At 46.7% G+C, this 69,358-nt stretch overlaps 5 protein-coding genes across 11 annotated transcripts in view; 2 read left to right on the top strand and 3 right to left on the bottom strand.

Moving 5' to 3' along the window:
• Nucleotides 1–3,723: 3,723 nt before the first annotated feature.
• LOC114592033 (E3 ubiquitin-protein ligase TRIM11-like) lies at nt 3,724–11,606 on the top strand. Its single transcript, XM_077922794.1, has 3 exons — nt 3,724–3,880; nt 8,374–8,577; nt 10,417–11,606. Exons 2-3 carry the CDS (start codon nt 8,502–8,504, stop codon nt 11,052–11,054), a joined length of 714 nt encoding a protein of 237 aa, XP_077778920.1. The 5' UTR covers nt 3,724–3,880; nt 8,374–8,501; the 3' UTR covers nt 11,055–11,606.
• Nucleotides 11,607–13,752: 2,146 nt separating this feature from the next.
• LOC114592034 (galectin-1-like) lies at nt 13,753–23,526 on the bottom strand. 4 transcript variants are annotated; one of them, XM_028719856.2, is made up of 4 exons: nt 23,411–23,526; nt 19,316–19,395; nt 17,871–18,042; nt 13,753–13,965 (listed from the first exon to the last, which is right to left on the bottom strand). In XM_028719856.2, the coding sequence occupies exons 1-4, from the start codon at nt 23,417–23,419 to the stop codon at nt 13,819–13,821; spliced, it is 408 nt and encodes a 135-aa protein (XP_028575689.2). In that variant the 5' UTR covers nt 23,420–23,526; the 3' UTR covers nt 13,753–13,818. The 4 variants fall into 4 exon arrangements, with proteins under 4 accessions (XP_028575689.2, XP_028575687.2, XP_028575688.2 ...); XM_028719854.2 differs by lacking the exon at nt 23,411–23,526 and adding an exon at nt 21,599–21,709; XM_028719855.2 differs by lacking the exon at nt 23,411–23,526 and adding an exon at nt 20,959–21,064.
• Nucleotides 23,527–29,026: 5,500 nt separating this feature from the next.
• On the bottom strand, nt 29,027–32,496 carry LOC114592038 (16 kDa beta-galactoside-binding lectin-like). Its single transcript, XM_077923549.1, has 4 exons — nt 32,491–32,496; nt 31,532–31,611; nt 31,250–31,409; nt 29,027–29,342 (listed from the first exon to the last, which is right to left on the bottom strand). Exons 1-4 carry the CDS (start codon nt 32,494–32,496, stop codon nt 29,166–29,168), a joined length of 423 nt encoding a protein of 140 aa, XP_077779675.1. The 3' UTR covers nt 29,027–29,165.
• A 12,208-nt stretch (nt 32,497–44,704) lies between these two features.
• On the top strand, nt 44,705–57,136 carry LOC114592009 (uncharacterized). 4 transcript variants are annotated; one of them, XM_077921872.1, is made up of 10 exons: nt 44,705–44,831; nt 46,557–46,630; nt 46,745–46,871; nt 48,030–48,143; nt 48,586–48,668; nt 49,662–49,788; nt 50,295–50,405; nt 51,435–51,695; nt 52,934–53,347; nt 55,097–55,708. In XM_077921872.1, exons 1-10 carry the CDS (start codon nt 44,741–44,743, stop codon nt 55,138–55,140), a joined length of 1,446 nt encoding a protein of 481 aa, XP_077777998.1. In that variant the 5' UTR covers nt 44,705–44,740; the 3' UTR covers nt 55,141–55,708. The 4 variants fall into 4 exon arrangements, with proteins under 4 accessions (XP_077777998.1, XP_028575644.2, XP_028575645.2 ...); XM_028719811.2 differs by lacking the exon at nt 55,097–55,708 and adding an exon at nt 56,467–57,136 and having other exon boundaries at nt 44,706–44,831; XM_028719812.2 differs by lacking the exon at nt 55,097–55,708 and adding an exon at nt 56,467–57,136 and having other exon boundaries at nt 44,706–44,831; nt 51,438–51,695.
• Nucleotides 57,137–60,839: 3,703 nt separating this feature from the next.
• Nucleotides 60,840–69,358, bottom strand: part of LOC114592032 (E3 ubiquitin-protein ligase TRIM58-like) — a 17,946-nt gene continuing 9,427 nt past the window's right edge. The window contains exons 5-7 of the mRNA XM_077923092.1: nt 64,185–64,274; nt 63,114–63,197; nt 60,840–61,817 (exon numbers count right to left, since the gene is read on the bottom strand). Of these exons, the coding sequence (XP_077779218.1) occupies nt 61,294–61,817; nt 63,114–63,197; nt 64,185–64,274 (698 nt within the window). The 3' untranslated portion in view covers nt 60,840–61,293. The remainder of the gene's footprint in view (nt 61,818–63,113; nt 63,198–64,184; nt 64,275–69,358) is intronic.

Raw genomic sequence — 69,358 nt, forward strand, 5'->3', positions numbered from 1 at the left:
ATCAACTGAACCAAAGGCCTGGTTAAAAAGGAGTGTTTTTGCCTGGCGCCTGTTGGTGTATAGTGAAGGCACCAGGTGAACTTCCCTGGGGAGAGCATTCCACAGATGAGGAACCACCGCAGAGAAGGCCCCGTTCTCGTGTTGCTACCCTCTGGACCTCTCGAGGAGGCGGCACAGGAAGTGGGGCCTCAGAAGATGATCTCAGGGTCTGGGTAGGTTCATATGAGAAGAGACAGTCCCTCAGGTATTGCGGTCCTTAACTGGAGTGTTACGTCTTCCCTCTTGTTTTCTCAAACAGTTTCTGGAGTGGTTTAACAATCCCTCTCTCTAGGGAACTGGGAATGGTCGTTCGTTGAACAGGGATCTTCTGGCAACACTTTTTAATAGATTACATTTCCCAGGATTCTTGGGGGAAGCCATGCCTGTTTTAAAATGGCGGGACACTTCTCTAAATGTAGAGAGTCTTCTGCATCTGTGGTTGCTGTTTTGTATAATTTGTTCCTTTGGAAATAAACAGTTAAAGAGCAACTGCCACAGAAGAGATATGGAGTTTCCACCCTGCGGTTTCTGTTTCTCGTAATCACCAGCTTTCTTTTTCTCCTAAGTTTCTTGGGCTGACCCTTTGAACCACTTGGTAAAAACAGTTGCCGGCGGTTAATGATGGTAATTTTATTACTCTGGGTTACCCCTGCCAAACTGTGTGGCTTCCAGCATATAAACAAACATAATTAAGCATTAAAAACCTCCCTATACAGGGCTGCCTTCAGAAAACAAGCACCATGTTATCGTGGAAACCAAATAGAGCTGGTGAGACCATTTCACTCCTGCACAAAAACATATAGTGGTACCTCAGGTTACATACGCTTCAGGTTACAGACTCCGCTAACCCAGAAATATTACCTCAGGTTAAGAACTTTGCTTCAGGATGAGAACAGAAATTGTGCTCCGGCGGCGCAGCAGCAGCAGGAGGCCCCATTAGCTAAAGTGGTGCTTCAGGTTAAGAACAGTTTCAGGTTAAGTATGGACCTCCGGAACGAATTAAGTAAATAACCTGAGGTACTACTGTACTCCCAATTTTCCAGGTGTCTGCTATGAGCTCTATCTGGATAATTTACCGACACAGCTTTTTCTACCCTCAACTTTTATACTTGCAAGCAGCCTGGACGCTTCAGAGATCTTTGACAGACCGCTTCATAAAAATATATATTTATTTACAAAATTTCTACGTCACCTTTCTGTGATTCTATGAGAGTGGATAGGGAAGGGGTTGTACCATTGCAGCCTAGGGCTGGTCCTGGGATCACTAAGGTGATTTGAGGGTATGGATGAGGAGCAGGAGAGCTTTGATTCATTTTGCATCTCAGGCTGAGCCTACCCGATTCACACTTTCTGAAACAGCACAAGAACTGAAAGGCAGCCATCTTTTGAAACCCACGCTTCTCCAGATTTTGCAATGCAGCTGTCCATTTGTGCATGCACTGAGGTAAAGTGTGCATACAAATGCGTATAATGGGTGGGGGGGAAATACACATAATGCGTTACATTAGGCAAAATTGCTTTGCAAAAATGTATCTATTTGGAGTGCTGGAGGAGACTCTTGATGCTGGAGGAGACTCTTGAGAGTCCCATGGACTGCAAGAAGATCAAGCCTCTCCATTCTGAAGGAAATCAGCCCTGGGTGCTCACTGGAAGGACAGATCCTGAAGCTGAGGCCCCAATACTTTGGCCACCTCATGAGGAGAGAAGACTCCCTGGAAAAGACCCTGATGCTGGGAAAGATGGAGGGCACAAGGAGAAGGGGACGACAGAGGACGAGATGGATGGACAGTGTTCTCGAAGCTACCAGCATGAGTTTGACCAAACTGCGGGAGGCAGTGGAAGACAGGAGTGCCTGGCGTGCTCTGGTCCATGGGGTCACGAAGAGTCGGACACGACTAAACGACTAAACAACAACATCTATTTGGAGAAGGGGACATTAAAATGCAAATTAACTTTCACGAGTCCTTTAACAATAAAAACACCAGAAACGAATGTGGAGAATGGAGCTTGAGACTGGAAAAATGAGAAAAAATGAAAAAGAAATTGAGACATTTGCCCTTCTGTACTTGATGGACCTTTGTCCCCGGGGTTTAAACATGCAGCTGGAAAGTCCCAAGTTTACAACTGAGATTGGAAATGCCAGGCTGAAGGCCATAAAACCTTTAGTTGGCCTTACGATAAATCATATAAACCTGAAAGTGGCAAGAAGAGAAGTGCCCTTGAAAAATGGGCTGTATCCCTCTAGATTGGAGCCCAATCCACATTATACATTTCAAATAGCACCATACCCCTCTAAACACCCTCTAGAATAGCACCATTTCCCCTCATAAAATCCTGGGAACTGGAGTTTGTTTAGGTTTCTGAGAATTGTTAGATGAGACGAACCCTGTTCCCCTCACGGAGCTTCGCACAGCTTCCTGTGGGAATGAGAGCTCGGTGCGGAGACCTAGAGATGTCCTAGCAATTCTCAGCCACCTTTATAATAAACTACAGATATTTTACGGGGTTCTTTTGAGGGGCTAGCCATGACTGTTCTAAAGTCTAGACTGCTTTGAGTCAATAGTGCAGATGTGGCCTTCGTTCCCGTGCAAACCAATGGGCCTGAAGTCATGGCACGTGGTGTCCCATTGATTTCAGTGGGAACAGACTACAACTGGGCAGACTGGGGATTTTTTTCTGCCTCCAAGCCCCTCGCTGGCTGGCTGCAGAGAGCGCAGCTGAACTGCTTCTTGGAGGAAGTGTCAATGTCACCTGTCGGCTTTCCTCATTGACTTTGTGGGCTCCTGTGGTTGGAATAGAGGACCCGCACAGCCCCTTCCAATGCTACAGTTCCTTTTTAAAAAAGATTCTTTATTACAAAACAATTTACATAGAACGTTAACAAAATGGAAAACAACATAAACAGAGCATAAAAGGTAAAGGGACCCCTGACCATTAGGTCGAGTCATGGAGGACTCTGGGGTTGTGGCGTTCATCTCACTCTATAGGCCGAGGGAGCTGGCGTACAGCTTCCAGGTCATGTGGCCAGCATGACTAAGCCGCTTCTGGCGACCCAAAGCAGCGCACGGAAACGCCGTTTACCTTCCCGCCAGAGTGGTACCTGTTTATCTACTTGCACTTCGACATGCTTTCGAACTGGTGGGTTGGCAGAAGCAGGGACCGAGCAACGGGAGCTCACCCCGTCATGGGGATTCGAACCGCCGACCTTCTGATCGGCAAGCCCTAGGCTCTGTGGTTTAACCCACAGCGCCACCCATGTCCCTCCTGTGCATAAAGGTACCAACCCCTTTTTTGCATCTCGAGCAAATGTCAGAGCTTTTCTTGTGCATCTTAGCCAGTTTGGCCGGGGTCAGATACTATTGGTACAGTGTTTTCATTAGGTTTTCTCTCAAATTATAACATGTGGTGAAGCTTATGTCTTCTCTCCATACTACATACAGTTCCATGAGGAGGCTTCTCTGCCCCCCAGGCAGCCGCCCCTCTCACATCTTTCCAGGGGGCTGCCCTGAGGCAACCACCTCGCCTCGCTTTCCCCCGATAACTTAGCTCATAAATACAGGCTTGTTTGAGCACTTATGTCCGCTTACGTAAAATACGACCATTTATGAGAAATGCAAAACCGATAAGCAAAGGTTTCGTTTTGCAGAGCTTGGCCTTGCCAAAAAGTCCGCTGAGTAAACAGTTAGGATTGCATCGGATGGAGTAGTATCAAGGGCAGGCTATAAAACCACCTGAGGAGGGAGGCGGCGAGAAACATTGATGTGAAGTCTCTGCCTGGAGGCTGCTGTCAACTTCAGAGACACGGAAACTTGAAGACTGGCGAGGTCCGATTAGCCAGCAGGTCTGTTTATTCCGCTGTTTCATGTCCTATTGTGGATGGAAGTGTGGTCTGAGTTCCCCCCGGCAGCCTCATTTTGCGGCTTTGCTTGATATCCTGAGTCTGCCTTGGCTTTTGTAAGTTCCCTTGCATGTGTGCACGATAACTGCAAATGTGCATTTTGCGGCGCTGCCTCCGGTTGTCTTGAGTTATCCTCTGCCTCAAAGCAAAAAGGTTTCACAGACGGAGGACTTCTGGGTCTGGGATCAAGGTAAGGAGGAAGGAGCAAGATGCAAAGCTATTTATTTATTTGTTCGTTTGTTTGTTTTGTGCTTACTTGCTTACACTCTGCACCTTCAAAAAGTTCCTGTTTTGTTTTTTTAACCCCCCCCCCAAAATCATTTAATTTTAAAAATAATTTATATACCTCCTTAAGTACCACAGTTTCTAAGCAGCATACAAAACACAGATACGGCAATAAGAAATAGCACCATATAAACGGAAAACCTCAAGAATATTAAAACTTTGCAGAATAGAAAAGCAGGATAAAAGCACAGTGGAATTTAGAACATTTATAAATTCCCATTAATGGGTTATATTTGCTGAGACTGGCATTTTTTTTAAAAAAAATAAAAAAGCAGTTTTGGGATTTATGCTGGGAAGCAGTAGTTTTTATAGTTTTTTGTCCCCGTCCCCCCCCGTCCCCCGTCAGGGAACTGACATCAGAGCGAGAAGCGGAGGCAGGGCTCCCGAGCGATGCCGGAGAGGGGACCAGCATGGGGGAAGGAATTCAGGGTAACACCAATAGAGAAGAGAGGGAGATGGAGGAATTGGTGACAGGGCTCCAAGACCCTTCACCCGTAACTAGTGGAGAGAGCGCTGGCACGCCCCTGCCTTCCCCTCACTTGCGCAGACGTGTTCCGCGCAGGGAACATAGGAGGAGACTCGGGGTCAAACAGCTTTTATGCTGGAAGAGGTTCAAGAAACGCCCACTGACGGATTCTGCAAGTGACTAACAGGTCACGGAGGGCGAGCTCTGACCCTAAGCATGGTTGGGCAAGCAAACTAACTAAACCGAAGGCAATTTACGCACAAGTAACCCCTCACAACCATTACACCCCCAAAACCAGTGATTCTCAGACTTCTTCCTCACTCCCATAGAATACTTGAAAATTGCTGGTGGTCTTAGCACCCACTGGGTTATTTTAATTATTTTGCCTGTTGTAGCTACTGTAATCATAGCTGTCAACCTTCCCTTTTTTTGGTGGGAAATTCCCTTATTCCAGTGCCGTTTCCCACTGCTATCCCGGATTATTAGATATCCCGTAGACTGCCCCCGGGACAGGTGAGGCTGCAGATCCCTTATTTTCGAGGCTGCTGATCCCTTATTTTCAAATCTGAAAGTTGACAGCTATGATTGTAATTTGCACTGTGCTAGGTTTTTCACTGTATTTTTACAGCTTCTTTCATTTCTTACATTGCATTTTGCTTCATCACCGTTTGCATTCCGTAGAATTAAAAAAAAAACCTGTAAAACAACAAAAATGCGAGGCAAGAAATAAAATAAGCAATCGAACGTGCAGTTAATAATCAAGATGAACACGTAATGTAGAGATGCCATGGACTACCAGAATGAAGTTCACATATCACAGTTTAGGAAACCCTGTGCTAACCTATTAGGAATAGAGGAGCAGCTGTATATTATGGAATGTCAGTTCTTGGCGGGGGGGGGGGGGGAGAGGGGGGCAAAACGAAGTTCTGATTAGAGTAATTTATATGGCACAGAACAGTCCCCACCCCACCCCTTTTAAGACCACCTAGTTCAGGGTTTCTTGAAATTACTTTGCAGCACCACAATCTGGAGGGACAATGGTTACCTACGTAAAGGTAAAGGGACCCTTGACCATTAGGTCCAGTTGCGGACGACTGGGGTTGTAGTGCTCATCTCGCTTTATTGGCCGAGGGAGCCGGCGTACAGCTTCCGGGTCCTGTGCCCAGCATGACTAAGCTGCTTCTGGCGAACCAGAGCAGTGCATGGAAACGCCGTTTACCTTCCCACCGGAGTGGTACCTATTTATCTACTTGCACTTTGAGGTGCTTTCAAACTGCTAGGTTGGCAGGAGCAGGGACTGAGCAACGGGAGCTCACCCCGTTGTGGGGATTCGAACCACGACCTTCTGATCGGCAAGTCCTAGGCTCTGTGGCTTAACCCACAGCGCCACCTACGTCCCTTAATGGTTACCTACTCTAGTTTAAAGCTCATCCTATTATGGAGTTTCCTTATGGTGCCTCCAGGCAGGAGTCTGCTGTGAGATTGGAGCCTCTCATGGTTGCAGGACTTTCACAGTACCCACAGGATATCATTGGCCAGTCCATATTCCCCCACCCCCTTTAATCCGTATTTGCCCTTTCCAAGGAAAATCCCATAGAATCTGTTGCCAGCACTCTGCTTGCAATACTCTACCAGCATGTTTGTAGTACAGTGGTACCTCGCATTACAGATGCTTCAGGTTACAGATTCCACTAACCCAGAAATAGTACCTCGGTTTAAGAACTTTGCTTTGGAATGAGAACAGAAGTCGTGCGGTCACGGCGCGGCGGCAGCGGGAGGCCCCATTAGCTAAAGTGGTACCTCAGGTTAAGAACAGTTTCAGGTTAAGAACGAACCTCCAGTACGAATTAAGCTCTTAACCTGAGGTACCACTGTATTAAGCTCTCTTCTGGAAGTGCCTGTACTATTTCACTTTGACTTTCAGTTCAGTAAAAGGAATGCTGTTGTAAGTGTAGCTGCTGCAAACTTGTTACGGTTATCGCTTCTGAGCACATCTGAAGTTAGCCACAGACTGAAGGAAACTATCGACACATCTGGTTGGTGAAACTACCCCATGTTATCTCCTCAACCCAGGGGTAGGCCACCTAATCGCCCTCTCACTCCGGCCCACAGACGGTCTGGAAATCAGCATATTTTTACATGAGTAGAATGTGTCATTTTATTTCAAATGCATCTCTGGGTTATTTGTGGGGCATAGGAATTTGTTCATTTTTATTTTCAAAATATTGTCTGGCCCCCCACAAGGTCTGAGAGACAGTGGACCGGCCCCCTGCTGAAAAAGTTTGCTTTCCCCCCACCCTATACCGTGGAATCCAGCATCCATAGACACCCCGCCACACTGCCTTTCAGGTCGCGGTGTGCAGAGCACCTCAGCAACTGACGCTGACAAATGGGCATCTGCAACAAAATGTTGCAGTGCAGCCACGACAACACCTCATGGAAGTGCTTCTTTTCAGGAGCAACAACAGCTAGCCTTTGACAGGAGTCTGATACTGCTTTGAGGGCTCACGAAGGAATGGGGGAGCTCATGCGACATGGCTGTGGTATACGACATTGCATTAAGTTACAGAACAACCACTGCAGCATAAAACTAGTAAACATAACCCACCTGCTGAAACAGTAATAGAATAATGCAAAGGAACTCTCACTGTCCCCTACAAATGCACACAAATGGGAGATACTGGTGAGAAGAGTTTTAACCATAATACAGTGGTACCTCAGGTTAAGAACTTAATTCGTTCCGGAGGTCCGATCTTAACCTGAAACTGTTCTTAAACCTGAGGTACCACTTTAGCTAATGGGGCCTCCTGCTGCCGCCGCGCGGTTTCTGTTCTCATCCTGAAGCAAAGTTCTTAACCCGAGTTACTATTTCTGGGTTAGTGGCATCTGTAACCTGAAGCGTCGGTAACCTGAAGTGTCTGTAACCCAAAGTAGAGGGTTGGAAAAAGTTCCCATCAGGCCCAGGCAGCATAGTCAATGTTCAGGGATGATGGGAAATGGAGCCCCAGAACATCTGAAGGGCTGAAGGTCTCCCAGCATTTCTGTAAAGGGACCGTTCCTTTCCCTCAGGGTTGGAGAGGCAGAGAAAGAGGAGGTGGGGCTACCTTTGAAGGTGACCGGGAAACTACAACTAATTCAGAATGCAGCAGCTAGACTGGTGACTGGGAGTGGCCGCCAAGACCACATAACACCGGTCCTGAAAGACCTGCATTGGCTCCCAGTACATTTCCGAGCACAATTCAAAGTGTTGGTGCTGACCTTTAAAGCCCTAAATGGCCTCAGTCCATTATACCTGAAGGAGCGTCTCCACCCCCATCGTTCTGCCCAGACACTGAGGTCCAGCTCCAAGGGCCTTCTGGCGGTTCCCTCACTGCGAGAAGCGAAGTTACAGGGAACCAGGCAGAGGGCCTTCTTGGTAGTGGCACCCGCCCTGTGGAATGCCCTCCCACCAGATGTCAAAGAGAAAAACAACTACCAGAAGACATCTGAAGGCAGCCCTGTTTGGGGAAGCTTTTAACGTTTAATAGACTATTGTATTTTAATATTCTGTTTTAAGCCGCCCAGAGTGGCTGGGGAAACCAGGCAGATGGGTGGGGTATAAATTATTATTATTATTATTATTATTATTATTATTATTATTATTATTATTATCCGATGCCTTCAGATTAAACGTTTTGCCTTGCAGGATTCATGCCACACCACAGTCATGGGAAGGACTGACCTCTGAGCGAACATTTTATTCTGGCCAAAGTCACCCCTCTGCACCGCCGAATCCACCAACTTTTGCACCATTGTGCCGGCAACACCAAACCCATGGCAAGGTTGCGCCTGCATGAAAGGTTCACGGAGAACATGCCTCTACGAATCCTTTCACAAACACGGAAGAAAGGTAGATCTCCGTGACTGAAACATAAGGGAATTTGGGCTCTTTAAATGCATGAGATGGAGGTCAAGTAAGGGGCCTTTGCGTTAAATCGCACCTGCTCCCCATGAAAAACATCATTTCAGTGTAATCCTGCGTCAAAACAAGCATTTCTTAACATAAGATTGCACCTTGCACCTTGTTAGAACACCTAGGTAAATCTAATAATCGGTTGCCAGTCCAGTTCTTGGTGAATTTAAGGCGCTCTTGCTGGTGGTGTTTAAAGCTCTAAATGGCGCCACGCAGCCATTTAAATTTCATTGCACTGAAATCCCATACTTTTGTAAGCTCGAGGTGGCTTGCGTTGTTCACATTTAATACTGTATACTGTGTACAGTGGTGCCTCGCAAGACGAAAAGAATCCGTTCCGCGATTCTCTTCGTCTAGCGGTTTTTTCGTCTTGCGAAGCAACCCCATTAGCGGCTAAGAGGATTAGCACTATTAGCGATTTAGCAGCTTAGCGGCTATTAAAGGATTAGCGGCTAAGCTGCTAAAAGGCTATTAGTGGCTTAGCGGCTTTGAAAAGGGGGGGGGGAAGCGGGGGGGAAATGGTGAGACTCGCAAGACTTTTTCGTCTTGCGAAGCAAGCCCATAGGGAAATTCGTCTTGCGAAGCACCTCCGAAATGGAAAACCCTTTCGTCTAGCGGGTTTTCCGTCTTGCGAGGCATTCATCTTGCGGGGCACCACTGTATAGTTTTACTGGGTATACTGTGTTAGTTTTATGATGTTAGCCGCCCTGAGCACGGCTCCAGCCAGGGAGGGCATGGTACAAATAAAATTATTTAATTTATTATTATTATTATTATTATTATTATTATTAATAATAATAATAATTCTTCCCACAACACCTCTGTGAGGTAGGTTAGGCTGGCCTCCTGACCAGAAGCCAGTGGAAAGGGAGTTTTGTGAGTCCCTCTCTGGTTAAGTTTATGTTTCCACTGGCACCATCCAACATACCTCCACATGTGGTGGGAGTGCTCCAAAATCCAACTATTCTGGACAACAGCCACACGAGAAATATGTAAAATAAATAAGCAAGTTTTAGAAATCACCCCAGAATTGGCCCTTCTAAACATCTTCCAAGACAACTATGCCCATTTACAACACAAAGAACTCATAACCCACCTACTTTCAGCAGCCAGAAACACCATAACCAGATACTGGAGAGACCTGTCAGGAGTAAGCATGGACCAATGGTACCAAATAGTATGGGAAACAGCCTTACTAGAAAAATTAACAAATAAACTGAAACTGACACGGGGACAAATAGACGAAGACGCCTTCACCCCGGTATGGCTCCCCTTTATCACATACACAGCCCAACAAGTCAATGACAATAATCCACCAACAGCATACAAATCAATATGGCTAACCTGATCCAAAACACCCACCCACCCCACTCACACGTGAAAACAAAGATCACCATAGCCAATCACAAACAAACAACCATATCCTAGGCCAACCCCAACCTCTCTCACCACCAAAGGAACACAAGTGAACAGCACAAGCAACACTGACACCAAATCCTACATACATTGAGCATAATAGAAACATCGCCACCCCACCCCACCCCCACCCATCTTCCCCCACCCCACCCCTTTTTTTCTCCCCCTAATGTCTCAACAAATGAAACGGATTTGTAAAAATGTTACATGGAAAAAATACGAAAGAAATTACACATACTTCTGTAAAACAAGAAAATCATTAATAAATAATAATAATAATAATAATAATAATAATAATAATAATAATAATAATAGTAAATCCAGCCATCCTTCTTTCCTTCTTTTTTCTCTTCTCCGCAGTGAACGTGACTCTGGATCCCAGCACAGCGCATGCCAACCTCATCCTCTCCCAAGACCTGAAGAGAGTAAGATGGGGATGCAGGACGCAGGACCTGCCCGACAACCCTTCGCGATTCGACTGGGAGCCCTTTGTGCTGGGCCAAGAGAGGCTCGCTTCGGGAAGACACTGGTGGGAGGTGGAAGTAGAAGAGGCGACGCCGCAGGCCCTGCAGACTTCGCAAGAACCGTCCATCAGGAGGAAAGGAGAGTCTCATCCAAATGAAAGGCAATGGGAGTTGAAAGAAAACATGGAGATCTGGGCAGTGGGAGCTGCCAGAGAGTCCGTTGTGAGGAAAGGAAAGGTCAGTTTCAATCCCAACGGGGGAATCTGGGCTCTCGGCAAGGCCCTGCCAGACTCACTGAGGACGCCATTGTCTCCTTATCGGCTCACGGCGTTTACATCCTCCGAGAGGACCATCTTGAGCTTGAGATACGAGCCCAGGAAGATCCGGGTGTACCTGGATTACGAAGGAGGCCGCGTGGATTTCTTTGACGCTGATACGGATGACTTGATATTCAGTTTCCCTGCAGCCTCGTTCTCCGGGGAGAGGATCTGTCCCTTTTTCGGGGTGTATTGGGGAGTCAGACTGAGCTGCTGAAATCTCAAATTCCCCAATGGCCAATGGCCGAGTGGCAAATTCTGAACTGCGAGTGCTCTGTGACCACGAGTGCACGTCAGGCATAAAAGGGAAATGGATTTTTGACCGATGCAGATGCCAAGAGTAAGACAGCTTTCCTCCATCACTCCTCTTCCTTGCTTTGCTTAACACCTACGTTCTGGTGGACTCAAAACCTTTTATGATTTTATTGTCTGGTTTTATAGGTTGCTGTAAACCACTGACATTTTTTTTATGATACAGCAGTATAGAAGAAGAGTTTGGATTTGATATCCCGCCTTTCTCTCCCTTTAAGGAGTCTCAAAGCGGCTAACATTCTCCTTTCCCTTCCTCCCCCACAACAAACACTCTGTGAGGTGAGTGGGGCTGAGAGACTTCAAAGAAGTGTGACTGGCCCAAGGTCACCCAGCAGCTGCATGTGGAGGAGCGAGGACGCGAACCCAGTTCACCAGATTACGACTCTACCGGTCTTAACCACTACACCACAATTTCTCTCTTATATAAATATTTATATAAATAGCTAAATAACTAAAAGCTTGCTCACCAATTTGTGACATTTTGGTTGGCCATAATGTTCAACTAATTACAGGTAGAAACAAAATAAAAAAAAATTAAACAAAGACAGCTGTAAGGAGACAGTTACCATATTATGGTGAAGGAAAAATCTGAACACATTTCCCTCAAGTACAGCCATACCTTGGTTTTCAAACAGCTTAGTTCTCAAACATTTTAGCTCCAAAACACCGCAAACCCAGAAGTGAGTGTTCCAGTTTTTGAACATTCTTTTGGAAGCCAAATGTCCAACAGGGCTTCTGATTGGCTGCAGGAGTTTCCTGAAGCCAATCAGAAGCCACGCTTTGCTTTCTGAACGTTTTGGAAGTTGAATGGACTTCCGGAACGGATTCCAAGGTACGACTGTACTGCATTCATTGTATTACACTGGGTGCTCGTGTAATCTCACTGTATACAAGTTGTACAAGTGACAATAAAGTATTTCAATTTCAATTCTTTTAAGGCACCAAGGGACCAGACTGCTGTCACCAAGAAGCTCAAATAAATAAGGCCAAGGCGGCATTCGTACTTTTCACACACACTGCAAGATCATGGGAGCTGTAGTTTACACTCAGATATACAGCGGTGCCTCGCAAGACGAAATTAATTCGTTCAGCGAGTTTTTTCGTCTTGCGGTTTTTTTCGTCTTGCGAAGCACGGTGTCGGGAAAGTTTTGGAAAAGCTTCAAAAATCACCAAAGTCTTCAAAAACCTCAAAAAAGGCTACCACACCGCGTGCTATGAGTTGCTCCTCGAAGTCAAGTCACAACTGCATTAACGGTGTTAAGAAAAAGGAAACAAACTTGCAAGACGTTTCCGTCTTGCGAAGCAAGTCCATAGGGAAAATCGTCTTGCGAAGCAGCTCAAAAAACAAAAAACCCTTTCATCTTGCGGGTTTTTTGTCTTGCGAGGCATTCGTCTTGCGAGGTACCACTGTACAAAGCTCAGCATCCTTAAAACTAGAGTTCCCAGCATTTTGGGGGAGGGTCCTTTAAGCATATGTGGTGTGTACACAGCCAGAGGGTTGTGCCACACTTTGAAAGAGCTCAGTGCTTTTGCTTCACAACTTCACTGGCAGAATTATTGCATTTCTATACATTCTATTAAACGCTTATTTACTGAAGTCACCTGAAATGATAACCGGTCAGGAGGTAAGAGAAGAGAAAGCAACAACATATTTTGGCTCCTGCTCTTCTTGAACAGCTTCCATCCCAGCTGGGTCATTCAAAGAAATTTTAACTAAAAACTGTTCTGAGTTTGCTTACTTCCTCCTCCCAATCCATTTTCCTTTTGTGTTGTCTTTTTAACATTCTAAACTCAAGAACTGGGACTGTTTCATTTTTGTTGATCTGAGAACAGCAGGGTAAAAACACTAAATTAAGTTCAATGAAATATGGGTTCTAGATAAATCTCATTGAACATAATGAAATTGTGCATGCATTCACACCTTAACCAAGGAGAAAACCTGGAATTCAAATCAGGAACAATCTAACTTTAATCCAAGTTCGCATTTGTCTTTGACTGGCATCTGTTTGCCTCCCAGAGTAGAGTGGTATTTGTATGTCAATAGGAATCCTATGACAAGCAATGACAAACCTAGACAACATCTTAAAAAGCAGAGACATCACCTTGCCAACAAAGGTCCGTATAGTTAAACCTATGGTTTTCCCAGTAGTGATGGATGGAAGTGAGAGCTGGACCATAAAGAAGGCTGATCGCCGAAGAATGGATGCTTTTGAATTCTGGTGCTGGAGGAGACTCTTGAGAGGCCCATGGACTGCAAGAAGATCAAACCTATCCATTCTGAAGGAAATCAGCCCTGAGTGCTCACTGGAAGGACAGATCCTGAAGCTGAGGCTCCCATACTTTGGCCACCTCATGAGAAGAGAAGACTCCCTGGAAAAGACCCTGATGTTGGGAAAGATGGAGGGCGCAAGGAGAAGGGGACGACAGGACGAGATGGTTGAACAGTGTTCTCGAAGCTACCAGCACGAGTTTGACTAAACTGCAGGAGGCAGTGGAAGACAGGAGTGCCTGGCGAGCTCTGGTCCAGGGGGTCACGAAGAGTCGAACATGACTAAACGACTAAACAACAAGGAATCCCCAGGAAAATAGCAAGGCAGACAAGGTCAAGCAACTCATTTTATTTTCTGTTTTTCCTTCTATAGACATACAAAATAAGACATGGCTGAACTTCAGTCAAACTTGACACTTTTGATCGCAATGTCTCCCTCCACTGAGAATATTTTTGCAGAATTCGCCCCAAGCCGATTAGGGAACTTGACTTCCTGGTCTCCATTGATCTTCACAGTCACTGCCTCATAATCAAAGGACAAACAGATCTGGGAAGAAGAGGAGTCAAGGAGTTAGGTTCATGGGTTGTTCCTTGGAAAGAGGCAATTAGATGCTTCCAAGAGATTTATGGCCCAAACAGGAGTGGATTAATGGAAGGAGGGAGGGAAATACAAACTACTATCACCCTTGCAATTACACCTCCTGACCAATTTTGTTGCGGGGGGGGGGGGTGTTCTGTTAGGGCAGTTCAACCTGAAACCATGACACTCATCGTTTGGCTGTAGAAATTAAGGTTGGGGAGAGAAATTCAGAGTTGTAGCCAATGCCAATTCTACTTAGGATAGGCCCCCTGAATTAATAGGCATGGAAAAATTGAGCTCACTCATTTCAATGGGTCTACTGCAAACAGGACATGGATGCAACCCTCTTTTTAAACATTTTAATGAAAAAACCCCAGCTAATTGATGCTTTTCACACCAAAACACATCTATCCTTTCTCTCCCTCTAGTGGTGCAGCAATAAAATTGCTAGAACATTGGAAAAGCTAAGCAGGGTCTGCTATGGTTTCAAATTGAATGGGGCACCATGTGTTGAGATGCCTACATTGCAGGGGGTGTCTGGAGGCGGCTGGAGGATGGATGGCGGCTAACAGATTGAGGCTGAATCCTAACAAGACAGAAGTACTGTTTTGAGGGGAACAGGAGGTGGGCAGGTGTGGAGGACTCCCTCGTCCTGAATGGGGTAACTGTGCCCCTGAAGGACCAGGGGCGCAGCCTGGGAGTCGTTTTGGACTCACAGCTGTCCATGGAGGTGCAGGTCAATTCTGTGTCCAGGGCAGCTGTCTACCAGCTCCATCTGGTACGCAGGCTGAGACCCTACCTTCTCGTGGACTGTCTCGCCAGAGTGGTGCATGTTCTGGTTATCTCTCGCTTGGGCTACTGCAATGGGCTCTATGTGAGGCTACTGCAATGGGCTCTATGTGGGGCTACCTTTTAAGGTGACCCAGAAACAACAACTACAACTAATCCAGAATGCAGCAGCTAGACTGGTGACTGGGAGCGGCCGCAGAGACCACATAACACCGGTCTTGAAAGACCTACACTGGCTCCCAGTATGTTTCCAAGCACAATTCAAAGTGTTGGTGCTGACCTTTAAAGCCCTAAATGGCCTCGGCCCAGTATACCTGAAGGAGCATCTCCACCCCCATCATTCTGCCCGGACACTGAGGTCCAGCTCCGAAGGTCTTATGGCGGTTCCCAGATTTACAGGGAACCAGGCAGAGGGCCTTCTTGGTAGTGGCACCCACCCTGTGGAACGCCCATAGGCGCCGACTCCATGGGGCCTGAGGGGGCCCGAGCCCCCTCAAAAATTCGTTTGGGGGGGCTCTGCCCCCCCAATAATTTAAGAAAATTATTTAAGATGACTCCTCCTCGCGCCCACCGCCGGCGCTGCGTTTGCAGTTGCTGCTGCTGCTGCTGGTGACCAGGGCGCGCAGCACCCACAGTTATTGCAGCAGCGACGACGGCGGTGTCTACAAGCGCTCCGGTGCAGCAGCAGCAGCAGGACCCCCGCCCCCGAGAAGACTGCAGGCCGGGAGAGTCCCGGGTTTTTACTGCTGGGGGGCCCGGCCGGTAGCTTGCCTGCGAGGCAGAGCGCTTCTCCAGGGCACTGCCGAGAGCTCGCCTCTTGCTGCCTTTGGCCTCGACCCTCTACGGGTCCCGGTACAAAGGAGGGGAGCGGGGTAGAAAAGGCAGGCATGTGCTCAGAGGAACGGGGGCGGGGAGGCAACCTCCAAGGGAGAACAACCCAAGGGGGGGGGAGGAGGACTTCCTCCTCTGCAGGAAGGCTCCAGGGAAAGACGGGCATCTCGAGGATTCAGGGCCAGTTAAACATGGGACATGCTTCTGGCCAGCTGTAGCAAAGCCTCTCTGCGTTTTTGCCATAAGGCCACAAACCTTCAAAAGCGGGTGAGTGAAAATAAACCAGACAGGCCTGCTGTGATGGGGAGAAGCGACGGCTCGAACCCGAGCCCCCAACGCCCGTCTGTAAATTTCATCCAATTCCGTCAAAAGGGGAGGAGTAATGGCCGTTGTTTTTTGTTTTAATTCCCATGAGAGGAATAGAATTTTTGTTTTCCCGAACTGGTACATCAGAGCTGAACTGGAAAGCCTCCAAGTTGTTCCAAGCCTAGTCAGACGGTTTCCTAAACCATCCAATTGGGGGCTGAATTATCTTCCGGCTGGTGCACTCTCCCAATTTAAATTCATTCCTGATATCTGATCTGTTGTTTTGTAAATTTGTTTTGGACCTGTGGGATCACTTATACATCGAATAGAAGAATTTGGAGCTGTCAGCCTAATCTTCCTCCTCACCTAGAGTTTCAGCTCTTAAGTGCTCCAAGTGATCTCTCATATATATATATATTTGAGTCATGCTAGAACATGGCATCAGGCCCTGAATTTTAATGTTGAAAGGGGGATCCCCAATTATAACGGATGCCCAAATGTTTGACAGCTTGCTTGTGAAAGAGCATAGAGTCCTCTTGAGAAATATTGATACTGGTGTGTTTTTAGTGGTTACAGCTTCATAATATATTGTTGGTTTAAGGGTATATCACACAAATCTGATTGTAATACAATAAAGTACACTATATGAAATAAAAGCAGCAATTAAAATGCAATTAAAATCAATGTGAATATTTAATGCAGGCATGCTATAGTTCACCTAAATAAAGTTTGTCAATCACCGTTTTGGGACCCCTTGGCTTACATACATATAACCAGAAAGTTCTGCCTATAATGATAATATCGCTGCAGAAGGGTGAGTGGCGAGGGCGGGACGGGGCCGCACGCTCCTTTCCTTGGCTGCCCTTGTTGCGCGCCTTGGCTCCCGCAGCCGGCGAGGGGAGCCCGGGCCGCGCACGGCTGCTGCTGCCGCCGCCACCTCTCCTGGGGGCGCCGCCTCCCCGGGCGGGAACGCTGCGAGGGAGGAGGGCGGCCCCCTGGGGCTGGGAGAGCCGGGCTGCCGTGGCCGAGAGGGCTGCTCTGCCGGGCGCCGCTGAGGAACTTAGAAAACTTCCCGGGGCAGGACCCCCGTATGGGCCCCCCCAATATTTTTTATAAGTCGGCGCCCCTGGGAACGCCCTCCCATCAGATGTCAAAGAACAACTATCTGAGTTTTAGAAGACATCTGAAGGCAGCCCTGTTTAGGGAAGTTTTTAATGACTGATGTTTTAATGTATTTTTAATCTTTTGTTGGAAGCCTCCCAGAGTGGCTGGGTAAGCCCAGCCAGATGGGCAGGGTATAAATAATAAATTATTATAAGAAATCATGTGCCGAAATTGAGAGAGAGATTCACCACAAATGATCATACTTCACTTCAGAACACCCTCAGAAAGGCAGAAGTAGCACAAGAGAATTAATTCATTACATTCCTATCTGGTTAGCAGCCCCTCTGAGGATGCTATAGCCCAGGGGAAAGAGCAACCGTATCACATGCAGAAGATCCTGGGCTCAATTTTTCCGCATCTTCAGGTAGCCTCTCCCTGAAACCCAGGTGTTATGTATTGAAGTTCTCTCCCCGGCCACCAGGGGGTATTGTGTATATAGTTTTCTCTCAGGTCCATGTCAGTTAATTTAGGCGGGAAACCCTGTGTTGTTATGATGTTGACAGTCGGCTGCCTATAAAAGCAGGCCGGCTGAGCTGTTTGCAGTTCAGTTCAGTTCCAGTTTACTTATAAAGAACTACTTGGAGAAATCTCTGTCGTCTGCTATGTCCACTCACTACTTAATACCAGGAGAGTCAATGCCAGGTAGCGAAGGCAGTGCTGAGAGAGATGGACCAAAAATCCAACTTATTTAGAAGTTCCCAGTGCCCAAGGAGCCCCCCGATCCAGGAATGACCACTGCCTCTCCTTGAAGTTCTGGCGGTGCTGAGGCTATTCCTGCTCACCTTGGTGTCTTCTCCCTGCTGGAAGGGGAACACCGACTCCCGCAGCTCCGAGTCCCACTGACCATTCGTCTTTGAGTTGCACACAATGGTTTTGACGTCTCCGTGACTATCAAAGCGAGGATTGAAGTGGAGGATCGTGTCCGAATCATCGTGGCACAAGTTGAGGGCAAAGCTGGAAAGAGGGGAGGACCACATGAGACAAACACTCACAAGGTGGATTAGCAGGAGCTGGCGGAGAAAAAGTCTAACGGTTCTATTGTTATGGTGATATTGGAAGTAGGATACTGTTGCTGATTGACAAGAACCTAGCCTGGGTTTGTGACTTGGCTAAAGTCCTGTTTGGCAGCGGTGTAGCGTGGGGGCAGTTACCCAGGGCGCAAATTTCAACACCCGGTGCTGCCTCAATACAGTTGTGTGCTTCTGTCGCTGGGCTCCGTTGAAAACAACTTCTCCTTGTGAACCAGGAAGTGACCTCTCCAGACAAAGGAAGAACTCTTATCTCTGCAGCGGCGATCTCCCAGGTGATGCGGATGCCGTTAAGCAGTTGAATGTGCATGCGTACTACACCCATTTACCTCCCTCTCACCCCCCCCCCCCGGGCACTGCCAACCCACGCTAAGCCACTGCTGAAGGTATTTGACTGCATCTTTCAAGTCCTTTAACAGACTGGTGCTTGTACTAAGAGGAGTCAGATAATGATTAATGGGAAGATATGTAACCTCCTCAAAAAAGCTATGCTCTGCTTCCACAGTCAGAACAAATGCTCAATAAAGAGCAGGCATTGTATAAGCTCCACGTAAGCTTTGAAAAGCAGGATGAACACGCAATGGACAGTTCATCTGGAGGAGCCCATAAAGGACACAAAAATAGCATCTAATTATTCTTAAGGAAAGTTAAGCTAAGCATCCTTTAGTAGTGATCAGCATCAGTGGCTGGTTAGATTGCTAATTAAAAATGTATGGTTGTACTGCATCTTTGACCTTATCATTCCAATAATGTATTGGTTGCTCCAACAGCATGGCTCTCATAAACCATGACTGAGTTCATATACCAATAATTTAGGCACTTTCACCAGTTTGTAACCAAGCTAGGTTTTACTGCCTGTGCAACTTTTCTGAAGCACATGAATCTGACCTTTGGAGAGTTTGTAAGTAAACCATTTATAACATACCAAACATGTGGTCTTTTCTTATGCAGGGGGAAGAGAGAAACTTTGGAAAGATTTTTTTAGGGGGACATTTTGGAGGGGCATATTTTAAATACAGCTTGTATTTCCACACTCTGCTTTGCTGCATATTTTGTGACTTTAAATCTCTGCTAGAGTTCCTTCACCAAAGAGTACTTGCCCCAAACTTAGAGCTTGGCATTCTGGAATTCTCCTTTCTATATGTGGGGGTTTTTTTGCACCAACAAAAATAGACCAGCCCACCTTCAACAACACAAACCTCTTGGCCTCTGGTGGCACTTTCCCCTTCACTTTGATGCATTCACCAGGCTTGATTGACAAGTGGGAAAAAACCATTTGCTGGAGGAAAGGCAGAAACAAAGAGCATTAGAATGCACACAGGTAACATCTTCTCCACTGTCATTCCTATCTGGAAAGGGGAACCATTTTCACTCCAGTTTCTCTTGGAAGAAACTCCCTGCAAATATTTGCAGTTCCCAGAAATGGCCCAGCTGCACCCTAATCAATGAAGTATTGTTTCCTTTTCCCCACCCCCACTGGCTTGGCTTCTCTATTATTGAACACACAAACCCTTAAACATGCCCACAGTTCATTGGGTTCCAGAATTAGATAGCCACCTATTCCGAATGAAGGAGACATGTAACAGGCTTCTTGCTGTGAGCAAGTGGGGGCAGTGGCCATTATTTCCATTGATGGAGGGGACATGTCCATATCATGTTCTGGTCCATAGCTGTCAACTTTTCCCTTTTCATGCGAGGAATCCTATTCGGAATAAGGGAATTTCCCTTTTAAAAAGGAAAACGTTGACAGCTATGTTCTGGTCCCGTCTGTTTCTGGTCTTTCAGATGTGGCGGCCATTTTGCATTATGCTATGCTGCACTGCCACCGCCATCTTGTATTGCGTCACAATTCCACAGGCACCATTTTGCATTATCCCAACCCCACAACAGCCATGTTATGACTGGTGCCCACACCCCCAAAAAGGTTAGGAACCCGCCCCCCCCTCCCAGGAAACCTGCGAACTGTAATTCTGCAAGCATGGACGGGGGAAGGGAGAAGGAACCAGAGATCCAACCAGAGAAGTAGGTCATATCTGTATTATACATTTAAAACACTCATACCACTTTAAAACAGCTATGTTCCCAAAGATTCCTGGGAACTGTAGAGGGTGCCAAGAGTTGTTAAAATCTTAAACCACAGTTCCCAATATTCTTTAGGGGAAACAAAGTATATCAGTGATTTAAATCTACGGTCTGGACATGATCACAGACAAAGTGTTTCACAGCTGTTATTGCTGGTTTCCTTGTGAATGCTCCCACATGCAGAGCAGGGACACAGGGCAAGAAATTACAAGCCTTCCCCATTTCCCAGCAATTCTAGGAATCTAGCTGGAAGAGAGGCATTTTCGGGACAGCTCACCTGTGGCCTCCAGCTCTTGCTGGACTCCAGCTCCCATCAGACCCCAGCAAAATGGTCAATGGCCAGAGAGGATGGGAGTGGGAGTCCCCAACAGCTGGAGGGTACTATGTTGGTTGCAGATGTAGTTCACGTCAGACAAGGGAGTTCATTACTTCAGAATAAAATTATGATGTGGGGCGAGGCACTGTGATAGGAATTTTGAGGTCTTAGATATATGGTAATGTTCATAAGCGTACCAACCAAGCACATACATAGATCAGCACAGGAAGACCGACCTGGAACCATTTTGATTCCCAAACTGAGCAAATGATTTCTCTGCAAGGTCAAAGTGGGAAACCTCCCCATTGTCTCTTCCCTCACGGATCCTGTCTTGGGGGCACATTTAAGATATGAATAAGGTGTGAGCCTGTGACCTGGCCCAGGAACTAAGTATTTATCATTACAAAAGACTGGCCAGGCTCCCCAGGCAATCCAATCAAGTACCTGCCAGACAGGAGATAAACAACGACAGGAGAAAAACAACATTCAAATTTCTGTTTTAGACCGCCTTTTTTGTGATGTAGGTGTGATGTATCTGAGGCGTGGTCTTAGGTTACACCCCTTCTGTGATGTATGTATGATGTTTCTGGGGGTGGTCTTGATCTACAGGGTGGGATTTTCAAAAGTCTTTATAAGGCCTTGCACGCCATTTTTCTGGGTTCCTCCTCTCTCCTGCGGTTGAGGGGAGCACCCTGTTGCAACAGATCAATAAAGATCAGGCTTACTAGCTGCTTTGCTTCTCAATATTCTCTGGTTGGCCTCTTTCTCCGACCAATAGGGAACCTATATGGGCTCTTGGATACCCCATAAGGGGAAAAGGGGCAGATTTTTGTTTACAACATTACAGAAAACCATTAGTGCTTTAACAAATGTGTTTGTACAGGTGAGAGAATTTGGCTATTTCGATTCCGTTTCAGAAGAAGCCAGCTGCAGGCTCTCTCCATGTAGTTAATGAGTAAATGAGCAAGACGAGTTGTTTGAGTTTCTCTGACCCAATCCAACAGGAATCTTCTTTTTTTTGGTTAAGAAAATCAAAGACGTCTTTTTTCAGGAATGTCCGTTATCATGAGGAGCTATAGCTAACCGTTTGCCTTTCCATTTTGCTCACAAGGCCTCTGCCCTCCTCAAGGCCAGACCAGACAATGGCTGGCATCCTCCTACCCACAAGTCTCCCACGTAGTATCATGGCTTGCAGAGCAACAACGAACATGTACAACCCCTAATAAGCCCAGTGGCATCATCAGGGAAAACTTTCGGGCAGAGATTCAGGGCCACACTCTGTGGAATATGCCGGAAGGCCCCAAACCCAGCAGAGTTGCTTTGCTACCTTTTGAAGTGAATTTAAGTAATAGGCATTATCTAAACAGAAGAACAATAAGAAAATGAAGTCCAGAGAGCTTTAAGCAATTTAAGATTGACCAAAATGGTCAAAGGCCTGGAAACGATGCCTTATGAGGAACGGCTAAGGGAGCTGGGCATGTTTAGCCTGGAGAAGAGGAGGTTAAGGGGTGATATGATAGCCATGTTCAAATATATAAAAGGATGTCATATAGAGGAGGGAGAAAGGTTGTTTTCTGCTGCTCCAGAGAAGCGGACACGGAGCAATGGATCCAAACTACAAGAAAGAAGATTCCACCTAAACATTAGGAAGAACTTCCTGACAGTAAGAGCTGTTCGACAGTGGAATTTGCTGCCAAAGAGTGTGGTGGAGTCTCCTTCTTTGGAGGTCTTTAAGCAGAGGCTTGACAACCATATGTCAGGAGTGCTCTGATGGTGTTTCCTGCTTGGCAGGGGGTTGGACTCGATGGCCCTTGTGGTCTCTTCCAACTCTATGATTCTAAGATCTATCTGCACTGCCGAATAATTTCTAAAGGCATGCCTGGTCACACGCACAGCACAATTAAATTCGTTTATTACCAGTCGTTATATCAGCAAAAAACTACTCTGAACGAATGAGTAACTGCCGTAGCCTTGACTCCTTCTGTTCATAATCGACTCATGGATAAACATAACTGTAGAGTTGGAAGGGGCCATGAATGTCATCTAGTCCAACCCCTGCAATGCAAGAATTTTTCACCCACCGATGACCCCGAGATTAAGAGTCTCATGCTCTACCGAGCAAAAACAGGAATGACTGTGAAAGATATATTTTGTTGCCCAAAGCAAATTACGCACAGCCGGCCACCTCTAACAATTTACAGGAACCTTTCCTTTTTCTAGCAGTAAGGAGATACGGGAAGTTAGATGCCGCGAATTTGCTACCCTTTCACAACGCCCAGCATCAACTGCCTGAGGCTGGAATGTCACTTGGCCTAAACGGTAGGGCCAGGGCAGTTCTTTGAGCTCAAAGTACTAGGCAATACTAGCCTTCATTCAGAAGGGACTGCTGCACCTATGAACAGTTCATCCACCTTGACCCATATGAGAAGGAACTAGGAAACTATCACCACTGGCTGCAATTCTAACCCCACGTTTACACCCAGAAGTACACAGAAGCACAATAGGATTTGCAACCTCGCAGACCCAGACAGAATGGATTGGATTGCTAGTTCCTTTTGCATTCTGTCCAGCAGCAGAGCTTTTGGGGAGAACGGTTTTAAGAAGGTTTTGCTAGAGCAACATTCAAGAATCCTTAGATATGGGCATGCCACAATGAGCCGCAGAAACCTATTATTGACTCAGAACCGGCAACCTCTGTTCCCCGACTCATTAAGGCTGCAATCTCTCAGTTCCACTTAGAAATAAGCCTCCATCAATTCTACTGGGCTGACTTCCAAATATACTTAAGAAGATTAAACAGTAAGCTAAAATGCTTACCAGCTGACCCTATCTAACATTAAAGAACAAAATAAACTCCTCTCATACTCTCATAGCCCACTCCCTCCGGACAACTTACAGTCTCCATTGTGAAGGTTTGATGACTCAGCTGCTGACAAACACAAAAGCAAGCAAGTCTTCCTTCTTCTGCCTGAGCTTTAAATAGTGGCCAAGAGGAGGTGTGGCCTTCTTCCTGCCAATCAGAAACAAGCCTGTAAGGACCAATCAATCAGAGAGGAAGAGACTGGCCAATAGAAATTGGAATCTCTCCAATCATTAACCAAATTGCTAATTGACGTGACTTGTGTCTCTCTCGATCCATTCAATGTCCTTTGCATTCCTGACTCCATGTGAGGAACCCATAATTTTAGTCAGGTCCCAGCATTATCAACATAGAGCAGTGATGGCCAAACTTGGCCCTCCAGTTGTTTTGGGACTACAACTCCCATCATCCCTAGCTAACAGGACCAGTGGTCAGGGATGATGGGAATTGTAGTCCCAAAACAGCTGGAGGGCCAAGTTTGGCTATCACTGACATAGAGCATGGGTAGGCAAACTAAGGCCCGGGGGCCGGATATGGCCCAATCGCCTTCTAAATCTGGCCTGCGGATGGTCTGGGAATCAGCGTATTTTTACATGAGTAGAATGTGTGCTTTTATTTGAAATGCATCTCTGGGTTATTTGTGGGGCACAGGAATTTGTTCTTTTTTTCTCTCCCAAAAATATAGTCCGGCCCCCCACAAGGTCTGAGGGACAGTGGACCGGCCCCCTGCTGAAAAAGTTTGACATAGATAAAGTGTTGAACTACAATTCCCATCATCTCTGACTGTTGGCCATGCTGATGGAAGATCAGGGCATCACCACCCACAAAATGTCAGAGCAATGTTTTTGAGTCTGTCACTGTTTTTGAGTCTGTCACAGAACAACCCCAGACATCTACTCAGATGTTAAGTCCCATTGAATCCAGGTAAATTACACCCAGGTAAATAAGTATATAGGATTGCTCCGGGCAGCTGCTACTGGAATGATCTCTCAGAGCCTCAATTCTCAGTGTGATTTAACAGTCAATCCCTCTTTTTAGGGATATCTGCGAATCGTTGCTCCGAGGGGAATGGGGTCTCCATGCATCTCTGATTATCCTTAACGAACTAAAGTTCTCAGAATCCTTTGGGGGAAGCCATGGAAGTTTAAAGAGGTATGATACTGCTTTAAATGTATAGCACATTGTTGTAGTGCTTGTTGGAATTTGGCAAATACCTTGCAGATGTAACTTACACCTGTAGTGACCAAATGTAAAGCCTGAAGGAAAGTGAGCTACTTTAGCAGCAGAGCAATTATTATGTTCTTACAACTTTATTTGGAGGCTGAAATCAAACCTTCAGACAAATAAACCTTGTTTTAATCTGTAAGACTTTAAGCCATATATCTTCCCCTCTCTCTGAATTCCCCATGCATACCTAGAAAATGATGCTGGGAAAGATGGAGGGCACAAGGAGAAGGGGGCGACAGAGGACAAGATGGTTGGATAGTGTTTTCGAGGTTACCAGCATGAGTTTGACCAAACTGCGGGAAGTAGTGGAGGACAGAGGTGCCTGGCGTGCTCTGGTCCATGGGGTCACGAAGAGTCGGACACGACTAAACAACAACAAAACCTAGAAAATAAAAGTGTGATTGACCTTACAGATGCCAGTGAAAACATGGGCAAAATTACTGTGTAATATATCCAAACAAAATCTTTTGTTGGAGATTTTTCTTCTTCTTTGGGTGTAGAAATGATCCCTTTGTCCTGACAAGGAAATTGAAGAACATATTTATGTACGTGACAACGGTGGCAAGAGTCTTACTAGCACAAGGATGGAAGAAGGAAGAAATCCCGACCAACCAAATAACTGTGGCAAGAGAAACTGATGGATTATGTGGAATTGGCAAAATTGACACATAAACTGCGTGATAAGGACAACGGTGACTTTAAAAAAGAATGGGAACCTTTTACAAAGTACTTAAAGAAACAACAAAGTGAACTGGACTCCTTGGCAGGTTTTGAATAAACATACACAAATTTATTACAGTGGTACCCTGGGTTAAGTACTTAACTCGTTCCAGAGGTCCGTACTTAACCTGAAACTGTTCTTAACCTGAAGCACCACTTTAGCTAATGGGGCCTCCTGCTGCCGCCGCGCCACCGGAGCACGATTTCTGTTCTTATCCTGAAGCAAAGTTCTTAACCTGAAGCACTATTTCTGGGTTAGCAGAGTCTGTAACCTGAAGCGTGTGTAACCTGAAGCATATGTAACCTGAGGTACCACTGTATTGGTAACATATATGCAGATAAATTAAGGATCTTTACAATATGCAGAAAATAACATATGTTGAAAAACCAGAGAGAGGACCTGAGGGAAGTCTGGGGGTGTTTCTTGGGGAGGGAAAAACTAAGGGGAAAAATGAGGATGGTATGTTTTTGATAAACTGTTATGTTGAAAATTCTAATAAAAATTTTAGAAAAGAAAGAAAGAAATGATCCCTTTGTTACAGGGACTCTCTCAACAACACCATCATCAAAGTAAAGTCCCTAATTCTTTTGGGGAAAGCCACAACAGCTAAACATCAATTACCGCCCAGCATTTTTTAAAGGCGCTAAAAAATGATGATGATGATTAAGAATCTCTTGTGTGGATTCCTCCTTGGTGAATTCACACTGTGCAAGCCTGTGGGTGACTCCCAGGGATCATTAGCTCAGACACAGTTGGGAGACGTTAACAGCCAAATTACTCCCAAGTGCATCTGCGCCGATGCTAATAAGATGTTTTAAATGGAGACCTGCCAACTTAAAGGGCCCCCTCTGTGCTCCCACAGCTTCTATTTGCATTGAAGCTGATTCGACAGAGACGGTGGGCAGGTGTTTCTCCTGTTGCTTTCCAAAACACCTTCTTCCGTCCCCGGGGGGGATAATCTTAGCTGCTGTCATTATAAGAATTGGCCGGCCTGTTATCATCTTGCACCTTGAACTCCAGAATTGTACATGTACCAAAAGTTATTAATGAGGCCTCTAGAGGCACGTTGGTGGTGCTGTGGGTTAAACCACAGAGCCTAGGACTTGCTGATCAGAAGGTTGGTGGTTTGAATCCCTGTGACGGGGTGAGCTCCTGTTGCTCGGTCCCTGCTCCTGCCAAACTAGCAGTTTGAAAGCACGTCAAAGTGCAAGTAGATAAATAGGTACCACTCTGGCAGGAAGGTAAACGGCATTTCCGTGCGCTGGTCTGGTTCGCCAGAAGCGGCTTAGTCATGCTGGCCACATGACCCCGGAAGCTGTATGCCGGCTCCCTCGGCCAATAAAGCGAGATGAGCGCCACAACCCCAGAGTCGTCCACGACTGGACCTAATGTTAGGGGTCCCTTTACCTTTAGAGGCACGTTGCAGGAGCCACGATGGAACGAAGTTGCCAATATGACACACTACACAGCAACAGACTACACTGGTGTCTGCCTGTTGGGTGAAAAAGAAGGGGGACATGGGCTGCCCAGAGAAGCTGCTGCCTACCAAGTCAGACCTTTGATATTGTCAGTATTGTCTACAGCAGCTCTCCAGGGGTGTCAGGCAGGGGATATTCCCACCTTTAAGGGGCGCAGGTGGCGCTGTGGTCTAAACCACTGAGTCTCTTGGGCTTGCCGATCGGAAGGTTGGCAGTTCGAATCCTCGAGACAGGGTGAGCTCCCGTTACTCTGTCCCAGCTCCTGCCAACTAGCAGTTCAAAAGCACACCAGTGCGGGTAGATAAATAGGTACCACTGTGGCGGGAAGGTAAACGGCGTTTCCATGCACTCTGGTTTCCGTCACGGTGTCCTGTTGTGTTAGAGGCGGTTTAGTCCTGCTGGCCACATGACCCAGAAAGCTGTCTGTGGACAAACGCCTGCTCCTTCGGCCTGAAAGCGAGATGAGCGCCGCAACCCCATAGTCGCCTTTGACTGGACTTAACTGTCCAAGGGTCCTTTACCTTCACCTTACCTATTCCCACCTTGACCTGGAGATGCTGAATAGAGCATTATGGGGGGAATATGCTGGATCCTAACCCCATTCTGCCCAAACATGTGACCTGGAACCCAGTGCAACTTACACCAGCAAAGAGGGCAACGTGAGCCAAATTCTATTTTAAAGGCTTGTTTTCCTTCTGCTGGGCTTACAATGGCTCAGCTGACAGAAGCATTGCTCCTGTTCAGGCGTGCTTTACACCAGCTTCACCTAAACCGGCATAAATTGCGCTGGCTTCCCATAGTTAGGATTGCTCCCTCGTATGGCTACATCTGTTTAGGGAAGTTTTTAATGTTTGAAGTTTTATTCTGTTTTTAACGTTCTGTTGAAAGCCGCTCAGAGTGGGTGGGTAGAAATAATAATCATCATCATCTCTGCAAGTTGTTGACTCTTTCAGTGTGGTGTAATAAGAGTGCTGAACTAGGACCTAGGAGACCGGGTTTGAATCTCCACTCAGCCGTGAAAGTCAGAGCCTTGGACCAGTCACCATCTCTCAGGGCTGCTGTTAGGATAGAACGGGGAGGGACAGCTTGAGCTCTTGGGAGGAATATCTGGCATTATACAGAGGTACCTCGGGTTACATACGCTTCAGGTTACACACTCCACTAACCCAGAAATAGTACCTCGGGTTAAGAACTTTGCTTCAGGATGAGAACAGAAATTGTGCTCTGGCGGCGCAGCAGCAGGAGGCCCCATTAGCTAAAGTGGTGCTTCAGGTTAAGAACAGTTTCAGGTTAAGAACGGACCTCCGGAACGAATTAAGTACTTAACCCGAGGTACCACTGTATAATAGACAATACACTAAAATGGACTAAAAGGCAGAGGCTGCTAAGGGTCCCTCCAGATAAACCATTTATTGAGTATATATCCTGATTTGCTTGCACGCTGATTACAGAGAGGTTAGATTATAGCTGGCCATTTGTTTTGATTCATTTACGGTTCAGCAATGAGCATTCGTCCTGATGTTCTTGCAGGGTGTTTACACGACCTTTCTCATTCATCCACCCAAATCCCTAGAGGTATTTTGTCACCAGATTCCAAAATGCAAGTCTGTGGCTTTATTTATTTCTGTTTAAGTGGATTTGTTGCACTAGGGCAGCACAGCACTTTAAACCTCTTTAAGTGTGCAAACCAAAAGAAGAAGAAGAGGAGGAGTTTGGATTTGATATCCTGCTTTATCACTACCCAAGAGTGTCTCAAAGCGGCGAACATTCTCCTTTCCCTTCCTCCCCCACAACAAACACTCTGTGAGGTGAGTGGGGCTGAGAGACTTCAAATAAGTGTGACTAGCCCAAGGTCTCCCAGCAGCTGCATGTGGAGGAGCGGGGAAGCGAACCCGGTTCACCAGATTACGAGACTACTGCTCTTAACCACTACACCACACTGGTATGCAGCTCAGTCCCCTCCAGCAACCACTGACAGCTCAGAGGCACCCTGAGTTAACACCTTGGTTAACTACCGTATTTTTTGCTCTATAAGACTCACTCCCCCCCCCTAAAAAGTAAGGGGAAATGTGTGTGCGTCTTATGGAGCGAATGCAGCAGCTATCCCAGAAGCCAGAACAGCAAGAGGGATTGCTGCTTTCGCTGCGCAGCGATCCCTCTTGCTGTTCTGGCTTCTGAGATTCAGAATATTTGTTTTCTTGTTTTCTTCCTCCAAAAACTAGGTGCGTCTTGTGGTCTGATGCGTCTTATAGAGCGAAAAATACAGTAATTGGTGAAGTAATTTGGAGGACATGGTTCCCGATTTCGCATTCAAACAACAGAAACTCTGGGAGACGGGACTTTATTTGCACATTCTTTCCCCCAGCTAGTTCAGAGCTGCAAAGGGAGCATAATAGTTCAGAAACTTGACGGATTTGATCTTGAAGTCTCCAGCCACCGAGAAGAACTGTGCAGAATCCATTCCAAGCCGGTTGGGGAACTTGATCTCCTTGTTTCCTGGCATCGTCACCGTCACCGCCCTGGCGTCAAAGGAGATGGAGATCTAGCAAGGAGAAACCAATGACTTAGCCAACCTGGTGCTCACCAGAAGTTGCTGGAGTGCAACAGGTGTCAGCCAGGCTGTTTGCTGGGGTTGATGGGAGTTGTAGTTCTAGATAGACCTTTGGTGCAATGCTGTTCATTCTTTCTTCTCCAGCCAGAAGGTGGGAGCTGACTGAGGGCAGAGGGAAACTGGTGGAGCAAATGGCCCCAAATTGCAGCAGAGGCACTTTGGACAGTGCTGCATGATGCCCACTCTGGGATTACCAGAAGGGCTGTGTTTAGCAGATGTGGCGCCGGGGTGCAAATATCCACCCAGTGCCCTCAAATTACCATGGATGGGGGGGGGGGTGAAGCTGTGCACTGCCAGCCGGGGGACGACGACTATATGGTGCAGCTGGTGGACGTGCAGGGAAAGGGGAGGCCGCTGGCAAAGCCGCGCAGCTCCTCCACTCGCTGGGCACCCCTGAGGCCGGCGCCCTGGCGCAACGAACCACTAAGCCCTATGGGAAAGATGGCTCTGGTTACCAGGAATAGGGCATTCAGTGTGGCAGCACCACATTATCCAACTCACCTTACAAGGAACACAGGAAACGGCCTTAAAGCGAGTTAAGACCATTGATCGATCATCAAGCTCAGTACTGTGGTACCTCTGGATACGAATGAGAGCCGCTCTGCAGCCCCGTTTGCATCCTGAAGCAAACGCAACCCGCGTCTGCTTGTGCGCTGGTCGCGATTCGCCACTTCTGCGCATGCGAGTGACGTCATTTTGAGCGTCTGTGCATGCGCAAGCAACGAAACCCGGAAGTAACACGTTCCATTACTTCCGGGTCACCACGGAGCGCAACCCGAAAACGCTCAACCTGAAGCAACTTCATTCCGAGGTATGACTGTATTGTCTAAAGCACTGGTTCCCAATTGGGGATCCACGTAACCCACCCAGAAGGTCCATGGCAAATACCTATTAACACCCCGTTTTTGAGCACTGTGCTCTCAAGTGGATCATGTGACTTGTGCAGGAGTGTGGCCCGGAAGATGCGCATCCTGGTTTTGTGCTAAGACATGTTGGTGCCTAGGGCTGGGGGATTTCTGGTTTTGCAACGTCACAATATATCACCAGCTAAACATTGCGATATATCAAGATGTCTGAAATAAGGATAGAGCTATGTAGAGGCATTGGCTGGTTTCACGGTTTTCCCCACATTGTGATTTTTGCATAGTGCGCGCACACACATTTCACGATTCACCATGTATTGCCAGCTCAAAAACTACAAAACCATTATCACAATATGGACTTGAAACTGGTTTTGGACAGTATATCTATCGCCCAGTCCTAACACACATCACGATTCGCGATATGTTGCCAGGTCAAAAACTATAAACCGATTATCACGAGATGGACTTCAAACCGGTTTCAGATGATATTATTGATATATCGCCCAGCCCTAATGGTGGCACAGAAATATCAACATTTTCAAAAGTGAGAGAGTCTGTGGCTTGGGTTTTGGAAAAATAGAGGGTTCGCAGTACAGTGGTACCTCAGGTTACGTATGCTTCAGGTTACATACGCTTCAGGTTACAGACTCCGCTGACCCAGAAATAGTGCTTCAGGTTAAGAACTTTGCTTCAGGATGAGAACAGAAATCGTATGGTGGCAGCGCAGTGGCAGCGCTAAAGTGGTGCTTCAGGTTAAGAACAGACCTCCGGAACGAATTGAGTACTTAACCCGAGGTACCACTGTACTTAGCTATTTGGGAACCACTGGTCTGGAATGATTGGCAGTGGCTTTCCTGAGTTTCAAGCAAGAGACTTTTCCCGCCCTACCTGGAAATTCAAGGGATCGAACCTGTGACCTCTTACTTGCGAGGTCGATGCTCCACCCCTGAGCTAATGGCGTACCCCCATATTCACCTTGGCTTCTTCTCCCTGCTGGAAAGGGAACAGCGATTCTCGCAGCTCCTGGCCCCACACTCCACACGCCTTGGAGTTACACACAATGTCGCGTGTCTCAAACCGAGGGTTGAAGTGGAGGAGGAGGTTGTGGCGATCCCGGCCCAGGTTGATGTCAAACCTGTCATGGAGACGGAGGAGATACTGGAGACGAAACTCACATTTGATAGGAAGCAGCAGAACCCCACGCGGCTCAATCCCCCTTCAACCCATGTATTTTTCTTCTGCTTTATCAGTACAAACCTCTTGGCATCTGGGGTCACTCTCCCCATCACCAGGATCCCATCGCCAATCTTGATAGTCTTGTCGGTGACAGCCAGCTGCTAAAATAAGACCAAATGGCAGGGTTAGACCAGTCATGGGGAAACATTGGCCCCCTTATTACTTTTTTGACATACGATGTCCCATTTTTAGTTGCTACTTTAATTATAAAGGGACACGGGTGGCGCTGTGGGTTAAACCACAGAGCCTAGGACTTGCCGATCAGAATGTCAGCAGTTCGAATCCCCGCGACGGGGTGAGCTCCCATTGCTTGGTCCCTGCTCCTGCCCACCTAGCAGTTCGAAAGCACGTCAAAGTGCAAGTAGATAAATAGGTACCGTTCCAGCGGGAAGGTAAACGGCGTTTCCGTGCGCTGCTCTGGTTTGCCAGAAGCAGCTTAGTCATGCTGGCCACATGACCCGGAAGCTGTATGCCGGGTCCCTCAGCCAGTAAAATTGTTTTCCCTCTTGTTTTTAAGTTTCCATGCCTGGTTTGTTTGCAAATTCAAAAGCTCATTGCTTTAAATCATGGGTAGCTAAACTAAGGCCCGGGGGCCAGATCCAGCCCAATCGCCTTCTCAATCCGGCCCGCGGATAGTCCGGAAATCAGTGTGTTTTTACATGAGTAGAATGTGTGCTTTTATTTAAAATGCATCTCTGGGTTATTTGGGGGGCAGTGGAATTTGTTCATTTCCTCCCCAAAAATATAGTCCAGCCCCCCACAAGTTCTGAGGGACAGTGGACCGGCCCCTTGTTGAAAATGTTTGCTGACCCCTGCTTTAAATATTTCAGCTTCTGCTCCGACATAGATAATTTTCACAACATTTCACCTTTTGAAAAATTTGTAAGTTCCCTCTCTTTCTGAGCTATTTCCAACATTGTCTCTTGATTTTTCAACTCCTTTTGCTTCTTAAAAAGTGAATTCCACTGGAAGGGAAATACTCTCATCACTGCTTTTCCAGCATCCCACACTATCTTAATATCTGTTTCTTGGTTTAAGTTCAATTCAAAGTCATCTTTTAATTTTAGCTAGCCCTTTTCCGCTACTTATTTTTAAAGTAGGTATTCATTAAGTCTCCATCGAAATGATGTCTATCTGTCCTTTCTCCATGTAAATACTATCGCGTTGTGGTCTGAAAATATTCTGGGTTGAAAAGCTTTTCTACGGAGATCCACATTTGGAACGCTAACTTGGAACATTAAGTTGGACACTATGGGAGACTTATACAGTGGTACCTCGTGTTAAGAACTTAATTTGTTCTGGAGGTCCCTTCTTAACTTGAAACTGTTCTTAACCTGAGGTACAACTTTAGCTAATGGGGCCTCCCACTGCTGCGGAACGATTTCTGTTCTCATCCTGAGGTAAAGTTCTTAACCTGAGGTACTATTTCTGGGTTAGAGGAGTCTGTAACCTGAAGCGTCTGTAACCCGAGGTACCACTGTAATTGGAATAAAAAGGTAAATTAACTCATTGAAAGATTGAAAGACTGCTGCGCCATAAATCCTATCAAGACAAGGAGAGTTGGCGTGTGTTGAGAGAGTTGGAACAGAGCCCAGAGCCTGGAACATAAAATGGTGAAATGAAAGACTGAGATGACTACGCTAAAAATCAAGTAAAGGATATAAACACAGAATAAACTGCCTCCTGCATGCTAAAAGAAAGATGGATTTGTTGGACACGATAGAGTCATACACCAGGACTGTGAAGACTAAAAAATGGGTTAAGATCGGACTTATGAAATTGGGGAAAAACAAGAGAGATGGACGCAGGAACAACTGAAAGAGACTTTCTCCAGACATCCAGAACATGGGAAGTCCCGAAATTCTTTTAATTTGGAATGTATAATTGGGTTTGTTTATATTATGATGTGGCAAGATTTGATTTGATACAAATTGGAATATTATTAAATGAAAATTGGGGGGGGATTACGAAAAAAGAAAAAATGTTCTAGGACGGTTGAATGCCCATTTTTTGAATACAAGTACCGTAACGTGGGGGGAGCTGTGTGTTAAACCACAGAGCATAGGACTTGCCGATCAGAAGGTGGGCGGTTCGAATCCCCGCGACGGGGTGAGCTCCCGTTGCTCGGTCCCTGCTCCTGCCCACCTAGCAGTTCGAAAGCACGTCAAAGTGCAAGTAGATAAATAGGTACCGTTCCGGCGGGAAGGTAAACGGCGTTTCCGTGCGCTGCTCTGGTTTGCCAGAAGCGGCTTAGTCATGCTGGCCACATGACCCGGAAGCTGTACGCTGGCTCCCTCGGCCAGTAAAGCAAGATAAGCGCCGCAACCCCAGAGTCGGCCACAACTGGACCTAATGTTCAGGGGTCCCTTTACCTTTACCTTACCTTACCATAATAATGGGTTTTGATGGACAACTCCCATGATCCCTGCCCACTGGCTATGCTGCCTGGGGCTGATGGGAGTTGTAGTTCGGCAACATCTAGGTGGTCAAACATCATGGCATTGATAATGAGCAGGACCAGTTCAACATATCTCCCAAACAGAGGAGAGTTCCTGCCATGGTTATCTGCCACTACTTTCCCCAGACCTATCTACTGTTTTATATACAGTGGTACCTCGGGTTAAGAACTTAATTCGTTCCAGAGATCCGTTCTTAACCTAAAACTGTTCTTAACCTGAAGCACCACTTTAGCTAATGGGGCCTCCTGCTGCTGCGGTCCGATTTCTGTTCTCATCCTGAAGCAAAGTTCTTAACCTGAGGTATTATTTCTGGGTTAGCAGCGTGAAGCGTCTGTAACCTGAAGCGTATGTAACCCAAGGTATATTACTCACTCTCTCTCTCTCTCTCTCTCTCTCTCTCTCTCTCTCTCTCTGTTGTAGGGCAGGTAAAAGCAGAACTCAGCCAAAAGCAAATTTGCACTGTCAATCAGCTAATTGATGCCGCCAGTCAGCTGGCTGGTGCACTTGCAAACCCTGACAGCTTATCATTTGGCATGACACAGATGGCTTAATTTCTTCTTTTAAAAAATTGCATTTTCAAAAACAGGGACAGGTGCTACTAGCTCAGAGATGAAAAGAAGAAAGAGTCCCTACCAAAGAGGAATGGCAGACTAAGCTGATGGACTATGCCAAAATGGCAAAGCTGACTGGGAAACTCAGGAACCAAGAGGACAAAAACTTTTTTTAAAAAAAATTGGGGGAAATTTATAATTTACTGAGGAGACCACTGTAAACAGATGAAAACATTAGCAGGACTTTAATTTATTATTATTATTAGAATTTAATACCACTTGTAATGTAACAGGTATTATGGATAATATAAAGGTAAAGGTACCCCTGCCCGTACGGGCCAGTCTTGCCAGACTCTAGGGTTGTGTGCCCTAGGACAGCAAGAGGCCGGGGGCCAGCGCTGTCCGCAGACACTTCCGGGTCACGTGGCCAGCGTGACATCGCTGCTCTGGCGAGCCAAAGCCGCACACGGAAATGCCGTTTACCTTCCCGCTAGAAAGCGGTCCCTATTTATCTACTTGCACCCGAGGGTGCTTTCGAACTGCTAGGTTTGCAGGTGCTGGGACCGAGCAACGGGAGTGCACCCCGCTGCGGGGATTCGAACCGCCGACCTTTCGATCGGCAAGCCCTAGGCGCTGAGGCTTTTACCCACAGCGCCACCCACGTCCCATGGATAATATGGATAAATACAAAAAAAAAAAAAAAGATCACGAAATAATATGTTTTTGAAAATGTTCACACTAGGACCCAAGGAAGGGTTGGAGGGGAAGTCGTGAGATTCAGAGAAATCTCTTTAAATGGATATGGATTTGATATTGTTATAAACTTTTTTTTGTTTGTAAAATCTAATATAAATGAATTTTTTTAAAAAAAACAGGAACAGAACATATTTAAACCCCTCCTGTCCCACTTCTCTTTAAAAAAACAGGGCCATGGTAATTAAAAAAACAGGGCCATGGTAATTAAAAAAACAGGGCCATGGTAATTAAAAAAACAGGGCCATGGTAATTAAAAAAACAGGGCCATGGTTACTCACTTGTTACGAAAGAAGATCTCCAAGCAACTTACAACATAAGTACAGTGGTACCCCGGGTTACATACGCTTCAGGTTACATACGCTTCAGGTTACAGACTCCGCTAACCCAGAAATAGTGCTTCAGGTTAAGAACTTTGCTTCAGGATGAGAACAGAAATTGTGCAGCAGTGGCACAGTGGCAGCAGGAGGCCCCATTAGCTAAAGTGCTGCTTCAGGTTAAGAGCAGTTTCAGGTTAAGAATGGACCTCCGGAACAAATTAAGTACTTAACCCAAGGTACCACTGTAAACAAAACCCCCCACAATATAGGCATATTTACACAAACATGTCTATTATTAGAAAAATATACAAGCAGCTCTGCCACCCCAGTGAAGTTGCACAAGGGAGACTGAGTCACCAGACTGTTCTTTCTCCTACACTTTCTATAACGACTTGACAAAATTGCAATTTAATCTGCTCCCCCTAATTGGCATTATATAACCACATGCCCCCCAACAAACACAACACAGTACGGTAGTCAGCTAGAACTATTCCTATTGCTACACAGATTGGCCACACTGGGGAGTAACTTACATACTCCATAATTTTCTCAGAGCTGCTTCAAAAAAGACGCAGGAGGAATCCACGAAAGGGCTTCAAAGCCTGACCCTTAAAGCCGTAAACAGGAGTTTGTCCTTCCTCCTTCCATCCAATCAGAGGTGCAGGCCTGTAAACACCATGCAGTCAAGAGTAGGCGAGGCTGGTCAATGGAGCAGACTGGAGCCATCTCACCAGGTGAGTTCCTTCCAGACCAATTGTTAAGTGTTGTTGCAGGAATTTATGTATAGGTTGGGGGGGTTGCCCCTCCAGCAGATATCCAGCACATGCAGCCAACTACCAAAATCAGCACAATCACTTTTGTGACTTTTATGATTTGTCCCCACAAAACACAACATCACAGTTTCTTCCTATCTATTTTTGCTGCACGATACCAAACGTAACAATTCACTGATAAATGTATCTGTGTACAGTGGTGCCTCGCAAGAGGAAATTAATCCGTTCTGCGAGTCTCTTCATCTTGCGGTTTTTTCGTCTTGCGAAGCACGGCTATTAGCGGCTTAGCGGCTATTAACGGCTTAGCGGTTTAGCGGCTATTAACGGCTTAGCGGCTATTAACGGCTTAGCGGTTTAGCGGCTTTAAGAAAAAGGAAACAAACTCGCAAGAACTCGCAAGATGTTTCGTCTTGCGAAGCAAGCCCATAGGGAAATTCGTCTTGCGGAACGACTCAAAAAACGGAAAACCCTTTTGTCTAGCGAGTTTTTCGTCTTGCGAGGCATTCGTCTTGCGGGGCACCACTGTACTGGCTCACTGGGAAAACTTCAGAAATTCATATAGACATGTGAGCTCAGCTACTCAGCAGCCCCTCTGCCTGAGTGATAATCCCTGGCATCCTGATACCTGCGTGCCAGACAGGTAGCCATTCCAGAAATAACAAACCCAGATGATGACAAAAGGGTGTGATTAACTTGGCTGGGAAACAGGGAAATGTAAATACCTCTTTTGTTACACTTGATGGGTGTTTGGTGGAGGGCAAGGGGAACCATGGGGCAGGGGCCAGGATGCCCAGATTACTGCCACCAGACCTTCCCTTTCATGATGTAACCGTGATGTATTAGTGATGTAGTTTGGGGGGAACATGGAGATTAGCAGCTAATAAAAGCTTGGGTTCTCTTTTGTTCGGGGGCTTCCATCTTGTTCCACCTTGTGGCAGGTGGGAGTCCTGTCGCGACAGTCTTCAATAAAGACCAAGCCTACTGGCTGCTGTTTTGCTCTGGTATTCCTGGCTGGTGTACTTGTTTTTTGTCCAAGGGAGCCCTCGGATTTCTCCGTTAACAGTGTGCCATATATATATGTCTCTCATTTGCACAGCTCACTCAAGGGGAAGAATACCTTAAAACCTGCCATAACACCCTGAAGACGAGCAAAAGTATATTTGGGTGGGCTTTTCCCGCCCACCTCTTTCTCCAGAGGTTGAAATTCCTACCTCAATCTACTGATCTGATTAAGCATGGATACGATGAAGCTGCATATCTCTTCGAAGGATTGGTCTGCAGGCAGGCATGGCCAAACTCGGCCCTCCAGATGTTTTGGGACTACAATTCCCATCATCCCTGACTACTGGTCCTGTTAGCTAGGGATGATGGGAGTTGTAGTCCCAAAACAGCTGGAGGGCCAAGTTTGGTCGGGCCAAGGGCACATGCAGTACAGAAGTTTATTGGCACTCCCAGCACGAAACCGATTCTATACAAACTAAACCATTCAGTATTCCGTTATTACACCCATCAAAACTTATTTACACTTCACATAGACATCTGATTGGCCTCCATGCAAACAGGGTGATGAATTTGATAGACCTTTGACCCATGGCAGCTAAACAGTTTTTATTGTTCCTTGCCACTTCTGCCCAGTGTATTAACTGGGCTTGAGACAGGACTGATCTGAGCTGCTGGTTAAAGCCTTAATCCTGCAACCACTTATAGACCTTCTGTAACAGGGAGTGAATAGCTGTAGCCATTCCAATGTTGCTGGACTCTTAAGTCCCACCAGCCCCAGCTGACATAGCCAGTGGCCAAGGATGATGGGAGATGGTAGCAAGAAAGGGAGGAACCCGCTTATATTTAATTAAGGATGAAAGATCAGAGCTTTGCAAACTCTGTGTCGCGACATGTTAGTGTGTCACCTGCAGTGTGCAGGTGCGTCGTGCGAATGCTCTTATAAGGGGTTAGTTTAACCTCCAGTTTGCTAATAAAAGTGAATTACTGATTACTCTCCAAAAAGTGTGTCACCAACATGAAAAGTTCTGATGGTGCTGTTGTCTAAACTACTGGACCTCTTGGGCTTGCCGATCAGAAGGTCAGCGGTTCGAATCCCCGTGACAGGGTGAGCTCCCGTTGCTCGGTCCCTGCTCCTGCCAACCTAGCAGTTTGAAAGCACATCAAAGTGCAAGTAGATAAATAGGTACCACTCCGGTGGGAAGGTAAATGGCATTTCCGTGCGCTGCTCTGGTTTCGCCAGAAGCGGCTTAGTCATGCTTAGGGCAGCAGCTGAAGAAGGAACAAAAAGGGTTTTCTTGTGTGAGTTTCTTGTGGCTGATTAGCTGCTCTCTCTGGGCAAAGGTCAGAGGGGGCAGGGCTTCTGTTGAGGTAGGTGATTAGCTGTGGGAGGAGCTTATCAGAGCTTTAGGGCAGCAGCTGAAGAAGGAACAAAAAGGGTTTTCTTGTGTGAGTTTCTTGTGGCTGTTTAGCTGCTCTCTCTGGGCAAAGGTCAGAGGGGGCAGGGCTTCTGTTGAGGTAGGTGATTAGCTGTGGGAGGAGCTCATCAGAGCTTTAGGGCAGCAGCTGAAGAAGGAACAAAAAGGGTTTTCTTGTGTGAGTTTCTTGTGGCTGATTAGCTGCTCTCTCTGGGCAAAGGTCAGAGGGGGCAGGGCTTCTGTTGAGGTAGGTGATTAGCTGTGGGAGGAGCTTATCAGAGCTTCAGGGCAGCAGCTGAAGAAGGAACAAAAAGGGTTTTCTTGTGTGAGTTTCTTGTGGCTGATTAGCTGCTCTCTCTGGGCAAAGGTCAGAGGGGGCAGGGCTTCTGTTGAGGTAGGTGATTAGCTGTGGGAGGAGCTTATCAGAGCTTCAGGGCAGCAGCTGAAGAAGGAACAAAAAGGGTTTTCTTGTGTGAGTTTCTTGTGGCTGATTAGCTGCTCTCTCTGGGCAAAGGTCAGAGGGGGCAGGGCTTCTGTTGAGGTAGGTGATTAGCTGTGGGAGGAGCTTATCAGAGCTTTAGGGCAGCGGCGCGAGCCTAGCGGCGCGCGCAGTTTGATCCATATTTTAGATTTAGGGGAGCTAGTCTCAAACATTTGTTGGGGGAGACCTAGGTTTTTTGGGAGGCATTTATTTGTCCTGTCTCCACACTTTTTATGATAGAGGACCACTGTAGTCACCCCCAACGACACGTTCCCAAGATGGAGGGTGAGGGAACAGCTGCAGTCGCCTGTGGTTCCTGCGCAATGTTTGCCATCTTGCCAAAGGTTGCAGGCAGCTTTACCTGCAGCAATTGCATGTTGATTGCCCTCTTAAAAGACAAAGTCCAGCAACTGGAGGAACGTGTAGCTACGCTCCAAAGAATTAGAGAGCTGGAACTCTTCTTGGAAGCAACAGAGCACACCGTCTCCACCAAGGAAGAGACAGGGGACTCCCCTGAGAAGGTGGCTAGTTCACCAACACAGGAGCCAGATATATGGAGAAACGTGACTCAAAGAAGTAGGAGGCCCAGGGTTCGCTCTGATTGTTTAGAAATACACAATCGCTTTGAGGTCCTTTCCCCTAGCATGGAAGACGAAGAGCAGACTCCATTTGAGGATCTCTCCCTCATTACAGTCGATCAGGTATATGAAGACGAGGAGCAAAGGCAGTCCTCTGGGAATGTCCAGGCGACCTTGGAACCGACAGCTCACAGAAGAACCCCGACCAGACCTAAGAGGAGGCGTGTAGTGGTGATAGGGGATTCCCTACTGAGGGGAACAGAAGCAGTGATCTGTGGGCCTGACAAGATGTCTCGGGAAGTGTGCTGTCTCCCCGGGGCTAAGATCCAAGATGTAACTGAACGACTGCAAGGAATCATAAAACCCACTGACAAATACCCCTTCCTCTTGGTTCATGTGGGAACCAATGACACTGCAAGCAATAGCCTCCAGAAGATCAAAAGAGATTACGAGGCTCTGGGCAGGAAATTGAAGCAATTAAATGCACAAATTGTCATCTCATCTGTCCTCCCAGTTGAACGACGTGGCCCAGGGAGAGAGGGAAAAATAGTGGAAGTGAACAACTGGCTTCGCAAATGGTGCAAACAGGAACGGTTTGGGTTCTTAGATCACGGAATGCAGTTTCTTGAAGATGGACTTCTGGCAAGCGATGGGCTGCACCTCACAACGGTTGGGAGGAATGTTTTTGCAAAAAATCTCAGAAACCTCATCAGGAGGGCTTTAAACTGACTAATGTGGGGGAGGGAGACAGTGCTCCTGAAGGTAGGAGTCTATCAATTGATGAAGATGATCATCCAAATGTCATAGACCGAATGGAGCAAAGAGCATGCAGACCTAGTGGTGGGAGGAGAAAATCCTTAAATAAGAGACACGGGGGAATGATTAATGGACTTCAATGTCTGTACACTAATGCGCAAAGCATGGGAAATAAACAAGATGAGCTTGAGCTCCTGGTACAGCAAACTAAATATGACATAATAGGAATCACTGAAACCTGGTGGGATAAATCCCACGATTGGAATGTAATAATGGAGGGATACAATCTATTTCAAAGAAACAGACCAGACAAGAAAGGAGGAGGAGTGGCGTTATATGTCAGGGATGTGTATACCTGTGAAGAGATCCAAGATTTAGAACCTCAAAGCCAAAGTGAGAGCATTTGGGTCAAAATTAAGGGAGAGAAGAATAACAGTGACCTCATTGTGGGAGTTTACTATAGATCCCCAAGCCAAACGGAGGACATAGATGATGCCTTCCTGGAACAGATGGCCAAGCATGCAAAAAGGGAGATAGTAGTAATGGGGGACTTCAATTACCCGGATATTTGTTGGATGTCAAACTCAGCCAAGAGCATAAGGTCAAACAGATTCCTCACTGCCCTTGCAGACAACTTCATTGTCCAGAAAGTGGGAGAAGCAACAAGAGGAACAGCCATTTTAGATCTGGTCCTAACCAATGTTGATGACCTGGTTAGTGGGGTAGAAGTGGAAGGATCATTAGGCGCGAGTGATCATGCTCTTCTGAAGTTTACTATACAGCGGAAAGGAGCAGCCAAGCATACTAGGACTCAATTTCTCGACTTTAAGAAAGCCGACTTCATAAAGCTTAGGGAAGTGCTGGGTGAGATCCCATGGACAGTAATACTAAAAGGAAAGGGAGTTCAAGATGGCTGGGAGTTTGTTAAGAGGGAGATAGTAAAAGCACAACTTCAGGCAATACCAATGAGACGGAAACATGGAAGGTGCCTAAAGAAGCCAGGGTGGCTATCTAAAGAACTTTTAACTGAGTTAAGATTAAAAAAGGATGTGTACAAAAAATGGAAAAGGGGGGAAACCACCAAAGAGGAATTCAAACAAATAGCCAGCACGTGTAGACACAAAGTCAGAAAAGCTAAAGCACAAAATGAACTCAGGCTTGCTAGAGAGGTTAAAAGCAACAAAAAAGGCTTTTATGGGTATGTTCGTAGCAAAAGGAAGAACAAAGAAACCGTGGAGTCACTCAGAGGAGAAGATGGTGAAATGCAAACAGGGGACACAGAAAGGGCTGAACTCCTCAATGCCTTCTTTGCCTCAGTCTTCTCCGATAAAGAAAACAATGCCCGACCTGAAGAATTTGGAGCAAATGATTCAGCAGAGGAAACACAGCCCAGAATAACTAAGGAGATAGTACAAGAATACTTGGCTAGTCTAGATGTATTCAAGTCTCCAGGGCCAGATGAACTGCATCCAAGAGTATTAAAAGAACTGGCAGATGTGATTTCAGAACCACTGGCAGTCATCTTTGAGAATTCCTGGAGAACAGGCGAAGTCCCGGCAGACTGGAGGAGGGCAAATGTTGTCCCTATTTTCAAAAAGGGGAAAAGAGAGGACCCAAATAATTACCGCCCAGTCAGTCTGACATCAATACCAGGGAAGATTCTGGAGCAGATCATTAAGCAAACAGTCTGTGAGCACCTAGAAAGGAATGCTGTGATCACCAATAGTCAGCATGGATTTCTGAAAAATAAGTCATGTCAGACTAACCTGATCTCGTTTTTTGACAGAATTACAAGCCTGGTAGATGAAGGGAACGCAGTGGATGTAGTCTACCTTGATTTCAGCAAGGCATTTGACAAGGTGCCCCATGATATTCTTGTAAAGAAGCTGGTAAAATGCGGTCTTGACTATGCTACCACTCAGTGGATTTGTAACTGGCTGACTGACCGAACCCAAAGGGTGCTCATCAATGGTTCCTCTTCATCCTGGAGAAGAGTGACTAGTGGGGTGCCACAGGGTTCTGTCTTGGGCCCGGTCTTATTCAACATCTTTATCAACGACTTGGATGATGGACTCAAGGGCATCCTGATCAAATTTGCAGATGACACCAAACTGGGAGGGGTGGCTAACACCCCAGAGGACAGGATCACACTTCAAAACGACCTTGACAGATTAGAGAACTGGGCCAAAACAAACAAGATGAATTTTAACAGGGAGAAATGTAAAGTATTGCACTTGGGCAAAAAAAATGAGAGGCACAAATACAAGATGGGTGACACCTGGCTTGAGAGCAGTACATGTGAAAAGGATCTAGGAGTCTTGGTTGACCACAAACTTGACATGAGCCAACAGTGTGACACGGCAGCTAAAAAAGCCAATGCAATTCTGGGCCTCATCAATAGGAGTATAGCATCTAGATCAAGGGAAGTAATAGTGCCACTGTATTCTGCTCTGGTCAGACCACACCTGGAGTACTGTGTCCAGTTCTGGGCACCACAGTTCAAGAAGGACACTGACAAACTGGAACGTGTCCAGAGGAGGGCAACCAAAATGGTCAAAGGCCTGGAAATGATGCCTTATGAGGAACGGCTAAGGGAGCTGGGCATGTTTAGCCTGGAGAAGAGGAGGTTAAGGGGTGATATGATAGCCATGTTCAAATATATAAAAGGATGTCACATAGAGGAGGGAGAAAGGTTGTTTTCTGTTGCTCCAGAGAAGCGGACACGGAGCAATGGATCCAAACTACAAGAAAGAAGATTCCACCTAAACATTAGGAAGAACTTCCTGACAGTAAGAGCTGTTCGACAGTGGAATTTGCTGCCAAGGAGTGTGGTGGAGTCTCCTTCTTTGGAGGTCTTTAAGCAGAGGCTTGACAACCATATGTCAGGAGTGCTCTGATGGTGTTTCCTGCTTGGCAGGGGGTTGGACTCGATGGCCCTTGTGGTCTCTTCCAACTCTATGATTCTATGATTCTATGATTCTATGCTGGCCACATGACTGGAAAAACGGTCTGCGGACAAACGTCGGCTCCCTCGGCCAGTAAAGCGAGATGAGCGCCGCAACCCCAGAGTCGTTCGCAACTGGACTTAACTGTCAGGGGTCCTTTACTTGGCTTACATGCCCAGAAAGTAAAACAAGGACATTCCTTGCCCGCAGGTTTACAATCTTAAGGTCAAAACACAAAAGGAAAGGGGGCAGGGAGGGAAGAGGAAGAAAGCAATCTCATGGGCTGGTTATTTAAGTCAAATGGAAGTTCTTATAACTACCAGATAGAATGATTGCATTCTCTACAGAACAAGCCTAAACTAATGGGAAGCTTAGGTAGCAGGAAGGATTTTGAGGGGTGTATGTGTGTGTGTGTGGGGGGGGTGTCACAGCACACAGAGAAGGGTTAACCCTTCCCTTCCCAGCTGTGTGGCAACAACCAGGCTTGAAAAAGGCCTTCCAATGCCAGACGGGTTTCCCAGCAGTTTGCACACCCCGCCTACAAAGGCCGCCCTCTAATGCAGGACTCCTAGAGCAGCGTAATAAAAGCACATCTACTAATCTTAACATCTGGACCTTTGCTGCATGTGTAGGTCTAGCAGTCTCAAAAGCAAAGACCCCGCCTTATAGGGTGCTATGTAAATATAACCCAAGTGGTACAGGGAATTTGAATAATGGAAAGATTTCAAAATTTTAATATTCTCTCTCTCTCTCTGTGTGTGTGTGTGTATATATATATTTCTGTTTTACAATTTAGAATACTCATTTAAGCATCATTAAAATATCAGTGACTTTCCTTCTTCTCTTTCCATGGTTCATTTTGCATAACATAAAATCCCTTGCATACTTTACATAAACTAAACCATTCAGCATTCCATTATTACATCAATCACAACTTATTTACACTGTTGAATTTATCTTAATGCTACCAAGGTTCAACATTTTAATTCTAGACAAGAATGAGAGCTGTTGGATAGAGAGAGAGAAGCGACATTTTAAAAGGGATTCAAGCAGTTACAGAGAACCTGGAGCAGTGGCAAACACAATATACTGTATGACAAATGCGTTGCTTTCTTGCCCAGCTCCTGTTGAGTTAAGGGTTAAAAGCCAATCGAGTCCTTTCCTAGCTCGGCTGGATGGCGGGGAGATCGATGGCGGATGTCGCTTCCTGCTCCGCCCACCGTGGGAAATAATTCATGGAATTTCCCAGGCCTTGGGGCGGTGCTTTGTTCCTTGGGGGAGAAAGCCGGTGAGTTTAAAAATAAATAAACTGGAAAGCCCGTGGGTGAAAGGTGCGATTCCGGGTGGAAGAAAGGAAGGGGGTGCAGATTGGATTCGTGGGGCCGGAGGGAGGCGAGGCATTGTTCGGGCTAAGAGCATCCGAAGATCAGGATCAGGCCAGGGGATCTCCCCAGTCCAGCGGCCAACCAGATGCCCCAGCGGCAAGCCTCTCCAAACAGGACCTCCCCACGCGCGATCCCCAAATACTCGGAATAAATAGCCATTGGCACAGCCTTTGCCCTCTTTTAAAGCCGTTCCTGCATTTTTGGGGGTTGGACTAGATGACCCTTTCAACCCTACAATTCTAGGATTCTACCTCTTGTACGGAGCAAATCGCACACCTTCTTTGGACTGTCCCGAATCTCCCAATTTTATGCTGTCCGTTAGTATGCTTTTCATTACGTTTTTATCACTGATGTTCCATAAAATGTGTCCCCCCCCGCCTTTTCTTAAATCAATTTTTTATTGGTTTTTAAACAAATACAATAAGCCTTAAGCACTTATCCAGCAGTACAGCTAACGGTGTTTGTTTTATCTGGATAAATGTTAAACATTCAAACATATTACTTAACATAACCTCCCTACTGACTGAAATCAATATCTTCTTATACCAACCTCTCGGAATGTGCTCTTAATGTTGTACAACACCCTGGGGGTCTTTTGATAAATTATTATTATTATTAATAATAATAATAATAATAAGATAATAATGTATTATTTGTACCCCACCCATCTGGCTAGGCTTCCCTAGCCACTCTGGGCGGCTTCCAACAAAGATTAAAAATACATTAAAATGTCACACATTAAAAACTTCCCTGAAGAGGGCTGCCTTCAGATGTCTTCTAAATGTCAGGTAGTTGTTTATCTCTTTGACATCTGCTGGGAGGGCGTTCCACAGGGCGGGCGCCACTAACAAGAAGGCCCTCTGCCTGGTTCCCTGTAGCTTTGCTTCTCGCAGTGAGGGAACCGCCAGAAGGCCCTCAGCGCTGGACCTCAGTGTCTGGGCAGAACGATGAGGGTGGAGACGCTCCTTCAGGTATACTGGGCTGAGGCCGTTTAGGGCTTTTTTCTTTTTTTCTTTTTTTGAATGCTTTTTATTGATTTTCACAAACACAGGATTAAACGAAAATAGCCAAAGAAGAAAAAACATAAGGAAAAGAACAGTAAATAAAACAATCTTTTAAAGTCTACATTTTGCATATTATTTACAAAGCGCATGTTTACGCCCATTTAGGGCTTTAAAGGTCAACACCAACACTTTGAATTGTGCTCGGAAACGTACTGGGAGCCAATGTAGTTCTTTCAGGACCAATGTTATGTGGTCCTGTATGTAAGCCGAATAAATAATGACAATAGTAATCTTATGCACACTTAACGTGGGAGTTAGCCCCGCTAAACTCAGTGGGATTTACTTCCAAGTAAGCATGGGCAGGATTGTGATTGTTCCGTTGTCCCACTCAGAGCATGGTTGGGAGACTTTTGGCTTGCTAGATGTTGCCGAGACTACAACTCCCATCTTACCTGACCATTGGCCGAATGATGGCAGCTGGAGTCGGTGGGATCTGGAGCTCAGCAAGATCTGGGGTGGCGACCACAGGGTCCCCAGCCCTGAACCAGAAGATTTCAAGCACATCTTGAGACAAGATGTGATCCCCGTTCCTGAAACCATCTCCTTTCCACTTTGTCCTCACAGGCTGTGGCACGTTTCATCTCCGATGGGCCTTCCATCCCGAAGGAACAGAGATGTCAGTAACACACCTGGCTCAGGTATGCAGGAGGATGAAGACAGAGGGTTTGTGCCAGGGAGGTGTGAGCTCAGAGAAATGCTCTCTGTTTCACAATTTCAAAAATTCATTGTAGTCGTTTTCCCGCCCCTTCCAGATGCTGGTGAGCTTTGAAGACGTTGCTGTCTATTTCACCAAGGGTCAGTGGGATCTTCTGGATTCGCATCAAAAATCTTTGTACAGCGAAGTCATGGGGGAGAATTACGGCCATGTAGCTTTCCTGAGTAGGTACTATTTCTCGTCATTTTGTTGGGACAGATATATGTTCTGAAGCAGCCATCTTATACCACTTTTAAATGTGTGGGAGGGGAAGCAGGGCTATTGGTTTGTTTGTTTGCTCTTGTTTTTAAGAGGTATTTTGTGCTCTTAAGTTGCGAACCGCCCTGAGCTCTGTGGATGAATGACGGCATGCACATTTAATAAATAATACAGTGGTGCCTCGCAAGACGAAATTAATTCGTTCCGCAAGTTTTTTCTTCTTGCGATTTTTTCGTCTTGCGAAGCACGGTTTCCCATAGGAATGCATTGAAAATCAATTAATGCGTTCCTATGGAAACTGCCTTCAGACCAGGTCCGGGGACAGTCTGTCCCCCGACCTCTTCTGAAGGCTGGGGGGGGGGGACAAGGGCTTTTCTTCCCACCCCCAGCATTTTAAAAAACCCCGGGACAGCGGAGGACTTCTCCGCTGTCCAGGGCGATTTAAAAGCCCCTGGGAAGGCAGGCAGGGGGGACAAAGACTTTTGCCCCCCGCCAGCCTTCAGAAGCCGTCCGGGATAGCGGAGAAACGCGCTGCGTTTCTCCGCTCTCCCGGGAAGGCAGGCAAGTCTTTGCTCCCCCCCCCCGCCTGCCTTCAAAAGCTGTCCGGGACAGGCTTCGCGGACCTCTCCGCAAGCAGCGGGAGCGCTCCCGTTGCTTGCGGAGAGTTGCCAGCATGCCGCAAAGTGCAATTTAGTGTTTCTGCGCATGCACAAGCGCCGAAACACAGAAGTAATCCGTTCCGGTACTTCTGGTTTCGGTGCATCCATATCCCGAAAACGCGCAACCTGAAGCATCTGTAACCCGAGGTATGACTGTATATAGATTCAAAATAATAATAATAATAATAATAATAATAATAATAATAATAATAATAATGGGTGTCAAGAGTTTGGAGGCCCCTATCTCCTTCCTAACTCTACAATCAACCTGTCTTCACCGCCTCTGATTGCTGTGCTGTTTTCATGAGATTGTTTTATTGCGTGTTTCAGTTATGGATGTTCGTATGTGCAACTGGCCTTTGTACTTCGTAAACCTCTCGGAAGCCAGTTTTTGACGTTAGGCGGTATACTGAGTCATAAATAGCAACCGGAACGGTAATAATAATGTTCACATCCTTACCCAAGTGGGGTCTCCAGTTCTCAAACCCGACCTGATCTCCCGGCTGGAACAAGAGGAAGAGCCCTGGATTCCGATCCCCTGTGAGGTGGATGGAGGGAAGACTCTGGACTCTGGACCAGGTGCGAAATTAGACGAAGCCAGCTTTCAAATAAGGTGTTTGGGATTGTGCACGATGCAAAAATCCCCAGATTTTTGTTGGACTACAACTCCCATCATCCCTGTTCGGGAGGGAAGATCCCACTCGGGCAGGAAGTTGCCAGCATGGTGGGGTGGTGTCACAAAGTTGCCCTCGCGTAAGCCCCCTTGAGATTATATTTCGTTGCCTTGAGAACAGCGGTTTAGCTCACAAGGGTGATGATAATCAGTGTAATCAAAATGGTGCTACCTCTGTGTGCCTGTTGCCCCCCTGCATGCATTTTCTTCTGCATGTGGTATTTGCTGAAGGAGAAGAATTCCTTTCTGCAGAATTCGCTCACTTTTTGAGGCTTGGTTTGAACGGAGCGTCAAAAGTTCAAGGATGGGTAGAAATGGAATTGTTCTCTGCGTTTTTTGTGCCTTCAGGTGCAAGAAGTCCGTACTCTCTCTGTGCTGGTGCATCTGCTCCTCCTGGTGGAAGGGATACAACTGAGGCAGACCCCGGGCAGGTAGGAAACTCTGACTACAGAGCCCAGCGGCAGAAATCTGTCGTTTGCCCACATTGAGAAGCCAGCGTTGTGTGTAGTGGATTGAAAGCCTGACTGGGCCAAGGAGACTACCGTTTCCGATCTCAGTTGAGGATTGGGCCAGTTGTTGTCTCTTAGTCACCCCTGCCTCACAGTGTTGCTGTGAGGATGGCATCAGAGAGTCCCGCTGTGTGGCTGTGGGAGAGGGGAGGCATACAAACTGCCTTGTTCCGAGGTAGATTATGTCATGTGACAAAGACACATGAGAGCAGAAGCAGCAAAGCAGGCTGGGAAGTGCTGTAAAGCTCTTATTCTTTAAAACTCTGCATTATTAATTTACGCTGCGCGTCAGATTATTGGTCCATCCAACACAGTGTTGTCTACAGATCCTGTGATGATTAGCAGAAGCTCTCCAAGGTTTCGGGAAGTGGTGCTGTGGTCTAAACCACTGAGCCTCTAGGGCTTGCCAATCAGAAGGTTGGTGGTTCAAATCCCCGCTCCCGTTGCTCTGTCCCAGCTCCTGCCAACCTATCAGTTCAAAAGCATGTCAGTGCAAGTAGATAAATAGGTACCACTGTGGCGGGAAGGTAAACGGCGTTTTTGAGCTGTCTGGCACTCATCACGGTCCTCCGTGCGCCAGTAGCAGTTTAGTCATGCTGGCCACATGACCCAGAAAGCTGTCTGTGGACAAATGCCAGCTCCCTCGGCCTGAAAAGTGGGATGAGTGCCACAACCCCAGGGGTCCTTTACCTTTTTTTTGCCTGGGGTGCCAGGGATTGAACCCAGACAGACATGGGCTGGCTGAGGACAGACTGAGTTTAGTGCCTCCACTGAATCTCAGATCAGAGCAAAACCACATTTCGAAGCAGATATGGCACTATTGTGTGTGGTTTGGAGTAGAAGCCTCTTTGGGATGGTATCTGGGGAAGTGAAGCTCTTTAGTTTGCCGACCTGTTGTTGTCGTCATTGTTGCAGAGACCAGTGACCTTTGAGGATGTGGCTGTGTACTTTTCAGAGCCGGAGTGGGCCTTGCTGGATCCGGCTCAAAGAAGCTTGTACAGGGATGTCATGCTCGAGAACTATGAAAATACATCTTTGCTGGGTAAGTACCTTGTCAGGTTGAATCCTGACAAGACAGAAGTACAGTTTTGGGGGGACAGGAGGCTGGCAGGTGTGGAGGACTCCCTGGTCCTGAATGGGGTAACTGTGCCCCTGAAGGACCAGGTGCGCAGCCTGGGAGTCATTTTGGACTCGTAGCTGTCCATGGAGGCGCAGGTCAATTCTGTGTCCCGGGCAGCTGTTTATCAGCTCCATATGGTACACAGGCTGAGACTCTAAAATGCAGCCTCATTTTAAAAGTAGCCCGTAGATCAAAACCATAAGGGAAGGGAAACATAAGAGTCAGACTGAGTCCAAAGCAAAGGCCAGGCGGAACAACTGTCTTGCAGGCCCTGCGGAAAGATGTCAAGTCCCGCAGGGCCCTGGTCTCTTGTGACAGAGCGTTCCACCAAGTTGGGGCCAGTACTGAAAAGGCCCTGGCCCTACTTGAGACCAAAAAATGATTGTCTGATTCCTCCTTGATCCTCTTTGCCTTTTCTCTCCAAACAGGGTCTCCTGTCCTCAAACCCTCCCTGATCTCCAGCTTAGAAGAAGAGGAAGAACCTTGGGTGCCAGATCCACAGGCCCTGGAGGAAAGGAAGGCCTTGGACTCCAGCTCTGGTGAGAGAGAAAGGATTCTAGATTCGTTTGCTTGTTTTGAGTTGAAGAGCATTTAAACATAACACTGGGAAACAAAAATTTTCTTGCAGTTGTTCTAACCTAATTTAGATGTGCTGATTTCATATCTGAAGTTGGTTTTGTTCTGTAAGCTGTAGGGGTTTTTTTGCAGTTCATGCATCAGGCTTGTTTACACATTTTTGTCTACTTGAAGAAGCCATGGTCCAATCTGAAAAATACAAATATTTAGGTTAGGTAAAGGGACCCCTGACTATTAGGTCCAGTCGTGACCGACTCTCACTTTACTGGCCGAGGGAGCCGGCGTACAGCTTCCGGATCATGTGGCCAGCATGACTAAGCTACTTCTGGCGAACCAGAGCAGCGCACGGGAATGCCGTTTACCTTCCCACCGGAGTGGTACCTATTTATCAACTTGCATTTTTATGTGCTTTCGAACTGCTAGGTTGGCAGGAGCAGGGACCGAGCAACGGGAACTCACCCTGTTGTGTGGATTCAAACCGCTGACCTTCTGATTGGCAAGTCCAAGGCTCTGTGGTATAACCCATAGTGCCACCCACATCCCTATATTAAGGTTACAAAACTATAAAAATAAAGAAAAATTAAGTTTGCAAAACAATAATTACCATGTGTAGGGTAGATCAACGTGTCAGTGTCCACTTATCCCCAGTGTAAATATGACATATCAGCAAACATTGGAAATTGAAAGATAACTATAGCATGTACATGAAAATCTATTTCAGATTTGAAATCAGCATTGAAAGAACATATAAGAACAGTTGAAAAAGCTCATGCAACAGAAAATGAAAAAAAAAATTGTTCCCCAGTTCTCCCGCCCATCCCTGGAGAGGACTCTGCCTCATGTTTTTTCAAACATTTTAATTTCCTCTCAGCTCCTTCTAAATTATATATTTAGGTTTGTGTCCTGTTATTACTCCCTCATGTTCTCAGCTCCTAAAATGTCTCTGGTTTATTCCTTTGTTTACATGAGTGCTCTCTCTGTCTCCCTCCTAGCAGGTGACAAGAAAAAAAGGCACTTTTGCCCGGATTGTGGGAACAGTTTTACAGTGCTAGCAAGCCTCGTGAGGCACCAGAGATCCCACACGGGGGAGAGACCTTACAAATGCCTCGAGTGCGGGAAAGGGTTTCGCGACAAAGGAGGCCTCGTCAAACATCGGAGGATCCACACTGGCAAAAAGCCCCACGAGTGCCACGAATGCAGGAAAAGGTTCACGGAAAGAGATGCGCTTATTCAGCATCAGAAAACCCATCTTGGTGAGGGAATTGTGGTCACCGTGCTTTGGGGTGTCGCTTATTTATTTGTGCACTGCTCTGCAACAACTAAAGCACCTTTTAGATAGAAGATAGAAACAAACTGCGGCGGGCAATAAAAATCTACCATAAAAGGAAAACCTAAACTAAACGGCCTGAGCAAATAAGTTTTGTTCCCCTGTTCTGAAAAGAGGATAAAGGAAATACTCATTTTAGCATTTTTCCCCTTCTATTTTTCTCCTCTTCATTTTCTGTCGGCTACTCTTTACCAATTTTGCTAGAATTTTGCTTAACTATAGGACATTCCCAAGTTGCTCTTCGCTTTGTCAGCCCACGTAAATCTTTAGTTATAAATCAATAATGCGTATGTCACAACATGTCTCTCCCACTGTTTATCATACATAAATGCCTGACTGGTTTTAGTAATAATACTAATACTACTACTAATAATAATTTATTATTTATACCCCGCCCATCTGGCTGGTTTTCCCCAGCCACTCTGGGCAGCTCCCAACAGAATATTAAAAACATCAAACATTAAAAACTTCCCTAAACAGGGCTGCTTTCAGATGTCTTCTAAAAGTCAGATAGTTGGTTTTTTTCCTTGGCATCTGATGGGATGGTGTTCCACAGGGCGGGTGCCACTACCGAGAAGGCCCTCTGCCTGGTTCCCTGTAACTCACTTCTCTCAGTGAAGGAGCCGCCAGAAGGCGCTCGGAGCTGGACCTCAGTGTCCGGGATGGATGATGGAGGTGGAGACGCTCCTTCAGGTATACTGGGCCAAGACCATTTAGGGCTTTAAAGGTCAGCATCAACACTTTGAATTGTGCTCGGAAACGTACTGGGAGCCAATGTAGGTATTTCATGACCGGTGTTATGTGGTCTCGGCGGCTGCTCCCAGTCACCAGTCTAGCTGCCGCATTCTGGATTAGTTGCAGTTTCTGGGTCACTTTCATAGGTAGCCCCATGTAGAGCGCATTGCAGTAGTCCAAGCAGGAGATAACCAGAGCATGCACCACTCCTTTGCAGACACAGCATTCCATTTATGCCGCAAACCACACAGACATCTTTCGATTCTCATTGTTATGGAACTCAGTGACCTCAAACTCCCAGGCTTCAAAATAATCTCTGGACCCGTCCGTTTTAACTTTGTCCCTGCCAAGCATCAATAGCTTGGTGGCATTAGTCCTGCACCATCATTTCCAGAGGGGTCACTCCTTGCCTGTTTGGTCCCTTCGCAGGTGACCTGAGGAAGCGCTACCTGTGCCTCGAGTGCGAGATGAGCTTCCTCAGCAAAGGAGGCCTCGAGAGGCACCAGAGGGTCCACGCGGGAGAGAGGCCCTTCCAGTGCCCCGAGTGCGAGAAAAGCTTCTACGACAACGGGAGCCTGGTGAGGCACCAGCGGACCCACCGGCAGGACAGGCCCTTCTCCTGCCTCGAGTGCGGGAAGCGCTTCAACATCCGCTCCAACCTCACCAGGCACGAAATCCTCCACAAAGAAGCCAAGCCCTTCCAGTGCGCCGACTGCGGGAAGCAGTTCAGCAGAAAGGGGCGCTACCTGAAGCACGCGAGGGAGAAGCCCTACGATTGCCCCGTGTGTGGCAAGGCCTTCTGCGAGAGGGGAGACATGGTCCGACACCAGAATCAGCACCCAGGTGAGCGGGGCAGCGCCGGGGGGGATCTTCTCCAGGTGGCGAGGCCATAAGAAGCGCCCACCAGGTTACTCCAGTACAGTGGTGCCTCGGGTTAAGTACTTAATTCGTTCTGGTTTTTTAAAAATAATAATATTTATTAAGAGTTTAAAAATTACAAAAAAAAAGAGAGAAAAAGAGTTAAACAAAACAAAACAATACAGTACAATACAAAAACAAAAACACTACATATACATAACAAAACATAAACAATTAGAAACACATCAAAAACTTTCAAAATCTTATCTTTCGTTTACTTGTTTCAGCGACCTCCTCGCACCTCCCTTTTTTGTATTCCACTTCAATTAACTGTTTCAGCAAATCCTTTCCATCTTCCTTAGTTTTCTGTCCTATAATTTATCTTAACACATTCTAACCTTATTTTCCCCTTTTATCCATTACCAATCTATTTGTACTTAATTCTTTATAACAGCAGAAAGTACTTAATTCATTCTGGAGGTCCGTACTTAACCTGAAACTGTTCTTAACCTGAAGCACTACTTTTAGCTAATGGGGCCTCCTGCTGCCGCCGCGCCACCGGACCATGATTTCTGTTCTCATCCTGAAGCAAAGTTCTTAACCTGAAGCACTATTTCTGGGTTAGCGGAGTCTGTAACCTGAAGCGTATGTAACCTGAAGCGTATGTAACCTGAGGTACCACTGTATCCTGTTTTCACAGCGGCCAGCCAGATCTTAGAATTGGAAGGGACCTCAAGGGCAGCGCTCGAAACTCCCATGATTCCAGGTGCATTTTATGACAGGGAATTTCATTAACGCGAGCGGTTTCTGAGCTCTGGGCACAGTGCCGCGCCTAAGATTTCGGATTAAAACTGCAGAGTTGGAAAGAAAGGAGGGCCTTTTTCTGCCTCCCCACTTCCAGCTACTCTCTGAAGACTGCGGAAGAGACCCTCTTAAGAATATTAGGGGGGTGGGCAGGGGAAGGAGTAGACCATGTGCAAAAAGGAACATACAGTGGTACCTCGGGTTACAGACACTTCAGGTTACGGACGCCACTAACCCAGAAATAGTACCTCGGGTTAAGAACTTTGCTTCAGGATGAGAACAGAAATCGTGCGATTCTTAACCCGAGGTACCACTGTAATATTTTAGCTGCAGTTCATTCATTTTTCAGCTTTGCATTCTTGTTATTAAAAAAGTGCACATAGACATTCTGTTGTCCAGTCACAAAAATAATAGCAGTTTTTAATTCTTTTTTTTTTAACAAACATTTTATTGAATTCACACAAATTTCACATAAAAAATCCAGTATGTGATAAATGTTTGTTTTATTTTAGTGGCTTCCTGTCCCATTGTCCGTGGGTTTTTTAAATTCTGTCTCATTGATTCACCCTGTTTTGAAATATGGATTGCCATATTTCAAAAAGTAAAACCAGGACATTCTGAAGGTTGTTTATTTAGGAAGGTTGTTTATTTAGGAAGACCCCAAAATTTTTGAGCTTTTCCCCACTTTTGTTTTGGAAATCCCAGGAAATCTTGGATGTAGGGCACCCTTATTTTATATCATAATCATAATACAATAATCTCTCATTCTTAATTATTATAATAAATCCTGCTTGCAAATTAATCATATTATAATAGTCTGAAAAAGGCTTCCGTTCTTCCAATAGCTTTTAATTCCTCATACCCCAAAGCCTATTTTTAAGGCTTCCCGTTGAGTTTCACATCCTAAAATGGCCCACCCTTCTCTCTCAGGATTCTTGCCCGCTCTGGATTTCGAATGTGTGCCTGTTCCCTAAAGGAGAGGAGGCTGAACTACACAGGCACGAGAGAAACTGAATGGACGTGATATATACAGACACTCCTTTACCCTGGCCAGATTTAACGTTCTGCCCTCTGCCCTGCTGCTAGGCAGATATGAGGGCAAACCATATGAGTCACGTGTTTGCCCATGTGGCTCATCGGAAGTGGAAACAAGTCTGCATGTATTGCTGCACTGTAGTTACTACGAGGATCTACGCCTGACCTTTATTGCCCCAGTTCTACAAAAGCTTAAAAATGTACCAGAACCCCAACGTATAAGAGCCTTGGTAGAAGATAAGGTTCCTGAAATTACGATCAATGTTGCCAAATTCTGTGTAGCCGCTATTAGGCGCAGGAAACAAGAGCTTTCCAATGTCAATATGCAGGCGAAGGCAAATACTTAATTTTATTTATGCTGTCTAATTTCAAATTGCTGTTATGGCCTAATCTGTATTGAAATTGTCCTTTGTTTTTTCCGGTGTTATGCTTCGCTGACTAGCTGTACGAGTTAACCTGGTCTGTGACCGTTTAATAAAATTTGATTTGACGTGATATATATATTTAAAATGGGATATTATAACAGATAGAGAGATCCTGTCGGTGGCCATGCAAACTGCAGTATGATTTACCTTACAAAAATACAGAGAGACACAAGTGTCAGTGTGTGTGTATACATGTTATATATGATTGAAGATATACACGTATATAGATATACCGTATTTTTTGCTCCCTAAGACGCACTTTTGTCTTCCTGAAAAGTAAGGGGAAATGTCTGTGCGTCTTATGGAGCAAATGCGTGGTCCCTGGAGCCGAATTGCCCAAAGGCAAAAAGCAGGTCATGCTTTTGAAAGAGGGAAGTGGGCGTTGAAACAAAGCTGTTGATCGTTTGCCGATCGGGGAGAGAGATAAGGGATGCTAGAGATAAAGGAGGCTGCCTGGGAGGGGGGAGGTAAAAGCCCATGGATCCTCAGGATTTTTACATTGATTGGTTCACCCCAAATTCACCATCAGATCACATAGCATGTCCATGGCTACAGCCTGCACCCAAAAAATCACGCACCCACTGTTGCGTGGGGCCGCAATGGAGCAAAAACGTGGTTACAAAGCACGGATCCACATGGATCCTCAGGATTTTTGCATTGGGTCACCCCAAATTCACCATCAGATCACATGTCTGTGGCCACAGCATGAACCACAAAAATCATACATCCATTGTTTCGTTCAGAATATTTTTTTTCTTGTTTTCCTCCTCTAAAAACTGGGTGCGTCTTATGGAGCGGAAAAAAACAACGGTATGCACATTCTGCTCTTTGTTCCAACAGATGAGCTGAGGGAAAAGTTCGCCTGCCCGGAATGCTGGAAGGTTTTTAGCAAGAAATCCAGCCTGAGCAGCCACCAGAAACGCCACACGACCGAGAGGCCCTTCGAGTGCTACGACTGCGGCAAGAGGTTCAAGAAGAAAGGGGACTTGGGGGCGCACCAAAACAGCCACACTGGAGAGAGACCCCACAAGTGCTTTGAGTGCGGGAAGATGTTCGGTAGCAAAACAGCCCTCTATCAACACCACCGGATTCACACGGGAGAGAAGCCCTACTCCTGTGCGGAGTGCGGGAAGCAGTTCACTCTCAAAGGAAACCTCGATCGGCATCAGAGGACCCACGCTGGATGAGGCAAGATGGCGGCAGGGACATGATGTCTTTGGCCAGAAGCTGTGTGGCAGAAAAGGAGAGAGCCCTTCACCCTGCCTTTTGCGTGTGTGTATCGAATGACTGTCTATTTAGAGCATGGGTAGGCAAACTAAGGCCCGGGGGCTGGATCCGGCCTAATCACCTTCTCAATCTGGCCCGTGGACGGTTCAGGAATCAGCATGTTTTTCCATGAGTAGAATGTGTCCATTTATTTAAAATGCATCTCTGGGTTATTTGTGGGGCCTGCCTGGTGTTTTTACATGCGTAGAATGTGTGCTTTTATTTAAAATGCATCTCTGGGTTATTTGTGGGGCATAGGAATTCATTTTTTCTTCTTCTTCAAAATCTAGTCCGGCCCCTCACAAGGACTGAGGGACAGTGGACCGGCCCCCTGCTGAAAAAGTTTGCTGATCCCTGATTTAGAGGGAGGCTCACCAACTGTTTTGGACCACAAGGCACCCATTTTGAATTTTGAGGGTGGGCGAGGCACCCAGCTCCTCTCACACCAAAAGCCTTACGGAGCCCCATTTTAGGAAGTGAGAGCTGCTTGAACAGCGCTTTGCTGAGGCCACGCTTAACCCTGTGTAGTGTTTCAAGAGACTTGAGGTCACATCCACACCGTTCCTTCAAAGCATGTGGGGCAGGATTCAGCTAACTAGTCCCACTAGCAGAAGCCTGTGCATGGAGGCTGCCCCACACGTCCTGAAATTGGGTCTGGAGGTGTCAGGGAAAGGGAGGGGTGTTCGTTTTGTCTGGCTGGCTGAAAAGATTGCACTGGCGGGACAATCTCCTCGGCGCCATACTGAATTCCTCACTCGACTTCACCCAAAGCATCTTGGGAACTGTAGTTTCTTAAAGATGCTGTGTGTCTTAGCTATGTCAGAGGTAAACTGCAGTTCCCTCCCCATGCCCAACCCTGTTTGTCAGGGTTACAGAGTTCACGTGAAACACTATCGGCGTCCATCTCTGAAATGAAACGTTACTCATTTTTATTATTTATTAAATTTGTATACCGCCCTGTACCCGCAGGTCTCAGGGTGGTTCACGGGATAAAATCACAATGTAAAACACAAAACACACAATGGAAACAAAAGCCCCCCCCCCCCATTTTAAAAGGGCATTGGATATAAATCAGCCCAAGGCCTGGTTGAAGCGGAATATTTTTGCCTGGTGCTTAAAGGTGTATAATGAAGGTGCCAGGCGAAGCGCCCTGGGGAGAGCATCCCACAAACAGGGAGCCACTGCAGAGAAGGCCCCGTTATTTCCTCCCTCCCCAAATCCTGTTTGCAAACATGGGTAACCTGTGGCACGACAGCTCCCATGTTTGCCGGCCCTTGACCCTAGTGGCTGAGCCTTTGGACTCCAGTAACCTCTGCAGGGCCACAGGTGAACCACCCCTCCTGCGTGTGTCGTTGCTGTGTTCCGTGTTGCGTGCCATGTGTGAAATAGTGCTGAGCTGTAGCAGCCCCTTGAGTAATTTCCCCCTTTCGCAGTCGACTGCCAGGCTATGACTCAAAACAGGAAGAGGAAAATCTGACAGGTGAGTCCATAACGTGGCCTTCCTCCTCTTCCTTTTTCCCCCCATTCTTGTTTAAATTTTTTTTGGACAAAGTAATAATCATAGATAAGAATAAACATGCGCACCCCACCACTGTGGATAGACCATTGTAACTATCCAACCTCCCAAAATTTCAACACCCCTTGTGATGGTTTGACCCCTTTCTGTTTTAACAGTATACAAATTCTACAAATACCTTCCATATCTCCTCAAAATCATTTCTCCTGCATATTCCCCATCTTACCTTAATGGCGCGTGTTAATTTATCATTAATAGCTTTATCCCACACCTCTTTATACCATTCTTCCATTTTGTATTCTGCTTGTCCCTTCCACTTCCTAGCTGTGATAATTCGTGCAGCTGTCAATAAATTTGTCAGCAAGTCCTTAATAGCCTGCGAACCTTCCATCCCATCGTAAATTGATAATGATGCTACTTCTGGACTTTTGATTAACTTTAACCAAGTGATTTCTGTTATCTCCTTAAACACCCTTTGCCGCCAAAATTGTACATATTTACCATATGTGAAGGGACGCGGGGGGCGCTGTGGGTTAAACCACAGAGCCTAGGGCTTGCCGATCAGAAGGTCGGCGGTTCGAATCCCCGCGACAGGGTGAGCTCCCGTTGCTCGGTCCCTGCTCCTGCCAACCTAGCAGTTCAAAAGCATGTCAAAGTGCAAGTAGATAAATAGGTACCGCTCCGGCGGGAAGGTAAACGGCGTTTCCGTGTGCTGCTCTGGTTCGCCAGAAGCGGCTTAGTCATGCTGGCCACATGACCGGAAGCTGTACGCCGGCTCCCTTGACCTATAGAGTGAGATGAGCACCGCAACCCCAGAGTCGGCCACGACTGGACCTAATGGTCAGGGGTCCCTTTACCTTTACCTTTACCACATGTGAACATAATTCCCTGTTTCCTGACACCCCCTCCAACATAACACCAAATATTCCTTGTTTATTTGATTTAATCTGACTGGTGTTAAATACTATCTCCAGACTAATTTATAATAATTTCCTTTTATTCTTGCAGTCAACATTTTCAGCGTACGTTTCTCCCATATTTTCCCCCAGCTTTGACTATCTATCTGTCCTGTTAATCTCCTTTTCCCACCTTCTCTTCTTCCTCACCTCCCGTGCACACCGCAAAATTATGCAAAGCTAGCTGATGCTTCTAGAAATAAAACAGAACAGCCTGCCGCACAATGCTCGCCGTTCTTTTCATTGCAACAAGTGCAAGGGAAATAGAGCTGTGTGTCAGCCATCCCAGATCTTCCAGTTCAAAGGCAACTCCTAACAAATCACTGGCAGGCAGCGCAATGTCCGTCGCTCATCCAGAGCGAGCAGCTAGAAAATGCCCAAAAGGAAAGAGCAGAGAAGTGGCAGTGGGAAGGGTCAGCACCCGTCCCAAATGGATAATGTAAGAAGAGCCTTGCTGGATCCGACCTTGGGATCTGCATCCTCTTATCACAGTGGCCAACAAGAGGCCTCTGCAAAGCAGAACATGAATGCAATACCTGTGTTCCCTCCAGCTAAGCTTCCAAGCAGCAGGTATTCAGGAGCACCGTGGCCTCAAACAGTGGCTCTTCAAAGGGACTGAAGAGACAGGATTCCCAAATGAGGAATTCCTATTCATTTCTCCCAAATAATGGAGGGGCCTGTCTAGTGTGTCTCATGCATGTACATTGCACCACAGGAAAAGCAACCGAACCGCAAACGGGGGGCTTCCTGGTGCAGACTTAAAGCCCCAAACGGCCTCGGCCCAGTATACCTGAAGGAGTGTCTCCACCCCCATCATTCAGCGTGGACACTACAACTCCCATGATCCTTAGTTCACAGGACCAGTGGTCAGGGATGATGGGAAATGTAGTCCAAAACATCTGACGGGCCGAAGGTTGGGAATGTCTGGTCTAACTAGGTTAAAAACACAACTTTTCTTAGCTTTTAAAAGGATAGAATAAAGAGGTTTGATACATGGTTTTAACGGCAGATATGACTGTATCATAAAGGGTAAGGTAAAGGTAAAGGGACCCCTGACCATTAGGTCCAGTCGTGACCGACTCTGGGGTTGTGGCACTCATCTCGCTTTATTGGCGGAGGGAGCCGGCGTACAGTCATGTGGCCAGCATGACTAAGCCGCTTCTGGCAAACTAGAGCAGCGCACAGAAACGCCATTTACCTTCCCACCGGAGCGGTACCTATTTATCTACTTGCACTTTGAGGTGCTTTCGAACTGCTAGGTTGGCAGGATCAGGGACTGAGCAATGGGAGCTCACCCCGTCACGGGGATTCAAACCACCAACCTTCTGATCGACAAGTCCTAGGCACTGTGGTTTAACCCACAGCGCCACCCGCATCCTATATCATAAAGGGTAAATGTCTCTAATAAACATTAATTTACCAGGTTGCCAAGCTGGCCCTAGTGTTTCTGTTTATTAGGGTTGGAAAGTTACTAAAAGCATGCTTGAAAAACCCAAGATGTGTTTTAATTTTGAGATTAGCACAAAAAACGATGTTGCCCTGTTCAAATGTCTGTCTCTCTCTCTCAAGTTACACAAATCACCTCTTCGCTTCTGTGGCTTTTGTCAAAAAAGCAAAAGCTTGCTTGTAGTTGTAGAAAGTTAACTATATTGGAACCCCTCCCACAGTCTAGCCCTCTCGTGTTTGGAGATGTTTACTTACATTTTTTTTTTTTTACATTTGTAACCCTCCCTTCCTTGCTAAGGAGCCCCGGGTTGCAAATACCCAAGATGTTAAAGCCATGCAGCAAAAAATAATACAGCTCTTGTTTAAAAACAAGTAAAAGCTGAGTGAAAACGCGGGAGAGGTGCTATCGAGAGAAACCGGGCGGGTGTTCCGGCATCACAGAGCTTGGGTGCCCCAGAACCCTTTAGTGTGGAGTCCAGTGTCTCAGGGACGCACAATAAGTTCGGTTCCATCCCACACACGGAACCAAGGGAGAACCTTTTCCCCTCCAAAAGTGGCTGAACTGAACGTGTAGATTGTGGTCTGGGTTTCCGGATCGAAAAAATCCACCTGCCCTGCAGTGTAGTCCAAAAACACGCGGATATTCCGTGGCCTCCTGCCAAGGGAGAGTCGTGTGTGTTGTGGGGAGGTGAAAGCTATGTAGTTCCCGAGTCCCTCGTATTCTCCTATCCCCCAGATTCCTGCAGCCGGGCTGAAGCCTGTCGGCCCCTCTCTCTTCACAGACTCCTTGGCCACCCCCACTGCCCATTCCCCCTTGCCCTTCACGCCAACCTCCCAGCAGTGTTTGCCTGAAGCAAATCCCTCCCTCCCCAGCACAAAAGCGCGCTGGTTAAATCTCTTGGCACTGTTGGGAAAGGTCTGCTCCACCTCTCCCCATCGCACACTTTTCTCATCCTTGGATACCACCAGCCGCCGGTGGGCCGTGTCTGGATCCAGAGTCACACGGGCTGCAAGGAAGGAAAGAAAGTATCAGATGGTAGGATGGTAGAATCCTGCCCTAGGAGAAGACTCGGTGGCTCTCGCCGATAGACTCTCTACCAGCTGTTAGATCCCACTTTCTGAACCTTGGGGAAATATATTTGATCAATCAAGGGAGATTATTTTTGTACCTATTAAGGTGCAATAGTGAAAGGCGAAGCATCACCTCATCTCCTTCAGGGGTGGGGGACTTCTTTTTTTAGCCTTAGGGGTCCCGCTCCCATGTGAGGAACCTTCTGGAAGCTTCATGCCTCAGGTTGGCAGTGTTAGGATTCCTGCTCCATGTTTGCAGTCATGAGATTGTTGTCTATCACATGATGGTGTATGTTTTCATTCCACAGTGTGGGAAGTGATGGAGACAGGATGTTTTGTGTTACTGTGTTCCGTGGAGTGGGACTATTGTCTTTTGTTCTTTCTCTTTTCGCTGTCTGATGAGAAAGAGGAAGGAGTGCTCCAAGTGTATTATATGTAAATAAAGTAGATTAGCCAAAATGCTGAGCTATTGAGTCTGTTACACGAACCACCAATACTCTGCGGATCCCTAAGTGTGCTGATGCTTCTTGGTATCAGTCGCCGTGATGTTTGGGCTGAAGAAAGCTTTTGAAGCTCCCAAACAACTGACCAGGAGGGAGAGTGTCTCTGCCAGGGTCCTACACAAGAGTAGGACAATCCTAACAGGCAGATCAAAAGGCGTAAGCAGGCAGAGCAACTTTCTTGTAGGCTTACGTCCCAACCGCACAAAATAATTCAGAGGTTTCTACGAATACCTCTCTCCCTTCTGCATGCAGGCAAGCCAGAGGCCTTACCGCAGTTGAAGAAGCCATTCCAGTAAAGTGCAAACGCAACGTAGGAATGTGACAAGATGGATTTAGTGAGGAATGTGGCCTGAGGAGGAGACACCTAAGGGCCAGATAGGGAGGTACAGAGGGCTGCAGTTGAGCCCGAGGCCTGAGGTTCCCATCGTTTTTCATTTCCTCACATTTAATTGTGAGACAATCCTCACACATCTATTATGGAGGGAGCTTTCGTGGACCTCAGGCCATTTCAAGAGAGGCAACGCTTCATGAGTGCTGTTCCTGAGTTCCTGCTTGCAGGCTGCCTGTAGGCCGCTGGTCTTTAACTGGTGGGTTGAAACCCACAACCGGGTCGCAGTTTGACCCGAGCAGAATGACCACCGTGCTAACAATACAGAGAAATATTAAGAACTGGAAGTTCAGGACAGGCTTTGTATTCCAAGAGAGGCAAAGAGAAGGAGATGAAATTACCTGCTGGACTTCCTGGGAGCGAGTCACACGAATTGGGCAAAGTCCGTGGGCAGGAACCGCCTTCTATGTTTTTTATCTGGAAAACTTTCAACATAGCTTAGGTTAGGGTGGGGATGGAGAATCTGTGGCCCACCAGAGGACCTTAGGGAACCCCTGTTCAGCAATAGCAGGGAGGTGTGGTCTAATCTGGACAATCCATGGTTGCCCTAGTAGTCCATCCACAGAAGAAAACATGGTGCCATACTGCTTTAAAAGTATAGTGCAGATGGGGCCTTTCTTAAAAAAAACGAACCAAGAAGCGGCCAAGAAGCATTGGCAACAAGAAAGAAGAGGCTGTTTTCCAGAATTTTTAAGGGCAACATGATTCCCCCCCCCCCACTCACACTGATTAGCTCACTTACATAAACTCTTAAAACGATATTTCCTGAGGTATTTTTAATAGCTAGGACTACAGTGGTACCTCGAGTTACAGACGCTTCAAGTTACAGACTCCGCTAACCCAGAAATAGTACCTCAGGTCAAGAACTTTGCTTCAGGATGAGGAAAAAAATCGCGCGGCGGCAGAGGAGGCCCCATTAGCTAAAGTGGTGCCTCGGGTTAAGAACGGACCTCCAGAACGAATTAAGTTCTTAACCCGAGGTACCACTGTATATTTCCAAGTGCCAGACCACTGTTAAGAAATAGGATGGGAAGCGGAACCTTTTTCAGCCTGAGGGCCTCATTAGCTTTGGGGCGACCTTCCCAGATGTGGCAGAGCCAGAGGCAAAAGTCGGCAGTTAATTGATGTAAAATGTTGCCTTTGCATGGTAGGCTAGTTTCTACACATACTCTCCATCCAGGCAAGGAGAGGTATTATTTGAGTTGGAGGATATATTCCAGCCAAATGAAAACACTCACACAAGGTGCCAAGTAGGGCCAGTGAGGAGGAATCTGGCCTGGGGAGAGTCCCAGGGGCCAGGCAGAGCAACTTGAAGGGCCCCAGGCCTGAGGTTTCCCAAGCCTGGCACAGGAGCAGGGCCAAGAAAAGACGTGGCAGCCCGACCATGAGTTAAGACTACACTAGAAGCCTACCTATCAGAAGAGTGACCAGGCCCACGTTCAGCGCGATGCTCACTGCCAGGAAGACACTCTGTGTGATGTTGCAGCATTTTGAAGGAGATTCTGTGGAGTTGATAAGTTCCATCAGGAAAACACAACTTATTATTATTATTTTTTAGTCTTATCCGCCATTCCTTTGAAGCGCTCAGGGCGGCATACATCGTTTTTAGATTCACAACACCCCTCCGTAATCCTGGCTCGGTGGCCTCAAACTCCACTTCCTTCATTGACTTCAGAGTGTGGTGAACCTGCCCTGCTGTTTTGGGGGTCCCTGCTTCTCATTCTGCTGAGTGTGGGTCTGGACTTCCGCCCCCAAGTCCTGCACCCAATTATCCCACTGGGTAGATTAGGCTGAGACGGATTAAATGCCCCAAAGTGATTTTTGTTGCTGAGCAGGGATTTGATCACTTGTGGGGTGCCTCAGGGTCCTGTCCTCTCCCCCATGCTTTTTAACATCTATATGAAGCCGCTGGGAGAGATCATCAGGGGGTTTGGACTGGGTGTCCATCAATATGCAGATGATACCCAGCTCTACCTCTCTTTCGAATCAGAACCAGTGAAGGAGGTGAAGGTCCTGTGTGAGTGCCTGGAGGTGGTTGGAGGATGGATGGCGGCTAATGGATTGAGGTTGAATCCTGACAAGACAGAAGTACTGTTCTTGGGGGACAGGGGGCGGGCTGGTGTGGAGGACTCCCTGGTCCTCAGTGGGGTAACTGTGCCCCTGAAAGACCAGGTGCGCAGCATGGGAGTCATTTTGGACTCACAGCTGTCCATGGAGGCGCAGGTCAATTTTGTGTCCAGGGCAGCAGTTTACCACCTCCATCTGGTACGCAGGCTGAGACCCTACCTGCCCGCTGACGGTCTCGCCAGAGTGGTCCATGCTCTAGTTATCTCCTGCTTGGACTACTGCAATGCGCTCTACGTGGGGCTACCTTTGAAGGTGACCCGGAAACTACAACTAATCCAGATTGCAGCAGCTAGACTGGTGACTGGGAGCAGCTGCCAAGACCACATAACACCGGCCTTGAAAGACCTACATTGGCTCCCAGTACGTTTCTGAGCACAATTCAAAGTGTTGGTGCTGACCTTTAAAGCCCTAAACGGCCTCGGTCCAGTATACCTGAAGGAGCGTCTCCACCCCCATCATTCTGCCCGGACACTGAGGTTCAGCTCTGAGGGCCTTCTGGTGGTTCCCTCACTGCAAGAAGCAAAGCTACAAGGAACCAGGCAGAGGGCCTTCTCAGTAGTGGCACCCGCCCTGTGCAACACCCTCCCATCAGATGTCAAAGAGATAAACAACTACCTGACATTTAGAAGACATCTGAAGGCAGCCCTGTTCAGGGAAGTTTTTAATGTGTGACATTTTAATGTATTCTTAATCTTTGTTGAAAGCCGCCCAGAGTGGCTGGGGAAACCCAGCCAGATGGGCGGGGTACAAATAATATATTTATTATTATTATTATTATTATTATTATTATTATTATTATTATTATTATTAAACCCCTGCCTCCTGAGCCTTAGTCTGGCACTCTGACCACTACACCTCACTCCCCCTCCTCATAAACAGTAACAGCCCGCAACTTCACTAAGAAATTAAACACCCTTGACTGGAATTACTGCATGCCAGCCTGCAATGTCCAAGTATCAGTCCATACCTTGTGCCTTTGGGGGGACAGGTGGTGAGCAGGTTTTTCTGCTTCCTTCATCTACTGCCATGTATCCTTCTTCATCTTCCATCTTCTAATATCTCTCTTAAGCCCCAGGGGAGGAGGTTCAGCAAGCAAGGTAATTCCTGAAAGCTAGACTTTCTCTCTTTGGAAGGAGAATTTAGCAGTTTTCAGACCACTCAAGCTGCAAAAATAGCACGTAAAAATAGCCCTCGCCTCCTCATGAATATGAGACTTCCCCAATTGCCGCGGGAGTTGACCACACCAAACTTGTGAAGCAATGCACCTTTCCACTCTGTCGGTTTGTGACACACTCGCTTGTGCAATGATTGCGTACGGCGGCAGCACACCATAAACCGAAGCTGAATCCTGCGAAGAAGGAAATCCTGTGGCTTAGCGGTTTGCAGGTTTGGGAAACTGGCAGCTCACCTGTTATCGATGGGGTTGCACTTTCCCCAAAGGGACAGGTACGTGGCTTGTATGCACACTGTACATAAAAAGGAAACGGACCCCTGGGTGGTTAAGTCCGGTCAAAGGCGACGATGGGATGTGGTGCTCATCTCGCTTTCAGGTCAAGGGAGCCGGCGTTTGTCCACAGACAGCTTTCCGGGTCATGTGGCTTCTGGCGCAACAGGACACCATGACGGAAACCAGAGCGCACGGAAACGCCGTTTACCTTCCTGCCGCAGCAGTACCTATTTATCTACTTGCAGTGGTGTGCTTTTGAACTGCTAGGTTGGCAGGAGCGGGGACAGAGCAATGGGAGTTCACCCCGTCGCAGGGATTCGAACGCTGACCTTCTGATCGGCAAGCCCAAGAGGCTCAGTGGTTTAGACCACAGTGCCACCTGTGTCGTCTTATATCACTTTACCAGTCATGGCTAACCCCATGGGTAGGCAAACTAAGGCCCGGGGGCCGGATCAGGCCCAATCTCCTTCTAAATCCGGCCCATGGGCGGTCCGGGAATCAGCGGTTTTTACATGAGTAGAATATGCCCTTTTATTTAAAATGTGTCTCTGGGTTATTTGTGGGCCCTGCCTGGTGTTTTTACATGAGTAGAATGTGTGCTTTTATTTAAAATGCATCTCTGGATTATTGTGGGGCATAGGAATTCATTCATTCCCCCCCCCCAAATATAGTCCGGCCCCCCACAAGGTCTGAGGGACAGTGGGCCGGCCCCTTCCTGAAAAAGTTTTCTGATCCCTGGCTAACCCCAAATAACTGTAGTTTGCAAAAAGTCCTCACCCACAGAGCCACAATTCCAGGCACCCTTAACAAGCGACAGTTCCTGGGGTTTTCCATGAGTATTACAGTGTTATTAATAAGTGTGAAGGTGGCTTTAGGTCCTTCGCTGTCCCTGGAGGCAGAGCTAGCTGTCCTCAGTGACTGAGAGCTTTGTCCCAGCTTCGGTTGATGCACCAGCTGTGGCCATTCCTGGACAGGGAAACAGCCTGGTTTTAGAGGTGCAGACACTGGTAATTTCTAGCTTGCATGGCTTCAATGTGCTCCTCGCAGGGCTGCCCTTGAGGTTGGTGAGGAAACTGTAGCTAGCGCAGAAGGATGGGCTTCAGTTTCTAGCCAGAACAGCTCTGCACCAGCGAGGAAAGCTTTGCATTGGTTGCCAGTGTATAACTAAGCCACGTTCAAGGTACAGTGGTACCTCAGGTTACATACGCTTCAGGTCACAGACGCTTCAGGTTACAGACTACGCTAACACCCAGAAATAGTATCTCGGGTTAATAACTTTGCTTCAGGATGAGAACAGAAATCGTGCTTCGGCAGCAGGAGGCCCCATTAGCTAAAGTGGTGCTTCAGGTGAAGAACAGTTTCAGGTTAAGAACAGACCTCCAGAACGTTCTTAACCCAAGGTATCACTGTATTAGAATTGTAGAGTTGGGAGATGACTGGCAGAATCCGAGACCAGGGAGAAGAGTCGGTGGAAGAAGATTGGATGAAATTTAAAATCTATTTACAGAAATATTGCAAAATGTATGAATGCTGAGGACATTGAAATGAAATGAAGGGGCTCTAGTAATAAGATGATAAAATTAGAAATTAGAAATTTGGAATTTAATATAAGTAAAGATAAGGTAATAGGATATGAATTTGCTGAATTAACTGCTAAAAAGGGATACAAAAAAGGGAGGCGCGAGGAAGTCCGGAAAATAAGTTATTAAAGATAAGAAAATAGTGTGTTTTATCTGTTTGTATGTATATTGATTTTATTCTTTTTCCTTTGTCAGGTTAAATGTTTGTAGTTTTGTATTGTGTATTTTGTATTGTATTGTGAAATTCTGTATGTTTTATATCTTCTCTGTGTTTATTGTTTTTCTTTCTTTTTTTGCTTTTTATTGTTAAACTTAACAAAATGTTATTTTTTTAAAAAATAGAATTGTAGAGTTGGAAGGGATCTCCTGCAACGCAGGAATCTCAGCTAGATCCCACATGGCCCTCCAACCTCTGCTTCAAATAACCTGCTTTGAATTTCTGCTTTGGATCTTGTGGCGCCTCTTTTTCGACCTCATACCCAAGCTGACCTTTCTTCTTTTTCTAGCTTGTCGCGTCTCAAAGTTTGATAGTATTTCTAGCTCCTTTGCAATTTCAAAAGAAGAAGAAGAAGAGTTTGGATTTGATATCCCACTTTATCCCTACCCGAAGGAGTCTCAAAGCGGCTAACCTTCTCCTTTCCCTTCCTCCCCCACATCAAACACTCTGTGAGGTGAGTGGGGCTGAGAGACTTCAGAGAAGTGTGACTGGCCCAAGGTCACCCAGCAGCTGCATGTGGAGGAGCGGAGACGCGAACCCGGTTCCCCAGATTATGAGACAACCGCTCTTAACCACTACACCACACTGGCTCTTGGGGCATCTATCAAAACCCTTCTTGGGCACTTGGGATTGGCTTGCAGCTGAATTTAAACAGCTTCCTTATTTTTTAGTAGTTTGCAAGATGGACTTTGAAAAGGATGTTGTACCATGTTAACACGAGAGACCACAATCTTGCATCAGCAGTTTAAAAGCAAGTGTGTTTTAAGTGTGTGTGTGTGTGTGTGTGTGTGTGTGTGTGTGTGTAATATAGAACCTCCTGCATTTATTGCAGGGCACTAGACTCAAAGCAGGTATAGGGAACCCTTGGCTCTCCAGCTATTGCTGAACTACAACTCCCATACTGATATTCTATGAAGAGCTCAGAGTTGCATTGGATTGTTAGGGCCACAACCCAGTTCGGGGATCGAACTGGATAGCAAACTTCAAATAACAGCCTTGCTGTATGCGTCTATGCCATGGGTAGGCAAACTAAGGCCCGGGGGCCGGATCTGGCCCAATCGCCTTCTAAATCTTGCCCGTGGATGGTCCAGGAATCAGCGTGTTTTTACATGAGTAGAATGTGTCTGTTTATTTAAAGTGCATCTCTAGGTTATTTGTGGGGCATAGGAATTCATTCATTCCCCCCCCCCCCCAGAATATAGTCCAGCCCCGACA

The sequence above is a fragment of the Podarcis muralis genome, chromosome 2 (assembly GCF_964188315.1).
Source record: "Podarcis muralis chromosome 2, rPodMur119.hap1.1, whole genome shotgun sequence".
Classification (NCBI taxonomy): domain Eukaryota; kingdom Metazoa; phylum Chordata; class Lepidosauria; order Squamata; family Lacertidae; genus Podarcis; species Podarcis muralis.

Bases quoted from the DNA above. Each gene is read 5' to 3' on its own strand.
- LOC114592033 (XM_077922794.1), top strand. From the start codon at position 8,502: ATGGCAAGGTTGCGCCTGCATGAAAGGTTCACGGAGAACATGCCTCTA. The intron at 8,578-10,416 runs GTAGATCTCCGT...TCTTCTCCGCAG, and splicing joins TTCACAAACACGGAAGAAAG to TGAACGTGACTCTGGATCCC.
- LOC114592034 (XM_028719854.2), bottom strand. From the start codon at position 21,700: ATGATACTACGTGGGAGACTTGTGGGTAGGAGGATGCCAGCCATTGTC. The intron at 18,043-19,315 runs GTTTGTGTTGTT...CCCTCTTTCCAG, and splicing joins GTGCCACCAGAGGCCAAGAG to CTTTGCCCTCAACTTGTGCC. The intron at 13,966-17,870 runs GTGAGCAGGAAT...TCTTCTTCCCAG, and splicing joins AGCAGGGAGAAGACACCAAG to ATCTGTTTGTCCTTTGATTA.
- LOC114592038 (XM_077923549.1), bottom strand. The intron at 31,410-31,531 runs GTTTGTACTGAT...TCTCCATGACAG, and splicing joins GTGACCCCAGATGCCAAGAG to GTTTGACATCAACCTGGGCC. The intron at 29,343-31,249 runs GTGAATATGGGG...TCTCCTTGCTAG, and splicing joins AGCAGGGAGAAGAAGCCAAG to ATCTCCATCTCCTTTGACGC.
- LOC114592009 (XM_028719811.2), top strand. From the start codon at position 44,741: ATGTCGCTTCCTGCTCCGCCCACCGTGGGAAATAATTCATGGAATTTC. The intron at 46,631-46,744 runs GTATGCAGGAGG...CGCCCCTTCCAG, and splicing joins CAGTAACACACCTGGCTCAG to ATGCTGGTGAGCTTTGAAGA. The intron at 48,669-49,661 runs GTAGGAAACTCT...TCATTGTTGCAG, and splicing joins CTGAGGCAGACCCCGGGCAG to AGACCAGTGACCTTTGAGGA.